We start from the raw sequence: 72,089 nt of genomic DNA, 5'->3' as shown, positions 1-72,089 counted from the left end.
GGCGAGGATCTACGCTTACCCCTTGAAGATCGAGAGGAGAGGTGATCCAAACTTGGAGATTGAGAGAAATTGAGCTCCGTGGGTCTCCAAGCTTCAAAACTTTGATCTTAGCTCAAAAATCTTCAAAACAAAGTAAAAACTCATCAAAACTTAAAGGCATTGAAGGAAAACACAAAATCAACCATGGGAGGGCGAAATCTCACCTATGCCCGAAAATAGAGAGAGAAAACTCGCCCATTTTCGGATAAGGGGCCCTTTATAGGTGGCTGGCCAGACCACCTTCGGGGCCAAAGGTGCTTGCGCAAACCCCCCATGTTCGGCGGCCGAATTTGAGGTTCGGCGGCCGAACCTGTGTTTTTCCCTCCATGGCTTTTTGATGCGGAACCCTATGGCACAAGCCTCAAACCCACACGCATAAGTAGATATGGAATCCAAAGATTTGATAAACCCATCTCCTATGACACCCCACACTTAGAGAAGCTGAAACACCAATTATCGAAGGATTTAGATGAGAATCTGACAAACGCCACAACAAATAGTTGATAAGTAAGCCAAGATTCCTGGTGCAATTGATGAAACCAAATCCTCACTCTCACTCAAAGCAATACACGCCAAAGGCATGAGAAGAATTCTAAAATTTTGATTAAAAGCTGCCTCTTACAATTGTTTCTTATCCTTATATAGTAAGGAGAAAAACAAATAAAACCCTAAGACACTCTTCTTGGACCTGACTTAAACACATAAGGCCCAATCCCAATCACACACTAAAATAACACATAAGTATTAAAACATAAGCCCAAAACATGGCACAACACTCTAAACTTAAAAGATAAAGTATGGCCAGAATACAAGCCCAAACAAAGCTAAAATAAAACAAGTGTTAAATAATAAAAATATAGCAAGCCCATAATAACAAAGCTGAATCTTCACAAAAGCCTTACTTGATCTTCACTTTAGGCTTCCCTTTGTATAGTTTTAGCCCATAGGTTTGATTAGGCTCCCTAAGCCTATGATTGCAAGTGTTGCACCAAATCTGTCCCATATGAGTTGAAGCACGCCCCAAATATATATGGATCATATGAATATGATTTTAAACTCCTTTTAGATCCATTTGAATGACATAAGTTTGCTCCACACCATTGTTAGAAATTTGCCCTATTGGATCCGTATCACTTTTTCTTTCAAAACTCAATTTCTTTCTTCATTAAAACCATAAAAACATATAAAAATATTTTAGGAAACCTTTATTTTACCCTTCTAGAAGGCTCCGACATCCGAGAAATTCCGGATTCCAATGGAGATTCCGCTCGAAGGTATGAATTCCGATGCCGGGGTCTAGCTGGGTATTACATTCTTCCCCCCTGAATGTTCAACAAACAAACACATGCATAGCATAAACATAAACACACATATCAACAAGGAAGCACATAACAACAAAAACACTAACTTTAAAAGAGATAGGGGTATTGCTGGAGCATAGACTCCCGTGTCTCCCAGGTATATTCTTCTATGTTGTGGTGATTCCAAAGGACTTTCACCATCGGGATTTCCTTGCTCCTCAGCTTTCTGATCTGCATGTCTATGATTCGCACTGGCTGCTCAACATAGGTGAGATCTCCTAGGATCTCCACATCAGGCTCATTAAGAACCTTGCCCGGATATGACACGAACCTTCATAACATGGAAACATGGAAAACCGGATGGATTCTCTCCATGGAAGCAGGTAGGTCCAGCTTGTAAGATACATTCCCAATCTTCTGCAAGATTTCAAAGGGTCCGATGTACCGTAGAGCTAGCTTACTGATACGAACCAGCAAACCCAATCACATGAGAATCAAGGAAGCAAGGATCCATTGGTGCTCCCTAGTGGACCAGTGATAAGGAGCAAAGCTGACGCGGAACCCTATGGCACAATCCTCAAACCCACACGCACAAGTAGATACGGAATCCAAAGATTTGATAAACCCACCTCCTATGGCACCCAAACTTAGAGAAGCTCAAACACCAATGATCGAAAGATTTAGATGAGAATCCAACAAACGCCACAACGAATAGTTGATAAGTTAGCCAAGATTCCTGGTGCAATTGATGAAAGCAAATCCTCACTCTCACTCAAAGCAATACACGCCAAAGGCATTAAAGAAATTATGAAAAGTTTGATTAAAAGCTCCCTCTTACAATTGTTTCTTATCCTTATATAGTAAGGAGAAAAACAAATAAAACCCTAAGACACTCTTCTTGGACCTGACTTAAACACATAAGGCCCAAGCCCAATCTGATGCGGAACCCCAGCCTATTAGAGACTGAAACGACACATACCCTAGTAAAAAGAACTTAATTCAGAAAATAATTCCCCAATCTAAAGCACCCTTAATTAACATGCAATTAAGAACACTTATAATGGATTGATTTCAAGAGCAGCAAGAATAAGAAACATACAAGTTAGTATCAAACCTTATTCGTGATGCAATGTCAAGAACCAAGATCTCTCTTAAGCTCTCAAAGAAGAATCGCATAAAGCAATTGTATTGAATAATTGATAATCTGTCTCTACAATAGAAAAATGGATGCTTTATATAGCCTAAATTAAGACCCATGATCTTTGCCACTTCCCACTACTATACATGGACCCATGATCTTTGCCACTACCCACAACTATGCATGGACCCATGATCTATGCCACTATCCACTACTAGGTAACCACCCACTACTGTTTAACTACCCACTACCAAATAACTACCCACTACTGGTTAACTACCAACTACTAAATGACTACCCACTATAAATACAGAATTTGAATTGTCAATAAGGACACATTTGGCCTAATTGACTTGGAATGGCCAGATTGTTCTTCAACTTCAAAATGAACTTGCAAAGCTTCAACATATTCCTTCATGAATCCTTGAAGTGCTTCCTTCAACCTCTTGGATCTCAGCCTTGTAATTGGTCCTTGAGGCAATGCTAGCTCATCATTTTTGGTGTTGTTGGTCGTGCTTACATCATCCCCTCCCTCTTGAAAAGGATTCGTCCTCGAATCTGTACCAAAATCAAAAGGAGACAAATCAGAAACATTAAAGGTAGCACTTACACCAAACTCACCTGGCAGATCAATTATGTATGCATTGTCATTGATCCGTTTCAGCACTTGATATGGTCCATCCCCTCGTGCATCGAGTTTTGATTTCCTTTGAGTTGGAAACCTTTCCTTTCGCATATGGATCCAAACCCAATCACCTGGTTTGAATACAACTTTCTTGCGACCCTTATTGGCCTGTTTCTCATATATGCTGTTACGCTTCTCAATATGCTCACGCGCTTTCACGTGTATTGATTTAACCATTTCAGCCTTCGCTTTTCCATCTAAATTAGACAACTCATTCAAAGGTAAAGGCATTAAATCTAGTACAGTTAATGGATTAAAACCATACACAACCTCAAAAGGTGAATAACCAGTAGAAGAATGGACTGCTCGATTATAAGCAAATTCAACATATGGCAAACATTCTTCCCAAGTTTTCAAGTTCCTACCCACAATAGCACGAAGCATAGTTCCTAAAGTCCTATTAACAACTTCAGTTTGGCCATCTGTTTGTGGATGACAAGTAGTAGAAAATAAAAGTTTAGTACCCAATTTCCCCCACAAAACACGCCAGAAATGACTAAGGAACTTAGAATCTCTATCAGAAACAATAGTCCTAGGTATACCATGCAAACGGACTACTTCCCTGAAAAACAAATCAGCTATGTTCGTTGCATCATCAGTTTTATGACATGGAATAAAATGTGCCATCTTGCTAAAGCGATCTACAACAACAAACACTGAATCTCTACCTCTTTTTGTCCTAGGTAAACCTATCACAAAATCCATAGATATATCAGTCCAAGGTTCAGTAGGTACAGGCAAAGGGGTATACAACCCATATGGCAAGGACTTAGATTTAGCCTGTTTACATGCAAAGCATTGAGCACAAATTTTCTCTACAAATTTTCGCATGTTAGGCCAATAAAAGTGTTCATTCAACATGTCTAAAGTCTTTTGCACACCAAAATGTCCCATTAATCCTCCTGAATGTGATTCTCTAACAAGCAACTCACGCACTGAACAATTAGGTATGCATATTTGTTTCCCCCTAAAAAGGAACCCATCATGCAAATAAAACGTTTTAAATGCCCCATGTTCACATGCCTTAAATACATCAGAAAAATCAGTATCATTCTCATACATATCTTTCAAATGCTCAAATCCTAACAACTTAGAACTAAGCATGGAAGTCAATGCATAACGTCTAGATAATGCATCGGCAATCACATTCTCTTTACCTTGCTTGTATTTAATCACATAAGGAAAGATTTCGAGATATTCAACCCACTTACCATGCCGCTTGTTCAACTTCCCTTGTCCCTTCAAGTGTTTGAGAGACTGATGGTCGGTATGAATCACAAACTCATTAGGCAGCAAGTAGTGTTCCCAAACTTCAAGAGCCCTAATCAGTGCATAGAACTCTTTGTCATAGGTGGAATAGTTCAATTGTGCGCCACCTAAGTTCTCACTAAAATATGCTATGGGTCGGCCTTCCTGCATAAGAACAGCACCAATACCAATCCCAGAAGCATCACATTCAATTTCAAAGGTTTTAGAAAAATCAGGTAACCTTAAAACAGGAGCGGTAGTAAGTTTTTCTTTCAATGTGTTAAATGCAAGTTCCTGTTCTTTACCCCACTTAAACCCAACAGCCTTTTTAATAATCTCATTTAGAGGTGCAGCAATAGTGCTGAAATCTCTAACAAACCTCCTATAGAAGCTTGCCAATCCATGAAAGGATCTCACCTCATTAGCATTCTTAGGTGTAGGCCATTCTTGGATAGCCTTAACCTTTTCAGTATCTACCTCAACTCCACGTGAACTAATAATAAATCCTAGGAATATGACACTATCAGTACAAAATGTGCATTTCTTAAGATTAGCATACAGTTCATGTTCACGCAACTTCTGTAAAACAAGTTCAACATGCCTAATGTGGTCATCCATGTTTCGGCTATAAATCAATATATCATCAAAATACACAACCACAAACTTACCTAGGTAATCACGCAAAACATGGTTCATCAATCTCATAAATGTGCTAGGTGCATTAGTTAAGCCAAAAGGCATGACTAACCATTCATATAAACCATATTTTGTCTTAAAGGCAGTTTTCCACTCATCACCTAACTTCATCCTAATTTGATGATAACCGCTTTTCAAATCAATTTTTGTAAAGAAAACAGCACCACATAATTCTTCAAGCATATCATCTAATCTAGGAATAGGATGGCGATACTTTACAGTGATTTTGTTGATCGCACGACAATCAACACACATGCGCATTGTTCCATCTTTCTTTGGAACCAACAAAACAGGTACTGCGCATGGACTAAGGCTCTCCCTGATATGTCCCTTAGCCAGCAACTCATCAACTTGCTTTTGCAATTCCTTCGTCTAATCAGGATTGCTACGGTAAGCTGGACGGTTTGGAATCTGAGCTCCAGGAACAAAATCGATTTGATGTTCTATTCCCCTAATGGGTGGCAACCCAGATGGCACCTCCTCAGGAAATACATCCGCAAACTCCTACAATAACTTAGAAAAAGAACTAGGCAATTCAACAGTAGGGTTAGTCTCAATCATAAAATTGGAACTAAAACGCAATATAATCAAAGCTCTCTTCCCTAAGTATGCTTTCTTCAGCTCTCTCTCTTTACAATAAAAGGAAGACTTGCTGAATTCTTCACTTTTCTCACTCAGCTCTCCTTTTACCTCCACACTCACTAACGTTTTCTCTCCTGCACATCTCTCATTTTTATCCTTTCCCGTGCAGTCACTCTCCTTTGGGCCATTCGAAACTTTCATTTTACTGCTGGCCTCTTTTCCCTCATTCTTTTTACTTGTCTCACCTCCCTTACCCAATTTAGCAGATTGTTGTAATTTCACTTGATCTGCATATACATCTTTAGGAGATAATGGTACAAGTATATGTTTTACACCGAGGAACGTAAAAGAAAACCTATTACTATACCCATCATGAATGACATGCCTATCAAATTGCCATGGTCTACCTAACAAAATGTGTCCAGCCTGCATGGGTACAATATCACAAGTAACCTCATCTACATATTTGCCAATAGAAAATGACACTTTACATTGCTTGGTTACCTTTGCCTCGCCGCTATCATTCAACCACTGAAGTCTGTAAGGATTAGGGTGTTTAATAGTTTCTAGTCCTAATTTATCAACTAAAATAGTACTAGCACAATTAACTTGACTACCCGAATCTATTATCATGCTACAGACTTTACCACCAACCAAACAACGAGTGTGAAAGATGTTTTCACGCTGTTCAAGCCCCTCTTCTTTAATAGAAACATTTAAAGTACGCAATATCACTAAGGACTCTCCTTGAACAGGATACTCTTCTATCTCTACATCAGAACAATCTTCTAAAGGTGGTACTTCATCAGAATCAGAATCACTTTCGGAGACTATCTCATCTCCCCTCACTACCATAGCACGTTTATTAGCACACTCATTGGCATAATGCCCACGCCCTTTACATTTAAAGCACTGAATATCTCTAGTTCTATTTGATTTAGGGGCTGATTCATTTTTACCATGAGAGTTGGATGTTGCTTTGGAAGGTAACATGCCTTTTTGAGTTGAAGACTTTTCAAACCTTTTAGGATCAGGCTTGGTGTTCCATTTGGAACCCCATTTGCTGTTGGAGTTTTGAGCAGCCCTGTTGCTCCCCCATCTATTTCGGCCTCTTTGTCTTTCCACCTTAATTGCAATGTTCACCAAGTCTTCCAAATCAACATATGGTTGCAAATCAACCACATCAGCAATCTCCTTGTTTAGACCACCAAAGAAACGAGCCATAGTCTGGTCTTCCTCCTCCACTATGTTTGCTTTGATCAGGAGCAACTCCATCTCCTTATGATACTCATCAACAGACTTTGATCCCTGAGTTAATCTTTGCAATTGATGATGGAGATCTCTATGGTAATAAGTAGGCACATATTTCTTCCTCATGATTCGCTTCATCTCATCCCAACTAGCAATGGGTAACTCTCCATTCCTTCTCCTAGATTTCACAAGCTCATCCCACCATATTAGTGCATAATCTGAAAACTCAAGGGCAGCAAGTTTTACCTTTTTATCATCGGAATAGTTTTGACAGTTAAAAACCATCTCCACTTTACGCTCCCACTCTAAATAGGCATCAACATCAGCCTTACCATTGAAGCTTGGAATCTTCATCTTTATGGAGTTCATACTGTTATCTACATATGGTACACGATCATTGAACCTTCTGGCTCGGACAGGGGCTGATTGTGCCTCATTTTCCTCATCATAGGATGGATCGTGTGTATCATCATCCCTCTGAATGGACTTGCCCTTTGAAGATCTAAGGTTGTCCTCAAGGTTATCCATTCTCGAATTTAGCTTCTGAAAGCTATCCATGAAAGCTTTATATATATCTTTAAGATCAAATGTAGGGTCAGAAGTGTCACCAGTATTATGCCCAGACATTATAGAAAAAAAATTCACAATTCTCTCAACTCACGTGTTTAATTTTCAAGCACTCACTTGGTATCTCAAAAGTGCACTTCAGAATAAGGACTCAATAAGCCAAGCTTGTATGATTCAAATAATAAGGAAAGCAAGGAAAGACCTAAGAAGAAAAGATAGGAAACAAAACTAGATGCAAACTGACCAAAATGAACAAATAGATTGATTTAGCACACAAAAGTTAAATTTCGTGTACTAAGTGTAATTAGATGTTCAACAATGTGCAATTTGTCAAACTAAATGTAAGGAACCAACAGACAGGAAGACACCAAATTGACAAACTAAGAATCAAAAATTGACAAGACGGATGTGCTTAACACGAAGTTTTCCCTAAGCATGCAATCCTAGGTTAACTGATATTAATATTGACTCAACAAAATTAATTCAAAGCAAGCAAACAAAAATAGACACTTAAAACAGCAAGTATTAAGTACAACTGTTTTGTGAAAAATACTACCCAAATTTGTCCTAAACCTACCCCAAACATGTATTTTGAATTCCAAGCCCAGAAATATGTTCAAGGTATATGAAATATGATTTCTATCAGTAGATATCAATTAGGATGAAGTTTGAACAAATGAACCAAAGTGGCAGAAATTCTTTTTTTTTTCCCTTTTTTTTTTCTTCTTGTTTTGATTTTTTTTTTTTATGGACAGAAGTAAAACACTGGAAATACTATTCTAAGAGTATTAGAATGACAGCATATGAATTAGGGCAGAAAGCATAAACCAAATTACTAAAGATAGTAATTCAGCCTAAACAAGAATTTAGGGTAAAATTTGATTTGAACAACAACCAAGCAATGTATTCGGCTCTAATAGGTATCCCAAACCAGATTTCCAAAGTGATATATTCAGCCAATAATGGACAAAATTGAATGCAAAGACGCAAAGGATAGTTAAGAAATTATTACTAAGCCTAGCTCTGATACCAATTGATGCGGAACCCCAGCCTTTTAGAGACTGAAACGACACATACCCTAGTAAAAAGAACTTAATTCAGAAAATAATTCCCCAATCTAAAGCACCCTTAATTAACATGCAATTAAGAACACTTATAATGGATTGATTTCAAGAGCAGCAAGAATAAGAAACATACAAGTTAGTATCAAACCTTATTCGTGATGCAATGTCAAGAACCAAGATCTCTCTTAAGCTCTCAAAGAAGAATCGCATAAAGCAATTGTATTGAATAATTGATAATCTGTCTCTACAATAGAAAAATGGATGCTTTATATAGCCTAAATTAAGACCCATGATCTTTGCCACTTCCCACTACTATACATGGACCCATGATCTTTGCCACTACCCACAACTATGCATGGACCCATGATCTATGCCACTATCCACTACTAGGTAACCACCCACTACTGTTTAACTACCCACTACCAAATAACTACCCACTACTGGTTAACTACCAACTACTAAATGACTACCCACTATAAATACAGAATTTGAATTGTCAATAAGGACACATTTGGCCTAATTGACTTGGAATGGCCAGATTGTTCTTCAACTTCAAAACGAACTTGCAAAGCTTCAACATATTCCTTCATGAATCCTTGAAGTGCTTCCTTCAACCTCTTGGATCTCAGCCTTGTAATTGGTCCTTGAGGCAATGCTAGCTCATCATTTTTGGTGTTGTTGGTCGTGCTTACATCACAATCACACACTAAAATAACACATAAGTATTAAAACATAAACCCAATGGTGTGGAGCAAACTTATGTCATTCAAATGGATCTAAAAGGAGTTCAAAATCATATTCATATGATCCATATATATTTGGGGCGTGCTTCAACTCATATGGGACAGATTTGGTGCAACACTTGCAATCATAGGCTTAGGGAGCCTAATCAAATCTATGGGCTAAAACTTCACAAAGGGAAGCCTAAAGTGAAGATCAAGTAAGGCTTTTGTGAATATTAGCTTTGTTGTGATGGGCTTGCTATATTTTTATTATTTAACACTTGTTTTATTTTAGGTTTGTTTGGGCTTGTATTCTGGCCATACTTTATCTTTTAAGTTTTAGAGTGTTGGGCCATGTTTTGGGCTTATGTTTTAATACTTATGTGTTATTTTAGTGTGTGATTGGGCTTGGGCCTTATGTGTTTGAGTCAGGTCCAACAAGAGTGTCTTAGGGTTTTATTTGTTTTTCTCCTTACTATATAAGGATAAGAAACAATTGTAAGAGGTAGCTTTTAATCAAACTTTTCAGAATTTCTTTCATGCCTTTGGCGTGTATTGCTTTGAGTGAGAGTGAGGATTTGCTTTCATCAATTGCACCAGGAATCTTGGCTAACTTATCAACTATTCGTTGTGGCGTTTGTCGGATTCTCATCTAAATCCTTCGATCATTGGTGTTTCAGCTTCTCTAAGTTTGGGGTGCCATAGGAGGTGGGTTTATCAGATCTTTGGATTCCGTTATCTAGTTGTGCGTGTGGGTTTGAGGCTTGTGCCATAGGGTTCCGCGTCACCATATTTTATCTTTTAAGTTTTAGAGTGTTGGGCCATGTTTTGGGCTTATGTTTTAATACTTATGCGTTATTTTTGTGTGTGATTGGGCTTGGGCCTTAAGTGTTTAAGTCAGACCCAAGAAGAGTGTTTAGGGTTTTATTTATTTTTCTCTTTACTATATAGGGATGAGAAACAATTGTAAGAGGAGCTTTTAATCAAATATTTCAGAATTCTTTTCATACCTTTGGCGTGTATTGCTTTGAGTGAGAGTGAGGATTTGGTTTCATCAATTGCACCAATAATCTTGGCTAACTTATCAACTATCCGTTGTGGCGTTTATCGGATTCTCATCTAAATCCTTCAATCATTGGTGTTTCAGCTTCTCTAAGTTTGGGGTGCCATAGGAGGTGAGTTTATCAAATCTTTGGATTCCATATCTACTTGTGCGTGTGGGTTTGAGGATTGTGGCATAGGGTTCCGCGTCAGTTGGTATCAGAGCCAAAGTGAGGTAAATTCTTATTTATCTCAGGATCTAGAGTTTTTTTTATTTTTTATTTTTTTTTCTGAGTTTTTCTTTTCTTCGTTATTGATTTCGGTGAAAGCTTTTGTGTCCTTGGCTGCACCTTCTTGATCACTAATCACCAAAAAAAAAAAAACGAAAAAAAAAATCGCCTTTGCCATGTTTATCTTGATCTGGCCGAAATTGTGATATGCTTCCTTTTTCAACCATATTTCCTTACCTATCTCAATTGATTGCTGTAGTTTATGGAAATCAATTTTGAATTTTGAATTGTGTTGAATCCATATTAGGAGACAAAAGAAATCTGCCTATTTCTTAAGGTGCACATTTAAGGCAACTGCATCTAAATCGATTTGGTATCAAATCCATCTTTTAATGCCCATTTTCGTCCATGATACTGCACTGAGTGAGATTTTTTTTTTTTAGTCTATTTGTGGGGTTTTGATACTTGCCTTTTTTGGTAGATTTAAATAGATTCGTATTTAATTTGCGTTGAAGCGAATTAATTTCAAACTTTTGTCCAGATTCGTTTTTATTTGAATTCAAAGTTTCATTTTTGGTTTAAGCTTGCTTTTACTTCTTTGACATTGCTGGATTATTGTTTGCTTGTGTCTATACTCTAGGTGATATTTTTCAAGTAGTACAAAACCTAGTTTGTGTGTTACTTTCCAAATTGTCAGTGTCTTCTTTCTAGTTTTTGCGCGCTTCCTTCTTTCTTTAGGTTTCTTCTTTAGGTTTCTTCTTTCTTTAGGTTTATTCTTTCTTTAGGTTTTTACTTTCCAAATTGTCAGTGGTTGGTTGGTTGACCTTAGTTTCTGAAGTGCAATTGAAGAATCAGCAAAAGAGTGGTAAGTGTGCAGACACTTGAGTGCTTTCCTTTCTAACACAATATTTGCTAGTTCTCTTTGTTCTTTGTTGATTTAAGGTAGGATGAGTAAAGACAAGAATGTGGTGGATAGCACTGGTGAAAGTGAATCGGACATGGGTAACGATTATGAGATCTTTAAGAAATCAGTCAGTGGTGAGTTACAAAGGCTCAGTAGGGCTCTTGAGAGGATGACCGTAAGTATGGAGAGTTTGAAAGTCTCACAGGGTTCCACTTCTACAAGAATGGCCCATCGAATTCTTAACCCCGATAGACCACAAGTCCGAGAACCTCAAGTTCGAGGCGAAGCTGATGATGCAAAAGATATTGTCGGACAAGGAAAGGGGAGAGGAGAAGTTCATGGAGGTAATAGAACTGGCGTAGGGTGGAATAGAGGTGGAGATGCTAGACTTGGCAGAAATGATGATGACACCGAGACATACCAAACCAACACAATTGATGGTGACTTGAGCTCCATAAAGATGAAAGTGCCTGAATTTAAAGGGAATAACAATGCTGAAGAATACATTGAATGGGAGAGAAAAACTGAGCAAATATTTGAGTGTCATAACTATACCGAGGAGAAGAAGTCTCATATTGCCGCCGTTGAGTTCACGGGTTATGCCTCTTTCTGGTGGGATCAATTGAAATCCACTAGGAGGAATAAGGGCTTAAAGGCAGTTCCACCATGGGACTACTTGAACGAGTTGATGCGCCAAAGATTTATTCCTTCGCACTATTATAGGGATTTGTATAACAGGTTGGCAAGACTGGTGCAAGGAGGAAAGAGTGTGGAAGAATACCACAAGGAGATGGAGATGATGATGGCTAGGGCTCATATTGAGGAGGATGAGCAAAACGAATCACCCCTTTCATAGGAGACACCTTGAGCAACACCATATCTCCCTCCTGAAACTCTACATACTTCTTGCGGACAACTGCATAGCTTTTCTGCCGACTCACAGCAGTTCTGATTCTTTCTCTGATAATGGGCACTACTCTGCAGGTGATCTCGACTAGCTCAGGCCCTGCTAAGGCCCGTTCTCCCACTTCCTTCCGTACAAAGCTTCATATGGAGCCATCCCTATGCTAGCATGATGGCTGTTATTGTGGGCAAACTCCACCAAGGGTAGATGCTGCCTCCAAGAACCGCCAAAATCTAGCTCACACATTCTGAGCATATCTTCAATGGTCTGGATGGTTCTCTCTGACTGTCCGTCCGTCTGTGGATGGAAAGGAGTGCTAAAGTCCAGCCTGGTACCCATAGCATTCTGCAGACTCTGCCAAAACCTAAAGGTGAACTGGGGTCCCCTATCTGACACTATTGAAACGGGAGCCCCATGCAACCTGACAACTTCATCAACATACACCTGCGCCAATTTGTCTACAAAGTAGCAACTCCTGACAAGGATGATATGAGCAGATTTGGTCAGTCTGTCCACAATTACCCATATGGAGTCCAATCTATTGGACGTTGCCGGTAACCCCACCACGAAATCCATAGCTATATTCTCCCATTTCAACTCTGGAATCGGCAGTGGGTTAAGCATTCTAGCCGGCTTCTGATGTTCCAGCTTCACCCTCTTACATACTTCGCAGGCGGACACGAACTGTGCCACTTCTATCTTCATAGCTGGCCACCAATAAACTCTTTTCAGATCCTGGTACATTTTGGTAGCTCCAGGGTGAACGCTGTATCTAGCATTATGAGCTTCTCTCATAATGTCTCCCTTCAGACTCACGCCATCTGGTACACATAACCTGTTCCCATAGCGGAGGATCCCTTTGTTGTCAAATATGTACTCATCATTCTTGTCTGCTTGGACAACTTTGGCTATCTTTACCAACTCTGGGTCCTCATGCTGTTTCTGAGCCACCTGCTCCAGAAACACGGGTGTCACTCTCATCTGGGCTATCAAAGCACCTGTACCAGACAACTCCAACTGCAGCCCTTCATCAATGAGCTTATAGAATTCCCTCACATCCGGTTGATGCGGAACCCTATGGCACAAGCCTCAAACCCACACGCACAAGTTGATATAGAATCCAAAGATTTGATAAACCCACCTCCTATGGCACCCCAAACTTAGAGAAGCTGAAACACCAATGATCGAAGGATTTAGATGAGAATCTGACAAACACCACAACGAATAGTTGATAAGTAAGCCAAGATTCCTGGTGCAATTGATGAAAGCAAATTCTCACTCTCACTTAAAGCAATACACGCCAAAGGCATGAGAAGAATTCTGAAATTTTGACTAAAAGCTGCCTCTTACAATTGTTTCTTATCCTTATATAGTAAAGAGAAAAACAAATAAAACTCTAAGACACTCTTCTTGGACCTGACTTAAACACATAAGCCCAAAACATGGCCCAACACTCTAAAACTTAAAAGATAAAGTATGGCCAGAATACAAGCCCAAACAAAGCTAAAATAAAACAAGTGTTAAATAATAAAAATATAGTAAGCCCATCATAACAAAGCTGAATCTTCACAAAAGCCTTACTTGATCTTCACTTTAGGATTTCCTTTGTGTAGTTTAGCCCATAGGTTTGATTAGGCTCCCTAAGCCTATGATTGCAAGTGTTCAACAAATCTGTCCCATATGAGTTGAAGCACGCCCCAAATATATATGGATCATATGAATATGATTTTGAACTCCTTTTAGATCCATTTGAATGACATAAGTTTGCTTCACACCATTGTTAGAAATTTGCCCTATTGGATCCGTATCATTCTCTCCTTCTTTAGAAAAGATTCATCCTCGAATCTTGCTGATATTTATGTCAAAAAGGGAAGCTTTAGGAACCCATGTATCTTCAAAGACCTCCTTTTGAATAGGTGGAAATAGGATAAAACTTTCGTCATGAATGTTTTCATCAACAACCTGCACATCAAGAACAAATGAACTAGGCATAAAACTATTAGTCATAGAAAGATCTTGTGGATGTGACCCATTCTCCTCTACAACTTCCAAAACAGTCTCATTCACCTCCTCCACCTCATCAATCACGTGCTGCCCATGTCTCTCATCATTCACAACCTCTTCTATAAGTTCACTGATGGAATTCTCAACAACAACTACATTAGATTCATGCATTACAACTTCCTCTTCAATTTCAATCTCTATGGAAGTTGAGATTGGAACTTTAGCCCCTTCTTTCTCCTTTTCTTTCTCCACCTTCCCTCCTTGAACTAGTCTTGATTCTTTCCCAGCCTCTTTACCCTCAAACTCACTCTTTTCTCTCATCTTTTCCACATAATTCAAGCTCTCACTCCCCTTTGTGGCCAAGGCCGAAGCCTCCCTCTCCCTCTCCAGCATCTTTATTTGATCAACATATACCTCTTGAGGTGATAAAGGAGCGAGTATAACCTTCTGTCCTTCATGAGTGAAGGAGTACTTGTTATTAAACCCAACATGTTGCACCTTTCTATCATGTTGCCACGGCCTACCCAACAACATATGGCTTGTCTGCATAGGTACCACATCACACAATATCTCATCCTTGTACCTACCAATAGAAAATGGTATAACCACCTGGCGTGTAACCCTAACCTCACTACAATCATTCAACCATTGCAATTTGTATGGCTCCAGAAACACGGGTGTCACTCTCATCTGGGCTATCAAAGCACCTGTACCAGACAACTTCAACTGCAGCCCTTCATCAATGAGCTTATAGAATTCCCTCACATCCGGTTGATGCGGAACCCTATGGCACAAGCCTCAAACCCACACGCACAAGTAGATATGTAATCCAAAGATTTGATAAATCCACCTCCTATGGCACCCCAAACTTAGAGAAGCTGAAACACCAATGATCGAAGGATTTAGATGAGAATCTGACAAACGCCACAACGAATAGTTGATAAGTTAGCCAAGATTCCTGGTGCAATTGATGAAAGCAAATCCTCACTCTCCCTCAAAGCAATACACACCAAAGGTATGAAAAGAATTCTGAAATTTTGATTAAAAGCTGCCTCTTACAATTGTATCTGATCCTTATATAGTAAGGAGAAAAATAAATAAAACCCTAAGACACTCTTCTTGGACCTGACTTAAACACATACGGCCCAAGCCTAATCACACACTAAAATAACACATAAGTATTAAAACATAAGCCCAAAATATGGCCTAACACTCTAAAACTTAAAAGATAAAATATGGGCAGAATACAAGCCCAAAAGAAGCTAAAATAAAATAAGTGTTTAAATAATAAAACATAGCAAGCCCATTATAACAAAGCTGAATTTTCACAAAAGCCTTTCTTGATCTTCACTTTAGGCTTCTCTTTATGTAGTTTTGGCCCATAGGTTTGATTAGACTCCCTAAGCCTATGATTGCAAGTGTTGCACCAAATCTGCCCCATATCAGTTGAAACACGCCCCAAATGTATATGGATTATATGAATATGATTTTGAACTCCTTTTAGATCCATTTGAATGATATAAGTTTGCTCCACAGTATTGTTAGAAATCTGCATTATTGGATCCGTATCAGTTGTTTGGGCAAACAGTTGGTCAAACAACAAGTCTATACTACTCTTCATCTTTCTCAGTTTATGCTGTAAACTTGGTTTAGGCAATTGTTTGGGCAAATTGATCTTGGCACACCAAACTTGATCTCATGGATTTCTCTTCCATTCTTTTTTGGGCAGCTTCCTTGGGTGTGGTTTGGCCAAACAACATCGTTCAAACCATCTTTTGGATATTTTTAGGCCATTTTTCGCCAAATCACCATTTTATACCATTTTGTGCAAAATAAAATCAAAACCATAAAATTTGATAGAAAATGTATAATTTAACATCAATAATAACATGAAAAATGAGCCTAATTTTAGTTTGATCAATAACTATATTGAAACATTTGATGATACCTCTAATATAAATTATCTAATATAAATTTATATTTTTAAATTATGGATGTATGTACATTAGTTCATATTATGATAATATTTTTATAAATGTTTTTAAAATTATATAGAGTTGTATCGAATGTTGCAGAATATATAATAAATTTAAAATGAATTCAGCGTCGATTTAAATTCTAGCGTCGGTACCAGTTATATTTTCGAGTCGGAGAATTATATTAAATTATCGCAATACATTGATCATATTATCACTTTTTCTTTTAATATTGGAACTAAACAATGAAAATAAATAATTTTTCCTGAAAAATAATTTTTTTAAAAAAATATTCTATACATTCATCTTCTTGCTTTATGCATTCCAATGAAGTAATTAGTTGAAGGATTTGCTGAGTCTATAATTTGAAAATTTGATCTGTATTACTTCCAGTTTTTTTTTTTTTTTTTTTTTTTTTTTTTTTTTTTTTTTTTTTTCATATCACTTCCAGTTCTTAGTAACGAATATAGTTATACTTTGATTTATTGTGTCTAGTTCCTTGGTCTATCAGAACCTCCACATTATTGGCATGTCAATGAACATTAGGCCTCTTCCTCAATTTACACCACAGTCCATTCTTCGTATGAATGGTTGCCCCTGTGACCAATTCCACAGATTCTGGAGAGCCCTTCAGCTCCACATCAAACTTTTGCAATAACACAGCCAGTGCTACAGTTGACTCCATTAGGGCAAATTGGTCCCCGACACATTTCCTCGGTCCACCACCAAATGGTAGGAAGGCGAAATCTGATATAATCTGATGAAAACACAACCATAAACTTTGTATTAAAAAAATTACTATTCAATATCAACTTTGTATTAAAAAAAATTACTATTTAATCTCTATAATATGAAAAATCTCATTAATTAATCACTTAATTTTGAAAAATATATTAAACTGCCTCTAAAATTTTTTAAAAAATTTTAATAATTAATCTCCCTCCGCTAATTTTAATTGTTGAATGATTATTATCTAGTCTCTATAGTATAAAAACTCATTAGTAATTAGCCACCCAATTTTAAAAGATACATTTAAATATCTATGAAATTTTAAGAAAATCGATTAATTATTTCCTCCGTTAATTTTATTCAATAATTTGTTAATTTTATTCAATAATTTTAATCATTGAATAGTGGAGAAAAATATAAAATGTTTTCAATATAATGGGAGTAATATATATATATATATATATAATGGGTTAAGAAAAGGTTGATAAGTGGCATGTTTAACGTTATTTAACGTTATATGCTTACGCCTAGCACGCTTAATATATTTTATTTTTATTTTTAATTATAATTTTATATTTAATAATATTACTAATTAATATGTCCATAATAAATACAATTTATTATTTTTATTATTACAGTTTCTATATGACTTTTTAATTTTCTACCATTACTATTAATACATGACTTTTTAATTTCTTACAACTTTTTTAATATAATATATTAATAAGAATAAAATAAAAAGTTTAACATATACATTTTATTTGTATTTTTAATAATAAATAAATTGCAAAAACAAAAATATAACCAACACTATTAATTAACTATCCATATATATCTCTCTTGTGTGAAAAATAACGAATATTATATCCATAAGTATATATTTATATCAAGCTATACTCTAAAATAAGTTGATGAGATATTGACAAATATCACTATTAAATTTACCTATGAGAGTGATTGGACACACTAAACCCAACATAATTATGCCATGTGGTACAAATTCATAATTTTATTTTTATATAAAATAATAATTAATATATATATTAAATACAATTTAATATTTTTATTATCATTATTAATAATATGACCTTTTAATTTCCTCCTATTACTTTTAATATAATAATATGTAACTTTCTGATTTTCGACTGCTTTTTAATATAATATATTATTAATATTGCAATAAAAGTTTTATTGTATTTTTTTATAAAAAAAAAAATTTATCGTAAAAAAATAATTGAAACATTAAAAATATATTTATAAAAATTAGGTAACCAGCATATAAAAGGATGTTTAGATAATAAAATAAATATATATATAGCAACAATTCGGTCATGTAAAAAGTTTTTATTATCTCATAATAGTATTGTTTTCTGATTAATAGAAAACAACCTTCGTATAATCATATCTAATGTAATCTAATTAATAAATACTATTTTTTTTTTCACTAATGTAAATAATTATATAAAATAAATATATATAATCGATTAAAATTATTATAAAAAATATTAATTATGATAAAATAAAAAATATTTAAAGAATTAATAGAACTAATTGCTTAAAATATTATCAAACTGAAATTTTATTCAATTCAAATAACTAAAAAAATAAATAGGTATAAATAATTAAAGTATAATAAAAAGTAAAATAGTGTTCTAATACTCTATATCAATCATTAGAAAACAACCAAGTTATTATATCTGAATTACTCTAATTTATTAGATTAATAATTGCGATAATTTTAGTCTTAGTCTTTCACTATAACCTTCGTATATCCATTTTATATAAAACCCACTAGCACAATCTCCATTCTATGTACTTCACATAGCTCTCCGTTTCTATTCTCAAATGGCTCGTATTTTAAAACTTTTCTTTATTCTTGTTCTCTTAGTATCTAGTATGAAATGCATAATTGCATAACGCTCGCTAGTCAATTCAACTATCTTGGATAGACTTTGATAGATAGAAATTAGACAGAATCATCCAGATACTGAATTTTTTTTTTTTTAAATTCAAGCATATTCTGGAGAATCTTTTATGTATTTTTTAAAATTGAGGGATATTACTAATGAATTTTTTTTATACCACAGGGACTAAATAATAATTTTTCTTAAAAAAGAGAGCAAAACACAATAATTTATTCTTAAAAAGTTGGAAAGCAAATATGATACCTCATTTGGATATAATGCTCCTGGGCTCCTAGATGGATCAAAACCAGCCCATCCTTCAATTTCTTCATTCTTTCTTTGCACTAAAAACCTTTCTGGTTCAAATTCATTGGGAGAGTGCCAAAAATATGGCGATCTATGAAGATTATATACCTGAATGGACAAGTACTGATAAGAATGTTGTTCATAACAATATACAAGGGAAACAGAAGTTTAACACAACTTACAAGGACAGGTTCCATCTAATGTATTCCCCACACAAGCTATGCAAAAGATTCAAAACTGGAAAGTTATATAAATGGAAGCACTTACAGAAATAAAAATATCAGTCCCACTGGGAACTGCATAACCGTCTTTGTCCCCCCTGTATCCTCCTGTACAATTCAAGTGCTTTGCTTAAAACAGATATTGACAGATAACTCCATATGTTTCACAAGCAAAGAAGACTACAGTTTTAAACATCATTGAAGGCCTTTATAAAGCCAGCACTATTCTGAAGGGTCCATAATAGATATTCTCTGACTTCTCCAACCAAAGGAAGCTTTGTCAGTCCCACATGCAGCAAGTATATGCACTTCTTAACTAAAAGAAATAAATGAATATGTTGAAACTTCTGTTCCAAATCATGTGTTATTTGACATTCCTGGACTATGTTACCAGCTCCATAAATATGTATCAAACGTAATTACCGATCTACAGGTTTCAAGCAAGTTTGCATATAAAATGGTTCCTGACTTGGTGTAAACTGTAAATTCCAATTTGCTAGTTCTTTGCCACCCCACAATCCCACTACCAGGCGTTGTGGTTGCTATCACCATCAACATTACCAAATAATGGAGTTGTGTTTACAAGAAAACATAAAAATAGAATAGCCATTACATTTTATTATATTATATTCTCATTCTATTTGATGGAATATGGCTTGTGAAAACAAGTCCCGCTCAATAGTGTACAAGAAAACCAAATCAAAATGGTATAGGTCCTTTTGGTGATGGAGAACTAACTCAGTTTCAAAACCAGTTCAGCTTATAGCCCTGCCAGTTTGATGATCCACACACTTGGGCCCATGATTCTCTCAGCAAGCCAAACCAGTGAGTTGAGCTATCAAGCCAGACCTAGGTAGTCCATGGGCTGGCTCAACGAGGTAGACCTTAAGAGAAGAAGAATAGGAGCCAGACTCAAGTTAGATGGGCCACTCCATACAATGGGAAGTGATAGCTGGGCCTGTGAGCCCTTGTGAACCTAAGCCTGACTTGCACTTTTGGGGTATTGTTGGAATAAGGATTGTGGGAACAAGCCCCCCAATGACAATGTATAAAAAGGAAAGATATAAAAGGCATATTAAGTATTGGCAAACGAAATAAAAAAAATGGGTTCAGCCATTTTAGTAATGGAGAGCCCACTCCCAAACCCAATTCAGCTGGTACATGGCCCCATGATTTCAATACTATTAAATTCTTGATAACATTATATTCCATTGAATCCTATCAAACATTGGCCAAGTGTTGTGCCTTGGTAAAAAAAACTTAGGGACTAAAAAAGCTTTATTTTGAGAGTTTTTGTAGTTTTCCTAAAATATATCATATTGGTTCTTAAAGATTTTCCTTCACAGCTGATATTTATCTGCAACTGTGTCATAGGTTCAACAGACATCTAGAGAACATCAATAGAACAATTCATTTATACAGAACCAAGTCCATATGCAACCGTACAAATTAAAACCAAGTCTTCAAAGTTAAGCATGCAACCAATAAAACTACAATTCAGATATTGCTATTACCAATATTTTTCAAAGTGGTAGAATGAGAAATACCTGGTAAAACATCTGATTTGAGGGCACGCCTAATTAGCAATGGAGGTTGAGGATACAAACGAAGAGCCTCTACAACGATAAGTCTTATGTACCTGAAAGAATTATGCATAATCATATTTCAGCTATAAATAGCAGTGCAGGCAACTCTAATTTAAACAAATAATTGTGCACTCTGATCCTCCATATGGACATTTATCATGTTATTCAGTTTCAGCCAAGGCATTAAACAAGCTTGGAGAACTGTATCTCTAATTTAGCAAGAATATAGTTACGCATGGCAAGGGATAAAATGGCTTCGCAAGTTATGTCATCCCCAATAATGAAATATAGCACTCTGGTCAAAGAAAATTCAGTCACCCCAGCCGTCTGTTTTTTATTGGTTCTCTCTCCACAATCCACACGTGTAGGTTCATGGCTTCACACGTATGATTATTTATGCTAACATTGAAAAGGAAAATATATCTAGGTATTTTCAGAATCCAGCCAGCAGCAAATAAAGGCAAGACAACAGAAGTAAATGATGGGAAAACGCACTCTAATTTCTTAAGCAAATCAAAAGTTGGCCTCCCCTGACCCAGCACCGTATCAATCTCAGCTTGAGCTTTTTTCATTTTGGACGGATTCTGCAATTTTGAAATTAACATACCACAGATAAATACCAACTCATAGCAAGATGAAATAACTTATTGATTAACATAAATTATTAGATTAACAGAATTCCACATTATTTTTAGGGGTGTAAACGAACCAAACTGTTCGTGAGCTATTCGAGACTTGGCTCGATAAAAGCTCGAGCTCACTTTTTAGGCTCGTTTAATAAACGAGCCGAGTTTGAACTTAGCAGTATTCGGCTCATTTAAGCTCGCGAGCTGACTCGTGAATAGACTCGTGAACAAGCTCGTGAGCAGGCTCGCAAACAAGTTTGTTTGCTAACACTAATCCCACATCGAAAGTTGAAGGGATATGGAGAATTGTGATTTCTCTATAAAAGGACAACCCTTCTACATTCTTTTTCAATAGTTTTGGGTTCGAGAGAGTTCAATTAAATAAAAAAATTTAATTTAGAAGTCTCTTAATAACCTTATAATTTAAATTTGTTTATAATTTAAATAAATTTGAATTATATTGAGCTTATTTATAATATAACCGAGCTCAAATTCGAGCTTTTTAAATGGAGTTTGAGTTGGCTCGTTAATGTGATAAACGAGTTTATTACGAATCGAGCTCGAGTTTAATATTTATTTTATGAATCGAGCTCGAGCTTATAAATGAAGCTCAAGTAGAGCTCAAGCTCGAACTCGAGCTTTTAAATTTATTTTCTAATCGAGCCTGAGTTTATCAAAGTTCGGCTCGGCTCGGTTCGATTACAACCCTAATTATTTTACAATAATATTCACAAGACTCTACTTGATTTGGATACCTGTGCAAGAAGGAAAATAGACCACGTAAGAACAGCAGCTGTTGTTTCATGGCCAGCAATAAGCATTGTCATCAGGTCATCTCTCAGCTGTTAAAAAAAAATGTTAAGGATAAGTAAGTAAGGGAATAAAGGACCATGCTGACCAGTAGTAGTTGGACCAAGGACTGGTCTCTCTGAAATGGAGTACTAGCAGATATTTTACCTGACGGTCATCAACATCAGCTCCTCGCATATCAACAAAAAATCGCAAGAGACTCGCATCCTGCAAGTGGTAAAGTTATAATTACCAGAGTTCAGAAACTTGTAAAGTCTTGAAATTGTAATCATTGTGACAGAGTCAAAGTTGGCCATTATTTAGCCTTACATGAAAGCTTAAGACAGGAGCTCAGATGGCTATTAGAATATTTTGTGCAAAATTGCTATTCAAATTTATGGTTGAATTTGAAGGAAAAAAAAGATGGAAGTTGGATAGCTGCAGGAATTCCAATCTGCCTCCAGTACAAAAGTAGCGAAAAAAAGGGAGATTCTGAGCCTCATTACCTAAGATATCACAATCAAGAGTGGAAGAATTTGCATCATACTGTTACATATAACCAGGTATTCTATAAGGAGAATAAGAGAAATAGGCTCAGGAGCAAGTGAGAAAAGGTGAAAAAGTCAACTAGCCATTTGGAGGGAAAATATGTTAGATGTAGTAATATTAAGTACTCAAGCAGCCAACTGAACTCAGCTTTTGACATGTGCCAAATCAAACATGGGAATTAGAGTTGGCAACAGCACACCTTTTGAATAACTCTCACATGTATCCCTCATGCTTCTTCACCATCTAGTTCTATTAAGTGTATTATTTTCAGAAATATTTAACCCACCTTAAGATTTGAATAGTCCCTTTGCTGCAACTTCTCAACATCTGTTTCCTGTCAAAAAAATTTAACCAAAATCAGATATGGAAAGAGACACAAAGCAACTACATATAGATTGTTTACAGCACCCAGTATTACCACATATAAACCACTTGCATAAATATACCAGTTTGATAAAATTCAACATTTTCTTTTTCTTCACTTGAATTTCCCAATTCTCTACCCTCTTATATTCTGTTCAATTCATTTATTCTTATCCTTCTTTCAAATAAATACAGTTTATTCCAAAGATTTGGAATAACACCAACTAAAAAATATGGCAACGTGATATATTCATATGCTGCTTTATTTTGATGAAATCATAGAGATTATCAATACTTTTTTAGGTTATTGCATTTTATTTTCCCAAAAGTTATTATCTTTTCTTCCAACAGTATATTAATAACAATAGATGTGAAAGTGAATGAAAATGGAGTTATCAAAAAAATAATGTCTAGGTAATTAATATTATAATATCAATTAGTCAATAATCATTAATCTTCACCTCTAATCATGTAGGTGCCGAATATTCACCTGTCTGGTCTCTTTTGCATTTTTTATGAGTACATCGAGACAATCATTGATAATTTTGAGGTCATTTTGAAACTTCCTCTGTCTTGGAACAATCCACCTCGCCAAAGGAATTTTCCAGTAAGGAACATAGAAAGTGGATCTATGCTCAGCTTCAAAAAGGGTACCATATACTGCCTGCAATAAATTTTTAAAAAAGGAACCGTTAAACTTGGGAATTCGATGCAGCCTGCATAAATGCAAAATATGAATCATAATATTGTATTGTGAGGAGAAAATCATGTCAAACTTGAAAGTAGGAAGACAATTTTATTGTCAATGCTAACATAGACATATTTTAAATAAAATTAAAATTTTAGCAGTCTCTGTAATCAGCACAAATGTCAGCCAAACTACTAATGTCGATATGGCACCATTACACATAGAAGTACAGGATATAGACAAGCACCATAAGAAGTTTAGACATTTATTTTTGCAGGCCAGAAATTTGAATTTAGAAAATGAAACTACAACCATATGAGGGGGGAATTCCACGTGTTATGTGCACCAAAACCAAACACTATCAAATTCAAGTAAAATAATTAGATATAGGTGTCCAAGGATCCCAGGAAATTAATGTCCAGAACAATAGAAAGAAAATCAAAATAGTAGTATCAATTACAAGCAAGATAGATGCTAATACTCACATGGTACGTGAAAATTTTAAAAAATTATAACAAATTATATCAAAATGATTGATATTTGTCCATGGAATGGAAACTACACTACTAAGAGTATCAGAACATTATGGATAATGAAATTCTGCTTATTTGCAATCACCATAATAAATAAGTCCATATAATTAAGCACACTAATGATTAAACAGAAACATAATAATCTATACCAACTCAAAATAATTATTAACTTTGGGTCAATATTGAAAACAACAGTGAAGAGTAATTAATATGTAAATACTCTCAAATCTTGAAAGGTTGTGACCTTCATTTTTTCATACAGTTTTCAAATCTATAATTAATATTATGCCAACTCACAGTTTTCATTCAAACTGTCCTTTTACATCCCTTATTATTTTCTAAAATAAATAGCATTTCCCTCTTTATTCTAGAGTTGTTTTCTTGAGAATATATAAAGATACAATTACTCTCACGTTTTACTATGAAATCAATGAGGGAGTAGAAGGAGTAGGAAAACTGCTCAGAATCTTTTACTTTGTAAAGTGGGAAACTGGGTATATATTTCGGAAAATCCTAAAAGGAATATTATACAACCTTTACATGATGGAGATAGTACCAAGAAATACTTGAAGAGTTATAGAGTTATGCAGTAAACCAATTGGCTTTAGTGTAAATGACAGGATTTAAAATAGTGGTACCAGTAACGTTGTCGCAATCATATCAACTAAAGTAGTAAATGATAGGATTTAAAATAGCAGTATCAGTAATAGTGTCGGAATCATACCAAATAAAGTATAAGAGCATCGGCATACACTACTGTAAATTTTGTAAGACATCAGCAAAATGACACAAATCAATATTTATGAAACAATTTAACTAAATAGAGAACTTATAAATACTATTAACAGTTGACAGTAAAAGCATGACACACTTGAAACAGTCAGTTTCATGAGATAATCATGGGCTTCTATCTTATAGAAATACAACATTTTCACAAAATCATTTAGTTTCAGTTGACTCCCTCAGGTTCTAAACAAAATTACCTTTAAGCCATGAGTTTTAACCTTTTCATATATTACCCTTTAATTCAAGCTAAAATATATAGCATATGAAAACTCATGGACAATGTTGTTTCATTAAACTCGAAAATTGCAAGATTATTTCATCTAAAATTCGTGGATTTAAAATATATTATATTTAATCAGAGAATCAAAATGAAACAGATTTAAAAATTAAAGAGCATATAATCACTTTAAATTTTTAAATTGGTGATAGCCAAAGCCTATTTTTTGTCAAATGTTAAGGGATTATATAATTTACCAGTAGAAATTTATAATAGAGTTCCTTGCATTTTAAAAAGTTAAGGAGCATATACTTCACCTTGAGAATGGTGATGACCCAAGTGTATTTTTGGTCAAATTAAGGGGATTATGCAATTTATCAATTGAAATTTATAATAAGGTTCATTTGCACAAACCCATTGAAAAGAAGAAATGCTGTTTTTCCAACAAACAGAGTAGGATAAGAAAGAATATGAGTGCAAAGGAAGGGCAGCAAAATGAAATGCTGAATCAAGGCAGAAAATTTATCAAACCTTAATCACAGGTGATTCTTTTGTAACAGAACTAAAGTCATAGTTGAAAACCCCTAGCCCAATGATATCAAGTGCTAAATTTGAAAACTCTGCTTCAAGATCTAACTCAATCACATTCCTGCCAAGAGAATATTCCCTTTCTAGCAGTTGCTCAAATTTCAATGTCGATCTTTCTGAACAATCAGTAAATATCTTGACCATGGCCTCCAAGTATAAGGAATGAAACCCAGGAGCAATTACTGCATAAAGCAAAAGAAAATCCAATATATAATAGCTCTAATATCTTGTTTATAAAATACAAACGAACTCAACAAATGATCAGTACTGCAGCTATCAATTGGACCAATCATTGGTTTTATCACACCAAGGCAATAGAAATTAGGTCCTCCTCTACTAGCAACAGAAATCATGCACACAAAGAGGACAGGACAAAACGCAAACGTAGGATCAGTGTAATTTAGGTTCAAATGCAAACAAATTTGAGTTAGAAAATGCGTTGTGGGTCTTGCGCACGAGATTTGTAATTTGGGCTTAGTTGAAAGATATCATTTCCTAATTAAATAAGGAAAGGAACACGTTTCCTTTTAACACTATAGCAAGTAATATACTACTACACTTGTGCAGTTTAGGTTTATGGGGTTGAAACTAAAGAGCAGTTGTAAATGGTACTGCTTCAGAGAGAAGTTAAAATTGAAGTTCAATGGACCTAGATTTTAGATATGAAGAATTTTGAGAGTAATTTCTTATTCGATTCCAATTGAATTGATTTTTATAAGGTTTGGCTATTTATATATAAAAAATCAACCTAATTAAGAATATTTACAACATACCTAATTAGAAATATTTACAAGAAAGATAAAAAATAAAATCACTATAATCAAGCATAATTATAGAGATCCTCTACGTTGGTCAACACTCCCCTCAAATTGGTGTATAGATGTCACTCATGCCCGACTTACAAACCAAGGTGTCATGAGTCTTATTGCTGAGCCCGTTGGTAAATACATCAGCTAGATATTTCTCAAAAGTCGCATGATCTAATCTCAAGATACCATTTGTTAGCTTTTCTTTAATAAAGTGTTGATCAATCTCTATGTGTTTCGTTCGATCATGTTGAACCGTATTGTGAGCTATACTGATGACGGTTTTGTTATAATAGCACAAGAGCAGTTTGTCCCTCTCCAACAATTTCAATTCCTCAAATAATCTTTGAAACTATAGGACTTCACAAACATCTTGTGTCATCACTCTATACTCAGCTTCAGCACTTAATCGAGCAATAACACTTTGCTTCTTGATTCTCCAAGTGATAAGTTTTCCTCCCATAAGTGTGCAATAACCAGTAGTCGAGCTCCTATCGTCAAGGGATCCAGCCCAATCAGCATCTATGAATGCGTACATGCGAAGATAACCATATTTAGAGAATAGGAAACATTTTCCAGAAGCAGACTCCAAGTATCATAAAATGTAAAAAATAGCTTGCATTAAGGCTCACGAGGATCATGCATAAACTGATTGACTAAGCTGACTGCATACGATCAGTCTGCCTACCAACCTCTAATATCTGCCAATATCTATTGATTCACCAATTCCTACTTGTAACTTGTGATTGCTCTCAATGGAAATTTCTGTTGGTTTGCAGTCTAATATAATAGTTTTTTTCAAAAAATCCAAAATGTATTTCATCTGAGAAATAAAGATTCCTTTCTTTGATCTGGCAACCTCGATTCCTAGAAAATATTAAAGTTTTCTCAGATCTTTAATTTCAAACTCCTGAGCCAAAAGCTTTTTCAGCCGAATCATCTCTACAATGCCATCCCTTGTCATTAGTATATCATCAATACATCCTATGAGAAGAGTAATTTTACCCTTATGATGTTTGATAAATAGAGCATAGTCAGTATTACTATGTTGATAGCCAAAGAAAATCATAACTCTACTAAATCTATCAAACCAAACTCTCGGTGATTGCTTTAACCCATACAAAGCCTTCTTTAACCAGCACACTTTTTCTTATATTTTTTCATAAACAAATCCATGGAAAAATGCATTTTTCACATCAAATTGCTATAGATTCCAGTCAAAATCGGCAATGCAAGATAACAATACTCTGATTAAGTTCATTTTGGCAATAGGATGCCTCCTGGGAATCCACTCTATATGTTTGAGTATATCTCTTGGCAACTAGTCTAGTCTTGAATATTTCAATTGATCCATCTGTTTTGTGTTTCACAATGAACACTCATTTGCAGCCAACTGGTTTATTTCCAGGTGGAAGAGACACCAACTTTCAAGTCTCATTTTTAACCAAGGCTTTCATTTCTTCAATCATTGCTTCCTGCCATTTAGAATCTTTGAGAGCACCCTTCCAATCTTGTGGGATAAACACAGAGGAAATAGATAAGGCAAAGACTATATAGGATGGAGACAAAAAATCATAAAAGAGAGTTAGAAATAGAGTATTTTATGCAAGACCTAACTTTTTTTCTTTAAGCAATTGATTTATTTAGATCATCAGTGAGCTCAAGGTTTAGGGATGACTCACCAAATAGAGAAGAGGAAGATTCATAATACTAAGTAGCCTGCACAATGGCTTTTTTAGCTTCTATTTTATCTCTTCTTGAATATCTCCGTTGACTTATTTGTTGATTTTAGATGATTCTAGGGATATAATTTGATTTGATTATGATCCTTAATTATCTCTGTAATTATTGTTTGATATTTGCTTCCTGTTTAGATATAACTCTTTGTGTATAAATAGTCATGTAAACCAATTGTAAAGATTAAGAGTGAAATACAAGAATACTCTAAACTTTTCCAAAATTCTTCATGGTATCAGAGCTTTTTCCTGATTTTAGGATTTAAATTCAATTTTTTCCTCTTTAGAGTTTCAAAACCCTATATCTACCTTTTTGGTACTAACCTGTCTAGGAGCCTTTCCAACTCTCACCATCGGCACTAGGGGAATCGCCAGACCATCGCTGGCCCGACCGCCAGCTCTGGCGCCGGAAAAGCCTGCGCGTGAGGCTCATGCGCCTTCCTTTCCCAGTGCGTGATACATCGCCTGATGCTGCTTCGACGCTCCGATCACTCCGGCGACGATTCCGATTGTTTTTCCGGCCTTCCCATGCCGCTACCCAGTCTTTTGGTGATTCAGTTGGACTCTCTTGTGTGTACAACCTTGGGCACCCCCTATTCTTTCACGGATCATTTGTCTTTACCATGGCAGAAGGTAAAATGGTCTCGATGGAAAAAGATAAAAGGGTCTCGATTTCTAACTGGTTTATACACAATTGGTTTATACAATAGTCATGGAAAAAGATAATCCTTGCAAATTAGTCCCATAAAACTTGATGGAACCAATTATCTTGCTTGGTCAAGGTCTTGTTTGTTGTTTATCAAGGCTAGAGGACTGCAGGGCTATATCACTGGTAATAAGAAGCAACCGGATGAGAATGATCTAGATTTTTCTCAATGGGACTTGAATAATTATCTTGTTATGACATGATTACTTAACTCCATGCAACCTCATATCTCTAAGTCCTATTTGTTAATCGATACTGCTGCAAAAATATGGAAGGCCTTATCCTTAACTTATTCCAAGATTGGGAATAATGCCCAAATTTATGATATTCGGAATAAGATCCATGGTACTAAGTAAGGAGAAACGACTATCTCCCAATTTTATCCTGAGTTATGTGACTTATGGCAGGAACTTAATTACTATCAAGACTTTCAGGCAGACTGCACTGGAGATGCAGTCAAATTTCGGAGAATGATTGAAAAGGAGCGGGTCTATGATTTTCTTACAAGGTTGAATAACGAATATGATCTAATTAGGGTCCAAGTGTTGGGAAGTGTTGAGATTATTTCTGTATATTGAGATTATTTCTGTAAATAGCCTAGATTTGTAGTGATAATTAGGGATATGATTGTGTGATATGATTGGGATATGATTAGGCTATAATTAGGGAATTAATTTATTTTCTTACCTAATATGTACTCTTATAAGTAGTATATATACCCCAATTGGCTTGATGGGAATAATCAAACATTTTCTCTCAAATCTTCTACTCTCTTTTTCTTCTTTTCATCAAAGTTTCATGGTATCAGAGCCAAGAAATTTGGTTCACCTTTGAGTGGCAGATCTGCCACCTTACTTTGGTGATTTTCAGGAAATCAGTTAGTCTCACCACCCAGCCCATTCCCCACGCCGGCCTCCGATCTATTTTCCGGCGAAGCACCGCTTCCGGACGCGCCTCCACGCGCCACCCTGCACAGCTTGCTTCCGGCCACGCGCCGGCGCGTGCACCACTTTTCAGCGACCGTTTAACACTGGCAATTCTTCTCCCAGCTTCGCCCGGCTCCGGTGACCATAGCCTAGTAGGTCCGGTCGTCAGATCCGCTCGCCTTCACACATCCATCATCCACGCGCGGACGCGTGCACATCCTCCGGCGATTGTTTCACGCCGGCGACTCTTCCTCCAGCATCGCCCGACGTCGGTAACCCCAGCCCAGTAAGTCCGGTCGTCAGATTTACTGTTCACAGGCGTTCTTTTTGGCAGATTCGGGTCCCTACTTGGTCCCTTGTTGTTTCAGAATCTCTCTCGACATGCCTGAGAAGCAAAACACCCTCAATACAGGTTCTAAGTCTCTTAAACCTGTCTTTTCAATTGCTACGGTTAAGTTGCAAGGGAATAATAATTATGTGTCTTGGGCTGCATCCGTAGAATTATGGTTTGTGGGACAGGGGTATGATGATCATTTAACAAAAAATGCCACTGATATCACTGTCACTGATAGACCCAACTGGGTTAAGATTGATGCTCAACTATGTAGTCTTTTGTGGCATTCGTTAGATCCAAAATTGCTTGCTTTGTTTCAATCTTGCAAAACTTGTTGTAAGGTTTGGACTAAGGCCAAAATTGCTTTCTCTTATAGCACCTCTAAAAGGCTTTAAAGGTAATAGCTTTAAGAGGCATTCTATTAATGAGATAATCTGCAGCTAAGACTGCATCTCTCAGATAGATTTTTGGAAGATTAATAGTGAAAAGAAGAGATCTGACTACTTCCAACAGGTGTCTATTTTTTCTTTCAATACTATCATTTTAGACACTAGTGTAAGAACAACTAGTTTGTTATAGTATTACATTAGACTCCAGATAAGCAGAAAAACGACTATCCATGTACTCTGTGCCATTATCAGTTTTCAAAACTTTTATCTTAGCATCAAATCGAGTACAAGCCATCTTGTGAAAAGATTAAAATAAAACACTTCACTTTTTGTCTTTATCAAATAAACCCAAGTCATGCAAGTGCAGCAATCAATAAAAGTAATAAACCAACGATTACTAGATAGTGAGACAGTCTAAGTAGGTCCCCAAACATTAGAATGGATAGTCACAAAAGGATCGTACTCTTATTGTTACTTGAGAGATAAGAGGTTCTTGTATGATTAGCATACTCGCAAGCATCACAAAATAAATAACCAAACAAAGTCTTGAAAAATAAATCAGAATAAAGTTTTTCTAAAATATAAAAGGATGGATGTTCTACCTGTCTATGCCACTGTATGATTTCCTGGTTAACATATGTACTATCTCTAAAAAATGCCTGAGATGAACTAGAACTCGGGTTCCCTTCCAATATATACAAGCCATCATACAGTATACCATTGTCAATCCTTTTTTCTGATAAGATCTTGAATAACACAATAATCATGAAAACAAAAAAACTTAGTTAAGGGCCTTGGTAAGAGCACTAACTGATAAAAGATTAACAGAAAAATGAAAAACATGGAGAACAAAGGATAGCTTAATATTTAGAGTACAACTAATAGAATCGGTTCTAGAGATAGGAGTAGAAAGCCATAAGCTATTCTAATTAACAATATCCTTATTTAGACATGAAAAGTAATTAAGGAAGCCTTTAGAAGAGCCCATCACGTGTTTATTTGCGCCAAAATCAATAATCCATGGAGTATTACCAAGAGACGAAGCATTATGAGAAGCACTTACATTACTGTCACTAGTCAATTTTATGTCTACTATGCTCAAGCTGGGAAACAAGAATGAAACAAATCTAAACAAAGGAGGAGGCTGCCAAATAAAGCACCTCTAAGACAACCCAATAGAAGTTGCAAATACCAAGAAGACCTAACCCAATCCCAAGACAACCAAGAAGCAGTAGGAAGTGGCCAGAAATAAGCCGAGGAGGACCCGCCGGCATCTGAGCAAGTCAAATCCATTGGGATGGAAGGGGAAGCTGCCAGAATGTGAGGGCCACGCGCTCGGAGGACAGCTGCCAGAATGTGAGGACTGGCCGGCGATGACGCGGCGACACTACTAGTACCGGCAGTGAGAAGAAAGGAGGCCCCTAGGTATAGTAATACCAATTCTAAAGGTTAGGGTTCTTAAAACCCTAAAATTGAAATTCTTCAAATTGAAACCCTAAAATCATGTTTAGGGCTCTGATACCATGAAGAATTTTGGAAGGAATATTCTATATTTATTCCAATTGAATTGATCTTACAAGGCTTGACTATTTATACACAAAGAATCAACCTAATTAGAAATACTTACAACACACCTAATTAGGAATATTTATAATAAAGGTAGAAAATAAAATCTCTATAATCAAGCATAATTACAGGGATCCTCTACATTGATCAACAGAAACGTTATGAGAAGCACTTACATTACTCTCACTAGTCGCTTTCATGTCTGCTATGCTCAGGCTAGAAAAAAGCAATGAACAACATATCTAAGCAAAGGAGGAAGCTGCCCAAAAAACATGTAAAATAATCCAATAGAAGTTGCAAATACCAAGAAGACCTAACCCAACACCAAGATAACGGAAGACCAAGAAGCAGCAGGAAGTGGCCGGAAATAGGTCGCGAAAACATCGACGACGCCTGAGGAGAGAGATTAGGCAGAAACAGAAGCTCACGCGCCACTGTGTCGGCGCGTGAGGCTCACACACTTGGAGATCCGATGCCGAAAGAAGAGGAAAAGTTAGCGACACTCCAGCGACCTTGTTGGTGGTGGTGGTAAGGTAAGAGGAGGCCCCTAGATGTAGTAGTACCGATTCAGGGAGTTAGGGTTCCAAAAACCCTAAAATTGAAATTGACCCATGTTAAATTTGGGTCAGGCCTAATTCACCCCAAAAGCTAGCTCAAGGGGGAGGAATGCCTATGGCCCATATAAGGGGCACATTACCCCTTTCCACAACCGATGTGGGATTCAACACACCCCCTCACGCACAGAATTTTTACTGGTGCGTGGCACATTTATGGGGCGCCCAACATCGGATGGGGAGGCTCTGATACCATATTAAATTTGGGTCAGGCCTAACTCACCCCAAAAGCTAGCTCAAGGAGGAGGAATGCCTATAGCCCATATAAGAGGCACATTACCCCTTTCCACAACCAATGTGGGATTCAACAACCCAAATTGAAATCCTAAAAACAGGTTTAAGGGTCTGATACTATGAAAAATTTTGGGAGGAATTTTTTATTCTATTCCAATTGAATTGATCTTTATAAGGTTTGGCTATTTATACACAGAGAACTAACCCAATTAGAAATATTTACAACACACCTAATTAGGAACACTTACAAGAAAGGTCAAGTATAGGGATCCTCTATGTTGGTCAAGATATCGTGCAAGAGTTTACAGTAATTGTAATGTTATGTTTGAAAGTGGACTGTTCTATAATAGAAAATTTCCTCACCACCTTAAATCTTACATTATTTATTTTGTTTTGCAGATTCTGGGCAACAAAATAATATAACCAACCATGCTTAGGTTTCAAAGGAGATTGAATTCATTCATTCATTCTGCATGTTTCTACCCATATCCTGTAGCTATTTCTTCCTTTTCTAACCAACTCAGAAACTCAAATAATTTGTGCAAAGTATTCTTATTTTTAAATGTTAAAATGAGCAGGAACCTGTTGTACCACTTCTAATTAGCAACCGAACAAAATAAAAGTGAAGTGACGGAGACCTTGTTAACATGAGGGCTGAAGCAACAGTTTAGAATTCCCAATTGATCACAAAATATACTGCAGACCCTGGAACATCTCACTTAAAGATTCTACAAAACATCAGTGCAATGCTCAATTCATAAATTGAGCCTGGAATATTAACATAAGCCATTCAGAGAAGCAAACAAATTGATATACTGAAGACATCAAGAAATAGAGTATAGTAGAAATGATGTAATTGTTGACATAGTTTCAACAGAAAATTGGAAATTGTCAAAGTTTTAAAGTTGATTGCAGTCATACTTGGAGCTAAATATGCCAATAGAGGCTATCAATCTTCAAATAGATTCAGAATCTGAAGAAACGCATTTCAAGTATTCCCTATTGCTCACTCTAACTAGCTAACTGTTAGAGTCATGGTTTTAATTGTACTCGCGGCTGCATTCACAGTTGTGGTCACGATTGCAGATAATGAAAACAGGCCTACAATGGTAATCGCCTAGCACTTACATAGTTTTCTTTTTCTTTTTTTTGAAAAATTTGCAAAGTTCATCAAATGAATAGATGTTGGTAGACATAAGTAAGATTAAGATATACAGCCATATAATAGGCATAAATACATCAAATAAAGGCTATAACTCTATGATTCTTAAACATCATTAACATTACTTAATATGTAGCTAAAATAATTATTTAGTCAACAAGATTTTGAAGAGCCAAATAATTGGTAACAACTGTTATTGTTAAGTAACAGTAGGTAACAGCCATTAACATATTACATAATGGTGTGTAATGACCCATAACGCCCCATTAAATAACGGCCTTTACATTACGTAATGACTGTTATTCGATTCCATGGCCATAATAGGACTGAAAATTGCATGGACTTACTACCGCTGTAAATAGGAGGTTAAATCCCTACAATCAGAGGATTCCTTGACTTGCTTTATTATGTATCATTTCCTAAATAGGTTCATTGAAATTTTTTGTATAATCATAGGCTTGATGGAAAGAATCAAGCTTTTTGTCTTTTTCAAAATTCTTATCTTGATTAACTTTTATATGATATCAGAACCAGGTGTTCTTAAGTCCCTGATCTAATTTCTTCCATGGCTGCTAAGATCTGAAAATTATGACTCTCACCTCCCACCCTAGGACTAACAGTTCATGGCGACCATCCTACTGGAAGCATGCTGTCAGAAGCAGCACATGTGAAGTCCACCCACCATCAAAAACTGCAGTGAATAGGACCTAAATGTCAGTTTTATTTGCACCTGATTTTAACTCTGTTCCCATGCATGACCAGGGTATAGGGATATAATTGGCATAGGACATGAGTCAAAGGACTCATATCAAGTATCAACGCGGCAGCATTTTTTTGTTTTCTTTTTTTTTTTTTTTTGTTGGGGGGTGGGGGGGAGGGTTCAAAAAGTCCTATATTCCAAATTCATTTTGGAGTTTGGACGTCTTATTTTGTCAAAATACAGCTGCAGAATTAGGTATTAGGTTCTTTCAAGTGTTCCTATGCCAAATTTATTTAACCTTTCTATTATAATACGGACTAGTTTTAAAGTTCCCTATTTTAATTATTTTATTTTAGTTTAGATAAAATTCTGCAAGAAATATATTTGTTTCCCTATTAGGTTTAGGATAACTGACAGCAAAGGCAATGGTTCCCATGATGATAGTCAGGAAATTAAAGCCCTTGACTTTAGGGACAGCTAACATATAAGGAGTAATAAATAGATCTTAGGTTCAGGCATATCAAGAGTTATTTTGAAGAAATTGCAGATCATCTTGATTCTTTGGAAATCAACAGAAACAAGGATCAGAGTTCAGACTGAATAGAATGTCAAGACATGGTGCAGCCCATAGTGACCTTGTTTATCGATCAATTCTTGCTTGTGGACAATATGTCTATGATGAAGATTCAAAAGAGGATGACATTTATGACCCCCATGACTATCCTAGATATTAAATACAAGGTGATTATGGGAGAAGAGAGGCGTTCGTGGATATGATGAAAGAGTTCCGATTAAAAGCTGGAAGGGTGAGAAAAGAGGCTAGTTCACAAATAGTATAGGATGAAGTACTTGTTGCAAAAAGGAATTCTTACCACTGGATTATGAACAATTCTCTTTCAAAAGTATCAACGGTGGCAACAAGGAAACCAAATGGATCACGAGGACAACACCGAGTTCATGAGATAAGCCTAGAGAAACAATGTTCATGAATCTAAAGGCAACAGGTGGTGAGGAACTTGCAGTGTTATAATCACATGGCTCCAGATTTATTTTTGCACGTGGTGGCTGTCATAAAGGCCTATGAACTTGCTCTACCAGTCACCACGCCCAATAGGGAATGCAACAAAACAAAGATTCAGCAAAGTTTAATTTGTGTGGGGAGCAGAAATGAAGCAACATAGCTTTCTGGATTTCGTACTTTTTGTACATTGGCTATCATGGAGCATAGATTAATGTGAATAATTGGGTCTTAAACCTCACTTTCTTTAATGGCCACGAGGTGCAGAGGTTTATCTTGAATTTGGATAGCTGTTCAATTTTGGAAGCTTAAGCTTAGGCGGCCTTGGAAACTGAAAGTTGCCTGCGCTGAAGGATGGAAACAGGTGGCTGTTGAATGTGTAATGAAACTGTAATCACTATGATTCAGGATAAATATCAAGTTCCTGTTGCAATCTCTTCTCTTGCGCTGAGTATGTAGAACTTGCTCTCTCTCAATTGAAATTTTCAACTCTCCAGCATCTACAAAGAGGCTTGCCAATAGTGCTCTTTCTTACCCTCTGGGCTATCATCAACTTGAAGTTGTTGAGAATATTAGGGATATATATATATAACAAGGAGAAAGGGAGAGGGAAAGAGAGAGGGAGAATGGAGAAAATATGATTTAATATAAAAAAGAATTATCTCACCTTGGACCATTGAAAACAGTAAGACTAACAACTAGATTGGACAGAGAAACCTCAAATTTTAAAGGAAGCAAAAGTCAAATTTAGCAACTAAATTTTAAAGGAAGCTAGATTTCAAATTTCCAAACTAGAGATTCCAAATCATTATTATTGATAAAATCTAGTACTAACTAATAACTTTCCGTTGAGATACAAGAAACCATACTAGATTGTACAACTTAAGTAAGCATGTCCCAGTACTTGAGAATTACTCAGGCCAATCCATGTTTATTCATTTACTATATGACTTGCATGATACCACCTTTCAATTATAAAATCCCTACCATACATTTTCAATAGAAATGAAAATTAAATGCATAAAAATTTGTTGATGTTTTAATGCCTGTTCCACTATAAGATTTAGGACATATGCCAAAATTTTTACCCCCTCACCTTTCCACTAAATGTCATTTTATCCTTTCAACTTCATCTTTATCTTATTTACCCTTTCAACTTTTAAATTGTAGAATAACTTAATCTCTGCAACTGAAGTGTGATATTAACTCGCTTCCAAATCACAAGGATTAAGTTAAACCACAATTAAAAGTTGAAAGGGTAATGTGAATTTGCACGTTTGAAAGTTTAAATAGGATGAAAATAAAATTGAGGGGGAGACATGATTTTTTGAAAAGATGAGAGGGCAAATTATGCATTCAACAGAAAATTTAAAGAAAATGATCTTTTGTTATGCTTCAAAAATTGAGATCTACATGCGTGAAAGACTGAAAACAAGTAACACCATGCTATAACCATGTGAAAGAGGTCACCCTAAGTGAAGATGATGCACGAAGATATAATCATATGTATACTTATGGTAAAAAAGGAAAAAATAAAATAAAATGTCTCAAAAGTCAAAAACCATATTCTAACCATCCAAAATGGTCCATCAAGCATGAAATGTTAAGTAATAGATCAATTGCAAACATCTGTTTTAAAGGAAGAGTAAGTAAATTTGATAGTACAAGAAAGAGTTGATGAATTTCCCAAAAAAAATTGTGCATTATAATGCTTAAAAACTAATGAAAATAATTTCATAAAATGTCCAAGTGAATGTTTTAAAAAATGGTAATCACACCAGCATGGTAACAGTGACATGGTTTCAGACTATTATCCAACCACAATAAAGAACTCGTTTTAAAAGTAGCAAAGAAACTAAAATGAATAATTGAAGAATAATGCAATTGTTAACATCTAAAAAAACTATTTGTTTAGTGAAGTAGATGACTTTGTTCAAAATTCAAATAGTTATTTGCAAGATATTTTTGAATCTTTGCAGGTGAAGAATTTTTAAGAGGAATTTTTAATTCTATTCCTATTGAATTGATTTTTACAAGGTTTGAGTGCTTATACACAAAGAATCAACCTAATAATAATATTTTTTATTATAATTAATGCTTTTATTTTTATAAATAATATTAAAATATTTTCAAACATTTATAAAAAAAATATTTTAAACTTTAAAACAATAATATTTTAAAAAATAATAATATTTATTTATATCTAATGGAGAAAACGTAAATTAAAAATTTATAATAACAAATGAAAATTTTAAATTTTATTCAATTATATAGTAATGAAAAAAAATTTCACATTATAAATCGAAATATTACTATATTAAATTTTAAAATAAAATAAAGTAAAAAAATTTTAGTTATCTATAAATATTACTATTTTAAAACTATATAAATTAATATAACACAAAATTTACATTTTTTTACTCTATAAGAGATGCTAAAATTTAGGAGACTTCATATTCAACAACTTAAACCTCATTCCCTTAAAATAATATATAATTTCATTTAATTAATAAAATAATTATCAATAATATTAATTATTAAAATTTTAATTTTTATTTATTCATTATAAAACATAATTATAGTACTTAATAGTTAATAATATTAATGTAATTTAAAAAAGTAATATATAATTTTGGATGTGTTAAAGTGAAAATTAATAACGGTGGTTCAGATGGTTAAATGATTTTTTTCCATCCTGAGGTGCCAGGATCAAATCCTGGTACCAACAAATTCAATTTCACTTCTTTAGTGCAGATCGGTTGGACTTCAAAAACTGGAACTGAACTGTGCAGGTTTTCAGTTCGATTAATATCCAGCCGATTCACATCAGTTTATCCTAGTTCTATCAATTAGAGAGTTTTATATGTAAACCGGACTGGATCATGGTCCAGTTTCTGGTTAAACTGGTCCGACCGGCCGGTCTGGCTTTGACAACCATGGAAAAAAGCATAAATCAATTTCACATGATATGAAAATTTTTCTAGCATATACCTAAATTAAACTAGAATCATAAATTAAAGAACTAATTTCTATTTTTTGAAAAGACAGCATGTTTTGTTATAAATGGACTGATAACCTTTTTCTTCAAAAAGGTTGTTCATATGAATTTACAATGTCCAAACAGTCTAAATACTCGTTTGTTAGCCCAAACACAGATTTACAAGAAAGTTTTTAAGTAATTTGAAAAGGTTGTGTTTGTCCAATTACACTATTGCAGCTTACACCACTGTCTATATCCCCTTCTTGTTCTCCATTTGCCTTTGCCATGCCTAGCTCGTCGCCTTTGCCGATGTATGATTCTCCCCCACCGCCACCCATATAGCGATATTTTTCTGTTGGTTGTCACTGCTAGGACCATCCTGCCCACCCTAACTAACCAGTATACACCTTTGCGCATTGGTAAGTCATTGCTGTATTACCCATACCATCTCATTTCAGGTTATACACCCGTGATTCAAAAATTACAGTCCCAAGCTTATGAATCCCATATCATTAGCTCAACCACTTAATTCCAATTGGTACAGGAGACGACGGGCACTCCAAAATCCCTATCCTAATTAACCACTAGGTTTAGTGATTCAAAATCCCAAGCTTATGAATCCCATATCATTAGCTCAACCACTTAATTCCAATTGGTACAGGAGACGATGGGCACTCCAAATTCCCTATCCTAACTCACCATTAGGTTTATGGCCCTATAATCCATCCTAGAACATAAATATCAAGATAACAAATATCAAGAAGGTTTCAAGAAGACATGATTTGTCAATGCTTTTGAGAATATGGTACAGATACCTTGAGTCTCAATCATAAACAAGGTGAAAAGTCCAAGCAAACTTAATTACAGATTTATCACCTCTTCTCCTTTGTTTCCATATGCCTAGATCAGCAGGTATAAGTCCTTTCCCCATTATTGGTTCTAGGATGTCAGCAAGAACTCCCTGCGAAAAAATGACAATCTCAGTAAAAGAGAAAAGGTATGACAATTCCAGTAAAAGAGAGAGACACATAGTAAAGTTCTAAAACATGATCCATGTGAAGTTAGGTAATATTGCAAAATTGTCAACACGCAAGTTTGTGCAATAAAATTTCCTCAAGGTTCCACTGACGCTTTTATCAAATAATTATCCTCTACTAAGACCCCAAAAGACAATAGACCTTTTCTTCTTCTCTTTTTTTTCTTTTTCCTTTTCTTCTTTTGTTTAGACTGAACAGGAAAAAATGGTAAAAAATGGAAGCTTTAGCAGTTAATATAGTATTATTTTCTCCATATTTCTTATCCCACTATTCTTTCCCTTCATTTTTCCTTCACATATAGACTTTGAGTATCATAAGACTTGAGAGGTAGTAGAACGCCTTAAGAATACCCCGTAAACCTCTTTCTCAATCATGCATGAAAGTAGGATATAATCAGATAAAAATTGGTCAGATCAAGCAATTTGCATGCATGAAAACATTGACTACTATCCTCAGTTACAGTATAGAATAAAGATTTTGCACCTTCATAAATAGAATCCCCTCCCTCAAGATTGAAGAAAACCTTACGTTTGTCCAAATACAATGCAGCATTAGTTGCCCCTTAGAGAAAATATTTGAATTCAGCAACTTCACACGCCATATACAAAGAAACTCACCTTCACAAATTGATAATTGGTTCCCTGAACATTTAAGAAAATCAAAGGGCTACTTCGAGTATGATATAACCCACTCCTTGCTTTGGATAATATTTTGCTAATTACACCAAACTATGAGTTAATCACAAAAATGGGCCAGTTATGGGGAAGTTTTTTTCACCCTTCCATGTAGTCTAGAGTTATCTACGCTCATAGAGAGGTCCAGTCTTGCTAATTCCTTCTCTAATACTTCACCGCGAATCAAACAAAATCTACCTTTAATCTTCTTCACTCTCATAACTTGGATAATGTTTGACCTTCTATAACAATGCAATAATATTCATGTTAAACATGCCCAAACTATCTTAATCACCCACTTTTCATCCTATTTCAACAAGTACCAGTTTCAACTTTCTCTTACTTCAAAAATTCAACATTCAGTGCTTTCTTAGTCCCCCTTGGCCATATTAGAATTTAGAATCCTCATCTCTTCAAGCTGAAATATGAGTATGTTGGTTATCTACCGGTCAGCATTCGCCAACTTCTATTGTGTGTGACTGGTTCAATGATGATCTTGTAGAACTTTCACTTCATATAACAGGGAATCTGATTGCATAAGATTTACTATTTATTTCAGACATCCTTGCTTCATGCATAATTGACATCCTCCTTAATCTCACAGTCTCACCATCCTTTGTATAATAGGACCTAAATATTGGAAAACGTGCAAATGTAGAAGATAAGTTGAATTCTTTCATGTAATAATTTGATGGACGTTTGAATGACTTAACTCAGCAGATTTCTGAATTAGTTCGAACCTTCAATAGGAGGTTGAACCAAAATCAAGGTAGATAGAGCTGCAACCAATCAAATGAGAAGATAGAGGTACCTATGGTGCCCCGAAATGACAAACTCGACTTTTCATCATGTGATGGCACAAATGGTACATTATCATCCTACATTTCAAGATCTACAAGAGTACGGATAGTAGATCATGTTTCAAAAGAACTTTATTTAGATTCAAGTGAAATTGCCTTTGATCCAGACACCCAGATTTGAAAAGTATTAGTTAGTTGGTAATGTTGTCTTGAATCTAAAACTACAGGGGAGTCTATCAGTTATTTTCATGCTGCATATCTTATCTTTGAGCTTGAGGACAAGCTCTTTTTCCAAGAGGAGAGTGATGTTATGGATAATGGATAAATCAAATCCATAATAAATAGATTTTACTTATCTAGTTGTTTCTTTTCAGATTTATCATCATCTTATCTTATCTTATCTTATCTTATCATATTTTCTATTATCTTATCCTGGATCTAATGATTACTTGTATTAGACTTCTACTTTGATTAGGAGCATTAAGACCATCACTATAAAAGGGATTTATTTTATTTAATAAAACAAGCATATTTGTTCTAAGAATTGTGAGATTGAGACTCTCTCCTTTTTTAGTCTTAAGGTGTTAAGAGCTCCCTCTAATGAGCTCCTTTCCTAGCAATCATCCCATGACGCAATCTGCAACTTGGGACCATAACACCAGCATACAAATCCTTTATTCCTAGAGTTTTGCCTATACCTCTTGACTCTTATTTCTCCTTTCCCTCAAGTGCGTCCATCTCTCACTTATATGCCCCTCTTCAAGTCTACACATGTCGGCCTCACCCATCCGATAACAATGACATTTCTCTCCCTGATGCAAGTACTTCTAATGACTCACCTCCCATTCCATCATCACCTACTTCGGTCATGCCTTCAGCAGCAACAGCTACTCCTCCTCTTGCTCTTCGAAAAGGTATTCACTCTTCTTAAAATTCTCATCCCATTTATAATTTTGTGAGTTACCATCGTTTGTTTCCTTCCTATTATACTTTTATTTATATTGTGTTTGTTGCCTCTGTTGAGATTCTTTCTGTAAATAGTAGTGATAATTAGGGATATGATTATGTGATATGATTGGGATATGATTAGGCTATAATTAGAGAAATTAATTTATTTTTTTATGTAAGTAGTATATATACCCCAATTGACTTGAGGGAAATAATCAAGTATTTTCTCTCAAAGCTTCTGCTTTCTTCTTTCTTTTCATCATCGATTTCAAGGTATCAGAGCCAAGAAACTTGGTTCACCTATGAGTGGCAGATCTGCCACCTTGCTCCAATGGAGACTTTCTGGAAATCAGTTGGTCTCACCACCTAGCCCATCCTCCTCGCTGGCTTCCGATCGGCCGCCCGATGAAGCACTGCCGCCGGAACTGGTCCCACGCACTGCTCGAAGCAATCTGCCTCCAGTATACGCGCTGGCGCGTGAACCGTCCTCCGGCGACCGTTTCACGCCGGCAACTCTTCCTCCAACATCGCTCCGCACCGGCGACTCTAGCCCTGTGGGTCCGGTCACCTGCCTAGTCCGTCTTCACATGCCCCTTGTGAACAGTAACATCAAATTTACTATTCACTACCTTCGGGACTATTGGTCACGTTCTGAAGCAGGTTCCTTTCTTCAAACTCTCTCTCTCAACATGTCTAAGAAGCAGATATTTTGGTAACTCTTTTGCTTATCTAACCAAGTCTTTACCCATTGGTTCATGGATCCTCGACTCTGATGCTTCTGGTCATATTTCTGGTAATTCCAATCTTTTCTCTACTCTTGTTTCACCTTCCACACCATCTAAAGTCACATTAGCTAATGGTGCACAAACTCAAGTTAAAGGGATAGGTAACTTATATCTCCTTCCTTCTATCCCCTTGACTAATATTTTATTCACCCCTGAATGTCCATACAACTTAATCTCTGTTAGCAAATTGACTAAAGATCTTCACTGTTCAGTCATCGTTACTACTGAATCTGTGGTTGTGCAGGACCAAAGTACTGGAAAGATGATCAGAGCAGGATATGAGTCACATGGATTATACTATTTTTCCACATCTAACCCTCCAAGTGCTTTTGTGTCTACCACCTCCGCTGAACTCATTCATAGTCGTTGGGAACATCCAAGTCTGAACAAGTTACAAAAACTGATTACTAGTCTTTCTTCCTTGCCTTCTTTAAAATGTGAGTTTTGTCAACTTGGAAAGCAAACTTGAGCTTCTTTCCCCAAGTGGGTCAATAATAGAGTCACTTCTATGTTTGACATTGTTCATTCAGATATTTGGGATCCAAGTCAGGTTAGTACAACTATGGGATTTCAATATTTTGTTACCTTTATTGATGACTATTCTCGTTGCACTTGGCTTTTTCTAATGAAGAATCGTTCTGAGTTCTCTATTTTTCAAAAATTTTATGCTGAAATCCATAATCAATTTGGTGTTTACATTAAGGTATTGCAAAGTGACAATGCAAAAGAATATTTCTCTTCCTCACTCATTTCTTATTTACTCAGGGTATTATTCACCAAACTTCTTGTTCTCGTACCCCACAACAAAATGGGATTGCCGAACGAAAAAATTGGCATTTGATTGAAACAGCCCGCACCTTACTCCTACATCACAATGTTCCGTTGCGTTTTTGGGAGAAGCTGTCCTTACTGCCTGTTACTTGATTAACAGAATGCCTTCCTCTGTTTTGCAGCATTAAAGTCTTCATTTTGTTCTATTTCCTAACCAGAATTTCACCCAGTTGTCTATACGTGTTTTCGGATGTATATGCTTTGTTCATAATCATACTCCTGGCAAAGACAAACTCCAGTCTAAATTCATTAAATGTGTCTTTCTCGGCCATTCACGGCTTCAAAAAGGTTGCAAATGCTATGACCCTACTACTAACAGATATTTTGTGTCTGTAGATTTCACTTTTTTTGAAACCTTTCCTTATTTTTCTTTGAGTCCAGCACAAAACCTTTATTCTTAGAGCTTTGCCTATACCTCCGACTCTTATCTCTCTTTTGCCTCAAGTGCGTCCATCTCCCCCCTTTATGCCACCTCTTCAGGTCTACACATGTCGGCCTCACCCATCTGCTAATAACAATGACATTTCTCTCCCTAATGCAGGTACTTCTAATGACTCGCCTCCCGTTCCATCATCACCTACTTCGGTCATGCCTTCAGCAGAACAGCTACTCCTCTTGCTCTTCGAAAAGGTATTCGCTCTTCTCGAAATCCTCATCCCATTTATAATTTTGTAAGTTACCAACTTTTGTCTCCTTCCTATTATACTTTTATTTCTGTTGGTTCCGCTGTCTCTATACCCAAGACAGTTAGAGAAGTATTGGATCATCCTGGTTAGTGTAATGCTATGGTTGAGAAAATGACTGCTCTTCATAACAATCGAACTTAGGAACTGGTATCCTTACTGCCGGGCAAATCTACTATTGGTTGTTGATGGGTTTACACAGTTAAGTTTGAACCTGATGGCAAGATTGATCGCCTTAAAGCTCGCCTTGTAGCTAAAGGTTACACACAGATCTTTGGACTTGATTACAGTGATACTTTCTCTCCAGTAACCAACATAGCTTCTGTTCGCCTCCTTATCTCATTGGCTGCAATTAATCACTAGACCCTTCATCAACTGGATATTAAAAATGCCTTTCTTCATGAAGAGCTCACCGAAGAAGTTTACATGGACCAACCTCCAGAGTTTGTTGCTCAGGGGGAGTCAGGCTTAGTATGTCGTCTTCAGCGCTCTTTGTATGGACTAAAACAGTCTCCAAGAGCATGGTTTGAATGATTCAGCATTGTAGCTCAACAGTTTGGAATGTCTCGAAGTAATTTTGATCATTCCGTATTTTTTCATCATAATGGTGATAGATGCATCTATTTAGTGGTCTATATTTATAATATTGTCATTATAGGAAATGATCATGATAGAATCTCTCAGCTTAAGAAACATTTATTCAGTCATTTCCAAACAAAAGACCTAGGGAAATTGAAGTATTTCTTGGTGATTGAAGTGGCACAGTCTAAAACAGGTATTGCGATTTCTCAACGGAAATATGCTTTGGATATATTGGAAGAAACAGACATGTTAGACTGTAGACATGTGGATACTCCCATGGATCCAAATGTCAAACGGGTTCCTGAACAGGGGGAACCACTTAAAGATCCTGCTAGATACAGAAGATTAGTCGACAAGCTCAATTATCTCACTATCACTCGACCAAATGTCTCCTTTGCTGTAAGTGTGGTTAGTCAATTTCTTCAAACCCCATACAGTAGTCACTGAGATTTAGTCATTCGCATTCTTAGATATATCAAAGGAGTTCCAGGACAAGGACTACTCTATGAGGACAAGGGTCACTCACAAATTGTTGGCTATTCTGATGCACATTGGACAGGTTCCCCTAAAGATAGACGATCTACTTCAGGATATTATATTATGATTGGAGGGAATCTTATATCCTGGAAAAGTAAAAAACAGGGTGTGGTTGCAAGATCAAGTGCAGAAGCAGAATATTGAGCTATGGCTTTAGCAACATGCGAATTCATTTGGTTGAAGCAACTCCTTCAAGAATTAAAATATAGGGATACTGGCCAAATGAAACTAATATGTGATAATCAAGCTACCCTCCATATTGCATCAAATCCAGTTTTTCATGAGAAGACGAAGCATATAGAGATGGATTGTCATTTTATTAGGCAAAAGATTGAGTCGGGATGCATTTCTACTAGCTTTATCAACTCCTATGATCAACTAGCTGATGTTTTCACAAAATCTCTTCGAGGTTCAAGAAACAAGTATATTTATAACAAGTTTGGAGCATATGACATGTATGCACTAGCTTGAAGGGAAGTGTTGAGATTCTTTCTGTAAATAGCCTAGATTTGTAGTGATAATTAGGGATATGATTATGTGATATAATTGGGATATAATTAGGCTATAATTAGGGAATTAATTTATTTTCTTACCTAGTATGTACTCTTGTAAGTAGTATATATACCCCAATTGACTTGAGGGGAATAATCAAGTATTTTCTCTCAAAGCATCTGCTTTCTTCTTCTTTCTTTTCATCATCGGTTTCAGTCTCTATATCCAAGACAGTTAGAGAAGCATTGAATCATCCTGGTTGGTGTAATGACATGATTGAGGAAATGACTGTTCTTCATAACAATGGAACTTGAGAACCGGTATCCTTACCACCTGACAAGTCTATTGTTGGTTGTTGATGGGTTTACACAGTTAAGGTGGGATCTGATGGCAAAACTAATCGCCTTAAAGCTCGCCTTGTTGTTAAAAGTTACACACAAATTTTTGGACTTGATTATAATGATACTCTCTCTATTACCCAAAATAGCTTCTGTTCGCCTCCTTATTTCATTGGCTGCAATTAATCACTGGACCCTTTATCAACTGGACATTAAAAATGTATTTCTTCATGGAGAGCTCACCAAAAAAGTTTACACAGAGAGCAACCTTCAAGATTTGTTGCTCGGGAGGAGTCAGGCTTAGTATGTCGTCTTCGGCGCTTTTTATATGGACTAAAACAGTTTCCTCGCATGGTTTGGACGATTCAGCACTGTATTTCAACAGTTTGGGATGTCTCCAAGTAATCCTGATCATTCCATATTTTTTAATCATAATAGTGATAGATGCATCTACTTGGTGGTCTATGTTGATGATATTGTCATCACAGGAAATGATCATGATGGGATCTTTCAGCTTAAGCAACATTTGTTCAGTCATTTTCAAACTAAAGACCTATCAAATTGAAGTATTTCTTGGAGATTGAAGTGGCACAATCTAAAATAGGTATTGCAATTTCTCAACGGAAATATGCTTTGCATATTGTTATAGGTTATAGAAAGTAAATATGTTAATATAGGAAGTAAATATTGATAGATGGGTTAGTTACTTAATATTAGAGATTGTATAATCATAGGCTTGATTTTCCTTCCTGTTTAGATACCGTCTCTCATGTATAAATAGGTTGTAATCTCTATTGTGATATACAACAATAAATATTATTCTTCTACATGGTATCAGAGCCATTCTCGTAGAGATTTTTTTTTCTCTCTCATCAAGTTTAAAATTTTTTTTTTGGAAACTTAGATCTCTGTTCATTTGGGTTACCCATAAAGGGTAACATTTGGATCTCACCGTCGTTAGAGTCGCCACACTGTCCCCTTGTCAAATCTGAGATTTGTTTGCCGTTCGGGTGTTGGGTGGAGGTGTTTTTTTGGTATTGTTCATATTCGGGTACTGTTTATCGGCACTGTTCACGGATACTGTTCACGGGCACCGTTCATTGATACTGTTCACAGCACTGTTCATCGGTACTGTTCTACAGAATAAGAATCAGTGCACACAAATGGCGCATATGGCAGTTGAGGCCCCTTCAGATCAGGGGATTTTGATATCTGCAGATGAGTATGCACAATTCACTCAATACCAAGCATCTCTGAAATCCTCTAATTCCTCCTCTATCACTGCAATTGCCGAGTCAAGTAACTCTACTGCATGTCTTGTGTCTTCATCCTCCAAATGGGTTATTGATTCTGGTGCTACCGATCATATGTCAGGCAATTCTACCCTTTTGTCCAATCTTGAGTCTCATGCATCGCCTTCTTATGTTACTCTTGTTGATGGTACTAAATCTTTTGTCATGGGTTCTGGTCATGTCAACTTAACCCTTTCTCTTTCCGTATCCTTTGTTTTATGTCTCCCTAAGTTCGCATTTAATTTGCTTTCTGTTAATAAACTCACTCGTGCATTGAATTGTTGTGTCTCATTCTTTCCTGATCACTGTATTTTTCAGGATCTTTCGACGAAACAGATTATTGGTAGAGGGCGTGAGTCAGAGGGTCTCTACGTCTTGGATCAACAACTACCTAGATCTCTTGCATGTTCCACGCGTTTAACATCTTTTGATGTTCATTGTCGTTTGGGGCATCCTTCTCTCTCGGCTTTGAAGAAGTTATATCCACAGTTTCATTCTTTGTCTGTTTTAGATTGTGAGTCTTGTCAATTTGCCAAACATCATCGTTTACCTTTAGTGTCTCGAGTCAATAAACGGGCTCCGTCCCCCCTTTGAGTTAGTACATTCAGATGTTTGGGGTCCTTGTCCTACTGTGTCTAAGTCTGGCTTTAAGTATTTTGTTACTTTTATTGATGACTTCTCTCGTACTACTTGGTTATTTTTAATGAAGAGTCGTTCAGAATTATTTTCTATCTTTTGTGCGTTTTATGCTGAAATCCAAATCCAATTCAATATTCTCATTCGTATATTGCAAAGTGATAATGCTAAAGAGTATCTCTCCGGGGAATTTCAATCTTATTTGTTACAAAAATGGATTCTTCATCAGTCCTCTTATGTTGACACTCCTTCACAAAATAGAGTTGCCGAAAGAAAAAATCGACATCTTCTTGAAGTAGCCAGAGCCCTCTTATTCCAAATGAAAATACCTAAATGTTTTTGGGCTGATGCTGTATCCACGGCTTGTTTTTTGATCAAGCGCATGCCTTCCTCCATCCTTCATGGTGATATCCCTTATAATATTTTGGTTCCCACTAAATCTTTGTTTTCTATTGAGCCACGTATCTTTGGGTGTACTTGTTTTGTTCGTGATGTTCGTCCACAGGTTACTAAATTGGATCCCAAATCAATCAAATGTGTCTTCCTTGGCTACTCTCGACGTCAGAAAGGGTATCGTTGTTTTTCTCCTGATTTGAATCGATATCTTGTGTCTGCGAATGTAACATTCTTTGAGTCCACTCCGTTTTTTCCGCCATCATCTATTTATAACACCCAAGAGGAGGAAGATGACCTCTTGTTATACATTGTTCGCTCTCTGTCTCCTCAGACTACTCCTACACCTTTCACTCATGTGCCAGGTCGCCCTCCCATCTTTCATGTGTATTCCAGACGCTTAGAGGACTCTGACTCTACTCCACTACCCGCTTCTTCGTTGACAGATCCTACTCCCACTGATCCTTCACTGTCTGATTTGGATTTGCCCATTGCTCTTCGCAAAGGTAAACGTACTTGCACTTATCCTATTTCAGCTTGTCTCTTATGATCAATTATCCTCTTCTTCTCGTTGTTTTGCCACTGCTTTAGATTCTATTTCAGTTCCCAAAACTGTTATTGAGGCTTTGTCCCATCTTGGTTGGCATGCTGCAATGGAAGAGGAAATGATGGCCCTTGACACTAATGGTACTTGGGAATTGATGTCCTTGCCCCCAGGAAAGCGGGCTATTGGGTGCAAATAGGTATTTGCAGTGAATGTAAATCCTGATGGATCTGTTGCTCGCCTCAAGGCCCGTTTAGTGGCCAAAGGTTATGCACAAACTTATGAAGTTGACTATTCTGATACATTTTCCCCAGTTGCTAAGCTCGCATCTGTTCGATTGTTTATTTCCTTGGCAGCTACACATGATTGGCCTTTGCATCAATTGGATATTAAAAATACTTTTCTTCATGGTGATCTTCAGGAGGAGGTTTATATTGAGCAACCACATGGTTTTGTTGCTCAGAGGGAGTCAGGCAAGGTTTGTAGACTTCGAAAATCCCTTTATGGCTTGAAACAGTGTCCTCGAGCATGGTTTGGCAAGTTTAGTGAGGTGGTCCAACAATTTGGAATGAAAATGAGTAAGTGTGATCACTCAGTGTTTTATAGAAATTCTGATAGTGGAGTAATTCTGCTTGTAGTATATATGGATGATATCGTTATCACAGGAAGTGACATTGCTGGCATCACATCCCTAAAAGAATTTCTTAAAACACAGTTTCATACAAAGGATTTGGGTTCACTGAAATATTTCTTGGGAATCGAAGTTATGCGGTGTAAGAAAGGCATCTTCTTGTCTTAAAGAAAATATGTTCTTGATTTGTTAGCAGAAACAGGAAAATTGGGTGCGAAGCCTTGTAGTGCCCCAACGACCCCTAACCTTCAACTTACCACAGAAGACAGTGAGCCATTTGCAGATCCTGAAAGGTATAGAAGATTAGTTGGAAAGCTGAATTATTTGACCGTGACTCGTCCTGATATTGCATATTCAGTGAGTGTGGTAAGTCAGTTTGTGTCCTCTCCTACTGTTGCCCAATGGGATGCTTTGGGACAGATTCTTTGTTACCTTAAAAAGGCCCCAGGGCAAAGCCTATTCTATGGTAACCATGGGCACTCAAATATTGAATGTTTTTCTGATGCTGATTGGGCAAGCTCAAAGGTTGATAGGAGGTCAACTACTGGGTATTGTGTTTTTGTGGAAGGTAACTTGGTCTCATGGAAAAGTAAGAAGCAAAATGTGATCTCCCGTTCTAGTGCTGAATCTGAATATCGAGCCATGGCACAAGCCGTTTGTGAAGTCTTGTGGGTACGTCAACTATTAGAAGAAGTTGGGTTCACAGGTTCGGTGCCTGCTAAGTTGTGGTGTGATAATCAAGCAGCTATCCACATTGCCTCCAATCCAGTATGTCACGAGAGAGATGACTAAACATATCGAGATTGATTGTCATTTTGTTCGTGAAAAGGTCCAACAAAAGATAATATCAACAGGACATATCCGAACTGGAGAACAATTAGGAGATATCTTCACTAAAGCTCTAAATGGAACTCGAGTTGATTATATATGTAACAAGTTGGGCATGATTAACATTTATGCTCCAACTTGAGGGGGAGTGTTATAGGTTATAGGAGGTAAATATGTTAATATAGGAAGTAAATATTGATAGATGAGTTAGTTACTTAATCTTAGAGATGTATAATCATAGGCTTGATTTTCCTTCCTGTTTAGATATCGTCTCTCACGTATAAATAGGTTGTAATCTCTATTGTGATATACAACAACAAATATTATTCTTCTATACATATATTGGAAGAAACAAGCATGTTAGACTATAGACACATGGATACTCCTATAGATCCAAATGTCAAACTTGTTCCTAAACAGGAGGAGCCACTTAAAGATCCTGCTAGATACAGAAGATTAGTTGGCAAGCTCAATTATCTCACTATCACACGACCATTTATTTTCTTTGCTGCAAGTGTAGTTAGTCAATTTCTTCAAACCCCCTACAGTAGTCATTGAGATGCAGTCATTCGCATTCTTAAATATATCAAATGAGCTCCAAGACAGGATCTACTCTATGAGGACAAGAGTCACTCACAAATTGTTGGCTATTCTGATGCAGATTGAACATATTCTCCTTCAGATGGACGATCTACTTCAGGATATTATATTATGATTGGAGGGAATTTTATATCCTGGAAAAGTAAAAAATAGGGTGTGGTTGCAAGATCAAGTACAGAAGCAAAATATCGAGCTATGATTCTGACAGCATGCGAACTCATTTGGTTGAAGCAACTCCTTCAGGAATTGAAATATGGCGATACTGGCCAAATAAAACTGATATGTGATAATCAAGCTGCTCTCCATATTACATCAAATCCAGTTTTTTATGAGGACAAAGCATATAGAGGTGGATTGTCATTTTATTAGGCAAAAGATTGAGTCAGAATGCATTTATACTAGTTTTGTCAACTCAAGTGATCAACTAGTTGATATTTTCACAAAATCTCTTTAGAGTTCACAAATTGAATATATTTGTAACAAGCTTGGAGCATATGACATGTACGCTCCAACTTGAGGAGGAGCGTTGAGATACTTTCTGTAAATAGCCTAGATTTGTAGTGATTGTGTGCATAATTAGGGATATGATTGTGTGATGTGATTGGGATATGATTAGGCTATAATTAGGGAATTAATTTATTCTTGTAAGTAGTATATATACTCTAATTGGCTTGAGTGGAATAATCAAGCATTTTTCTCTCAAAGTTTATGCTTCCCACTTCTTTTCATCACCGTTTTCACCATGATTGAAAAACCATTAACCACTAAACAAAACTTTTTTCATGAGATATTGGTTACAGATAGGCAAAGTTATTTGCTTTAGTTTTTGAAGCTTCAAACTAGCTTATTATGCACCAAATGCAATAGCACAAAGAAAAAGTTTGCAAGTACTTTCATGTTGACTTTGTGGCTCATATTTGTTAAAGAAAAAGAAAACTATTGTTTGGGGGTTATTTTGTATATTATATATTTCCTTTCCTACTTGCATAAGGACAAGTAATCTCTATACAGATAGGGTTGTATTATTCTCCTCTCAACAGTAGTTAGTAAACAAGCAAGCAACCATCCTTAGACATAGGAACACTAGCCAAACCACATAAAACTTTGTCTTTCCAATTTTTTTTCTCATTTCTAATCTCTCTCTCTCTCTCTCTCTACTAACAATGCGACCTTGAAGGAAAAGTTGCAGCCAAAAGTGGCATACAATGATGCAATTCTAAAAATTAAAAATTTCAAAAATGAAGTGTTGTTGATCCATTCTAGATGCATACCTTAGAAGTTAGAAGCAATAAACATCTTCTATAATTTATTTGCAATAATAGCAAGCCCATTCAAAATAAATAATTAAGTTAAAAATTGAAATTCAGAAAAAAAATAAAAATAAAAATAAAAGATATTCAGTGAGTTGGATAAACAGAAATTCTAAAACAAACTGATCATCAAATCTTCCTCTCTTTCCAAATCTCCCATCCCCAGCAAAAAGTTCATTAAAAGCATTGTTGTGGCTCAAAAAGGAAAGCAACTTCACATCCTCATTCTCCTCCATATTCTTGTGCCAAAATATATCATAATCTGGTATTTTAAAACACCAATCTTCTAACATGCTAGCATTTTGATCTCATAGTTACCCTAGCTTCTTCCAATCGAAGGTCACATGAATTCACATGCATGTCATTAAATAAACTTTACAACACAACATTGGCACTGTAAATGCAACGAGAAGCAACAAAGTACAGGGAGCTGGTTATTAAGTGAAAAAAGTACAAGACAGTACCTTATCATAAGAAAATGCATTTTCTCGAAGAATATGTCGTGCAACAACAGGGTCAGATACAACAACAAAAGCTTTTGGACCAAAAGCAAGTTTATAGACAGATCCATGCTGCCACATTAAAAAGAATGATAAGTCAAACTTGAGTCATTCACAACTATCAACAAAGACACATATTAAGAGGTCATAAGAGTGAGAAAAAAAAAAGTGATATGAGAAATGAAGCAAGAACAATATGATCTGAGATCATCACCAGCATACAAATATCAACCAATGCAAGTAAGAGATTTATCAAGTCCCCTATCAACCCACAAAGTTCTTATGGGGCTACATGCATTGCCAGGCTATGGAGGTTTCCAAGTGAAGCGTCATCCATAGAATTATTTGTGACAACACAGTTGTCAAACACCACGTGCTACTGAGTGAAAAGAGGATACAGAAGCATCATTAATCGAATGGAAAGGGAAAATAACAAAGTACCTCCAAGAACCAATCATACAGTGAGAAGAAGAGTGGACGACCAAACAGATCAGATACTGCGCCTTCTGCTATAGGCATGGAACCAAGTCGTCCACCACTTAACAAATTGGTAAGCAGGTTGCTTGCATTGTCCAGAAGGTTCCTTGTTTTTGGCTCATCAGTATTTGTGGACTGGCATCTACATTATAATTTCACATTAATTCTTCATTAACATCATTGAATTCTGATCCAATAAACAAATTTAGGTTGAAATATCTTTCTAAGTGCCAAACATTATTGAACAACCATGTTGTGAAGATTATATTTTACAATTGAAAAAAGTGTTCTTTGTATTATGAGCAAGGAGTACCTAAACTTATACTTATAATCAGTGTTTGAAACAGTAAATTTTGGAGAGAGCAATGACAGTATTGGGTTTATAGGAGTTTAAATTTGTATTTTAGGTTCAAACCCCAGCCTAGTTTAATCTGCAAAAGTTTCTCAATAAGCAAAATCAGGCATAAGTGACAGCCACAAAAGAAACTGAGAATAGAAACATGCTAAGCTTCAAGAGAGTAGACTACCATAAACACAAATGAGAGATTAAAAGTAAAAACACAGAACTTCTATCTTTCGCCAACAAAAGAAAGTCCAAGATGAGCATCTCGTCATTCTATTTCAGAATTACAACACCCAGTAGTGATAAAATTCTAAACCGAGTTACGAACGCATATATTTCCATAGAACATAAACTTTTCTTTCACATTTTCCATTAACTTCTCAATAACCAACCAGCCTCCTAGAAAAACTGAGAAGGGGAGAGAGATAGAGATTGGAATTCGGATAGTACCTAATAACAGGAGACCCCTTTGCCTTAGAATTGGGGAAATGACAAGGAGATGAGAATTTTGAGATACCCAGAAGCCCAGAATCATTTCTATGATGACAAGTGCCATTACCGGCAACTGAGCAGAGCTGCAGGAGGGAAGTGACGGTTGTTGTTGAGGATATCAGCATTTGCTTTTGTTTGTTTTTTTTTTTTTCTCTGGAACTTTTGGTTTCGAGTCCGTAGGGACCTCTGTTAATTAATATTTATAGGAAGACGGCATGTGCATGCGACTTCATTGTGGCCTCTTGTCAATTCTACTAGTGAGTTGTCCCCTTCTCCACTTTGTGGAGATCCCATTTTACTTCAGGATAATACAAGCATGATTTCCTCCGTCTTGCTACCGATTGGTAAAATATTTATATGGAAACATTATTATTTAATTTGAATATTATAGAAAAATTTATTAGTTTTTTTTTTATTTTTAAAAAATATATTAAAATATTAATAACATTTAAAATTTTTACTAATATATTTCTTTATTTTAATTATTAAATATTTTATTATTTAAATTTTATAATTTAAAAATCTATTAATTAGTCTATTAAATTTATAAAAAAATATATTAATTACACTTTTCATATTGAAGATGTTTAATATAATTTTATAAAAATTAAATAATAATTTTCACTATTTCTAAATAATCCATGTCAAATCTCTTGATTTTTAAAAAATTAATTATTTTATCTTATTTAAAACACTTCATCAAAATATTTATATATTTTATAATATTAAACTTATTAAATGCAACAATAACATAATTTTTTATTTAAAACATTTTCTCATTTAATATTATAAAAATATTGTTCTACAACGTAAAATTCATTTTATCATAAAACAAAGACATTTTAAAATCGGTATAAGAAAGACAATAATAACTAATGTAATAGATAAACAAGCAGTATTAAGTTACATAAGATTCATTAAAATTATAATAAAAAATTAATTTATCATACATTATATTTAAAATATTAAATTACCTACTTCTACTTTTAAATAATAAAAACACTATAAATTCCAACACTTTTAAATTTTACAAATATAACTGTAAATATAATTCTAGAAACTCCGAAAAAAATAATAAAATAAATATTTTTAAATGAAATAAAGATTTTAATTATTGTTGAATCTATCAGTTCCATTATCTAACTAAATAAAAAATACAAGAAAACATGAAAAATTAAAAAAAAAATCATATTGGTCAACTTTTAAATTTTTAGTTACTTATTTGTAAATAGCAACGAATAATTTATAAACTTATAGGAAAATAATATCTCTTTTGTGCCCTTATCTGCTAATAAGCAAAATAGTCCTTATTTTAGTTTGCATAGTATTACAGCATTAGAATAAATATATGTTTTATAATTACCTAATACATCATAATATATGTTAAGTATTGTACGCCCAACACCACACTAAAAACTTAACAAATTTTAAATCCTTTGAGTGTTAAGGAATACAAAATTAAAATATAAAAAGTACCCACTAATCTAGCAACTTTCTCCTCAAAAGCCTACAAACCTTTTTAAGAGGCTCCATCAACAATTATACTATTAATAAAAATTTTAAATCTTTTTAAACATAGCACACGAAATATCTTTTCATAAAACAGTATGGGGCTGCTTAAGTACTTAGAAATTAGTTGAGTCTATAATAGACTTAATGATCAATTTAGCTAATGTCTAGAAGTAATTGGCGTTGTACATATTTATTTTTTTGTAGTTGTAATAGTCTAATTCAAACCATAAACAACTTTTCAATAGTCAATAACCATATTATCAAAACTTATCATGCGCACCAAATCCAATTCGTTCAGAAATAAACATGCTTTCATCGTTTATAATATGTGGGAAAACAATCTTCATATTAAAAATGTCATATTGAGAAGGTTGGGCATGGTAGTAAGGCTATGGCAATTCAAAGTGTTCATGTATTTAGGAAAGCATACTTTTGAGTGAAATTCTGATATGCATTCTCTTACAAAACATGTAATCGTACAAATGATAAGTATAACTAGAATTAAGCATAAAGAAGTGACGCGGAAGCCTATGGCACAAGCCTCAAACCCACACGCACAAGTAGATATGGAATCCAAAGATTTGATAAACTCACCTCCTATAGCACCCCAAACTTAGAGAAGCTGAAACACCAATGATTGAAGGATTTAGATGAGAATCTGACAAACGCCACAACGAATAGTTGATAAGTTAGCCAAGATTCCTGGTGCAATTGATGAAAGCAAATACTCACTCTCACTCAAAGCAATACACGCCAAAGGCATGAAAAGAATTCTGAAATATTTGATTAAAAGCTGCCTCTTACAATTGTTTCTTATCCTTATATAGTAAGGAGAAAAACAAATAAAGCCCTAAGACACTCTTCTTGGGCCTGACTTAAACACATAAGGCCCAAGCCCAATCACACACTAAAATAACACATAAGTATTAAAACATAAGCCCAAAACATGGCCCAACACTCTAAAACTTAAAAGATAAAATATGGCCAGAATACAAGCCCAAACAAAGCTAAAATAAAATAAGTGTTCAAATAATAAAACATAGCAAGCCCATCATAACAAAGCTGAATCTTCACAAAAACCTTACTTGATCTTCACTTTAGGCTTCCCTTTGTGTGGTTTTAGCCCATAGGTTTGATTAGGCTCTCTAAGCCTATGATTGCAAGTATTGCACCAAATCTGTCCCATATGAGTTGAAGCACGCCCTAAATATATATGGATCATATGAATATGATTTTGAACTCCTTTTAGATCCATTTGAATGACATAAGTTTGCTCCACACCATTGTTAGAAATTTGCTCTATTGGATTCGTATCATTCTCTCCTTCTTTAGAAAAGATTCGTCCTCGAATCTTGCTGATATTTATATCAAAAAGGGAAGCTTTAGGAACCCATGTATCTTCAAAGACCTCCTTTTGAATAGGTGGAAATAGTATAAAACTTTCGTCATGAATGTTTTCGTCATGAATGTTTTCATCAACAACCTGCACATCAAGAACAAATGAACTAGGCATAAAAATATTAGTCATAGAAAGATCTTAGGGATATGACCCATTCTCCTCTACAACTTCCAAAACAGTCTCATTCACCTCCTCCACCTCATCATTTACAACCTCTTCTATAAGTTCATTGATGGAATTCTCAGCAACAACTACATTAGATTCATGCATTACAACTTCCTCTTCAATTTCAATCTCTATGGAAGTTGAGATTGAAACTTTAGCCTCTTCTTTCTTCTTTTCTTTCTCCACCTTCCCTCCATGAACTAGTGTTGATTATTTTCCAGCCTCTTTACCCTCAGACTCACACTTTTCTCTCATTTTTACCGCAGAACTCAAGCTCTCACTCTCCTTTGTAGCCAAGGCCGAAGCCTCCCTCTCCCTCTCCAGCATCTTTATTTGATCAGCATATACCTCTTGAGGTGATAAAGGAGCGAGTATAACCTTCTGTCCTTCATAAATAAAGGAATACTTGTTATCGAACCCATCATGTTGCACCTTTCTATCATGTTGCCACGACCTACCCAACAACATATGGTTTGCCTGCATAGGTACCACATCACACAATATCTCATCCTTGTACCTACCAATAGAAAATGGTATAACCACCTGGCATGTAACCCTAACCTCACCACAATCATTCAACCATTGCAACCTGTATGGCTTAGGGTGTTCAATAGAAGCCAAGCCCAATTTCTCCACCATATACACACTTGCCACATTTGTGCAACTACCTCCATCAATAATGAGAGTACACACTTTACCATTAACCAAACACCTATTGTGAAATATGTTTTCCCGTTGTTCTAGGCTTTCTTTCTTAACCTGCATATTCAGAGCACGCCTAGCAACAAGCATCTCATAATGTGCAGCAAGCAACACATTATTAACCAACACATCCGAATCATCACAGTCATTATTGCAATTAAGAGTTCTTTGAGATATTCTTGTAGAAGTGGAAGCTTGTGAGACATTCAAACTCTCCATAGTTTCAGTTAACCTCTTAAGAGTCTTATTGAGCCTTTGTAACTCACTACTGACTGACTTCTTAAAGATCTTATAATCGTTACCCATATTCGATTCACTTCCATCAGTACGATCCACCACATTCTTGTCTTTACTCATCCTACCTTAAATCAATAAATAACAAAAAGAACTAGCAAATATTGTGTTAAAAAAAAGAAAGTACTCAAGTGTTTGCACTCTTACCATTCTTTTGCTGATTCTTCAATTGCACTTCAGAAACTAAGGTCAACCAACTAACCACAAGGTGCGTTTAATGAAACAAAAAAGAAAACCTAAAGAAAGAAGGAAGCGCGCAAAAACTAGAAAGAAGACACTGACAATTTGGAAAGTAACACATGAACTTGGTTTTGTGCTACTTGAAAAATATCACCTAGAGTATAGATACAAGCAAACAATACTCCAGCAATGTAAAGCAAGCAAAAGCAAGCTTAAACCAAAAAAGAAACTTAGAAATCAAATAAAAACGAACCTGGACAAAAAATATTGCATTTAATTCACTTCAACGCAAATTAAATATGGATCTACTTAAATCTACCCAAAAAGGAAAGTATCAAAACCCCACAAATAGAATCAGAAAAGAAAAATGTAAATTTCTCTCAGATCAGAAACATGGACGAAAATTCTGGTGTTAAAAGAAGGATTTGACATCAAATCAATTTAGATGCAATTGCCCTAAATGTGCACTTTAGGAAATAGGAAGAATTTCTTTTATCTCCTAATCTGGATTCGACCAAATTCAAAATTCAAAATTCAAAATTCAAAGTAATTCCCATAAATTACTGCAATTAATTGAGATAGGTAAGGCAATATAGATGAAAAAGGAAGCATATCACAATTTCGGCCAGATCAAGTTAAATAAGGAAAAGGCGATTTTTTTTTTTTGGATTTCGAATTTTTTTTTTATGATTAATAATCAAGAAGGTGCAGCCATGGACACTAAAGCTTTCACAGAAATCAATAACGAAGAGAAGGAAAACTCAGAAAAAAAAACTCTAGATCCTGAGATAAATAAGAATTTACCTCACTTTGGCTTTGATACCAACTGACGCGGAACCCTATGGCACAAGCCTCAAACCCACACGCACAAGTAGATATGGAATCCAAAGATTTGATAAACTCACCTCCTATGGCACCCCAAACTTAGAGAAGCTGAAACACCAATGATCGAAGGATTTAGATGAGAATCTGACAAATGCCACAACGAATAGTTGATAAGTTAGCCAAGATTCCTGGTGCAATTGATGAAAGCAAATCCTCACTCTCACTCAAAGCAATACACGCCAAATGCATGAAAAGAATTCTGAAATATTTGATTAAAAGCTGCCTCTTACAATTGTTTCTTATCCTTATATAGTAAGGAGAAAAACAAATAAAACCCCAAGACACTCTTCTTGGGCCTGACTTAAACACATAAGGCCCAAGCCCAATCACACACTAAAATAACACATAAGTATTAAAACATAAGCCCAAAACATGGCCCAACACTCTAAAACTTAAAAGATAAAATATGGCCAGAATACAAGCCCAAACAAAGCTAAAATAAAATAAGTGTTCAAATAATAAAACATAGCAAGCCCATCATAACAAAGCTGAATCTTCACAAAAACCTTACTTGATCTTCACTTTAGGCTTCCCTTTGTGTGGTTTTAGCCCATAGGTTTGATTAGGCTCTCTAAGCCTATGATTGCAAGTGTTGCACCAAATCTGTCCCATATGAGTTGAAGCACGCCCTAAATATATATGGATCATATGAATATGATTTTGAACTCCTTTTAGATCCATTTGAATGACATAAGTTTGCTCCACACCATTGTTAGAAATTTGCCCTATTGGATCCGTATCAAGAAGACATTGTTTATAATAATAAATTGAAAATTACAAAAAAAAAAAAAAAAGAAATGACTTGCTGCTATAAATGATGTTGAAATGAGCAAACAAATGGTTGGAATTATTATATTAGAAAAAATTGCATTGTAGGAATTGAGATCAATTTAGAACTAAGTAGGTAAGGCTAAAAGTTACTTCAAGTGAGTTAATGATCTTGAAACTTGCATCAGCATACGTGATAGAAAGAAATTGCCCTAAATTTTCACATTGAAGAGGATATTTGATATTTATTGAAGGCACAACATTACTTGAGGGAGAATAATAATTAATTCTATTAAATAGTAAGTTAAGTAATGTTTAATGGAAAAATCAAGAATTCTGAAATAAATGGTTCTCATAGTGATAAACACAAAACATTAATAAGCCTGTACATAAATATTATTTTGAAAAATTAACTATTTAGTTTCTATGATATGACAAAACTCACTAGTTGGTCTCTTTATTTTGAAAAATATATTAAAACATTCTTAACAGTTTTCAATATTAAGTTATAAATTATTCATTTCCTATTTCTTGGCAAATTTACTCCCTTTTCTTTATTAGCTTTTTAAATATATATTGTAAGTTAAGAGTTACTTCTATATTAAATCAAAATCTTTTCTAAAGGAATTATAAATATTATCATACAACTTAGTAAAGTTTAACTATTGTGTTTGATTACAAGCATCAGGGTAAAGTTTATGAACATAATTTAACTCGAATCTTGTCCTTAAAAAAAATCAAGTAGTGAAGAGAAAAGCTCAATTAAAGGATCTTCGAGGAGTGCATATAAGTATTGGAGGTTGAACTATTATAAGTCCTCATATTCAATCTTCTTTACCTTACTCCTTTAAATTTAAACATTTTAATTCAAGTTTATTGATATATTCTATTGTCCCTAATCAGCTAAGTATTAATGTGAATATCTAGAAGGGTTAAAAATATGAAAGACTACTGAAATTGTGTCGCATTATTGGCATATTTGTTGATTTAAAAGTTATTTTTCTCGTTATTATTTTGGAATACTAAAATAGAGTATCTTTCTCACTCAAATTATTATTTTCTTTTCAAATTCTTACTTAATTGCTTTATACATTCATAAGCATATCGCAACACCTCCCCTTAATCTAATTTTTGGAATGAGTTTAGATCTTACCCAAATTTAACGCAAACTCTTCTATTTAAGATTTAAACAACTTAGAGGTACCCACTATAGCTAGCACTTTCAACTCCACACGAATTTCTGTATTTGTAACTGAAGGACACTCAACCATATGACATTGTTGTTTATGCGAAATTCTATAATACAAACGTTGTATGTACAACAATTGTATTATAATCACTAATTATAGTTAGAATCATATGGATCCCGCTACAATTAATAGTTAGCATGTAATTATTGTACATATAACCATTGTATGGAATAATTTTTCATTATAATTACTATTTCTAAAAAATTAAGATGAGAAACTTCATAACAATTTATTAATACTAATGCATGGGTGAATTATCTAATGACTTGAAATTCCTATAAAAAATTTTGATTCTAATTTGGTTATTGAAATTTAAGATGAATTTACCGATAATCATTAGAAAAAGATTCAATGTAATGTTAACGTTGTAAATGTTCTTGATTGTAGGCTTGATGCAGTTGAATATAGTCGTATTTTAAGTTGCAAATTAGTTAGAAAAGTATGGGAAAAGCTAAAAGTTACATACGAATGAACAAACCAATTGATCAAGTCAAATGCAAATGTACTATTACATGAAATTTGAGCTTTATGAGATTTTTTTCTCAAAAACAATTTATAAAAAAACCTCTAAATGATGAAGAAAATGTTCTTGAAATGAGCACTCACTTCAAACACTTGATCAAACTCTTAAAACTCTTAGAAAAAGAATTTACTAAAGAGGATCTAACCAAGAAAATCTTGAGATCTTTGCTAAAAGTATGGCAAATTAAGGAATTATGCTTCTTTATACAAGGGACTTCACCACCTTAACATACAATAAGCTTATTGGTTCTTTTGATAGCTTATCAAATGATGTTCAACAAGAAGGGCAAACATGAAGAGGACAAATAATAAAAAACATTGCCCTACAATCTAATAAAATAAAAGAATTCAATGGTTCATTCTTATCATGTTTAAAAAATTATTAAACTTTATCCATTAATGGATTGACTCAATACGAATAAGATTTAGTTTTAGTATAGTGGATTGGGATATTAGTGGTTATATAAAAAAAATAGTTACATTATTGATATGAAAGTTCAATCCCATTTTCTTATATGGTACCATTATTCTCATTTCATTACTCTTTTAACTCCATTTCTAAATAATGCCTGGGATGGTTATTGGGCGAGTTTTCACGATACTCAATCGACGTAAAATTTAAGAGGACAAGTTTAAATAATTTTTAAATAGATTTGAACAGGTTCAAATTTAATTTTTTATATCTATCACCGGTTTGGATTTAGTATTCACTCATCTAATCAAGTAATAAATAAGAGTATCTATTATCCAAAATCCATTGTATAAGTAAATTATACAATGTATTTAATGGAATTTGAATCTTAGACCTCCAAAAAATTAATAAGTAAACCAAATATTATTTACTATTATTACACAATTATTATATATACCACTTTGTATTCATTATCAATCAATTATACTTTTTTATAATTTAAATTTTATATTGCCAATATTAAACATAGTAGTAAAGTATTTTTACGTATATTTTCTATTTTTTATTGTATGAACTTTAATAAATTAAAATTAATAAATAAACTTGTAAAAATTTTAAATGTATTGTTGATCTCCATCTCTTTTAATTTTTTCCATCATTGCATCATTATTATTTTATATCATCTTTATGTATCTCTCACCTTCATTTTAACTTTCACATGTGTTATTATAATATTTATATTTAAGGATAAATATATATAAAAAAAAACAGCTCTTTAATTCCGCACCTTTTTAAAATAGACTTTCCGTTCCAACATTATTAATAAATGTTGCTGTGATATTTAAAAATTAATTAAAAATAATGTTTAATTAAAATAAATTATATTTTAATTTTTAAATTTTAGTAAAATATATAATTTAATTTTTATATTTTTAAATTTAATTGTATAGTTTTATTAATAAAATAGTCACTTTAATTATAATTCATTCATATACTTTTATAAATTGGTTCTCAAATATTATAATTATTTATAAATAAATATTTATATTTTTATAAACTAGTCTCTCATATTAATTAAATTTTAAAATCTTATGTTTGGTAATAAAATAATAAAATTAATTTAAACCAAATATCATGGTGCAATTTATGCATTCTAATTCAACTGGATAAGAATTAAATTAAATATCTTCTCTGTATATCTCATTCTCTCCTCTTATTTCATGCATTGCCATTATAATTTAACACTTTGTTTGAAATAAGATAAAACAAAATAAAATTTTTTTCTAAAACTCAATTTTATAAAATAAGAATTTTCGTTGTTTTTAAATTTTAATAATTTTTTATTATTTGAAAGGAAAAAAATTTTCTTAAAATATTAATTTTTTTTTTTAAAAAATAACCTTCTCAACATACCAAGTTGATAGATTGAAATAGTAAGTTGAAATTAGAGATTTTTAGAGATTATAAAAATATTAAAAAATCTTACCTAAAAAAACCACGCTTTTTCTAAATACAAATACTCAGATTTTTAAATCTTGAAAACTTTTCCTTTAATTTAAAAAATCACCCCTTAAAATAAAGGGTTATATTATTATTATAATGCCAATGTCTATTGAATAAAAAAATTCAAATATTTTTTACTTTTTACATTTATATCTTTAACTTTAAAATTTTGAATAATTAAGGTTGTCCTTTCACATTTCTCTCAATTTTAACTATTTTCCTTAATCAATTTTGATAAAAAAAATTAGTCTTCGTGTTATACCATATAGAATTATTTTTCAAAAAATTTATTAAATAAAAAAAATCATATCTCCGCCTTAATTCATATTTATATTTAAAATTTTAAATTTTATATAATAAAACTAACACTTTTTTAATTTATTATAATTATAACTAAGAAAACTAAATTGAATTTGAAAAAGTTAATAACAAATTATAATATAATCTCTAAAGTTTTATATTAATAAATATATAGTCTTTTAATTTTACTTTTAAAAAAAATAGTCTTTTAATTGAGATTTTATATTAAAAATATATTTATTTTATATTTATCATATTTAATATTAAATAAATATTTATTATAAATAATTTTTTTCTATATAAAATATCACATATAAATATAATATATTAAAATATTTCATTAAAAATTTATACTCACCGTTATAAGTTATGTACATATTTTTAACATAAAAAAAATTATATTTTGTATTAATAATATTAAATAAAATGAAATATTACTTATTTCTTTATAATTTTTATAAAAATTTAGATATGTTAATCACGTTTCTTGAGATATTTAATATTTTTATTTTATTCACTTATATAACAAGTAAACTTGTTATGCATATTAATTTATTGACTGATCCAATAAAAAATTATATTTCATATCAATAATATTAAATAAAATAAAATATTATACATTTTATACTATAAATTTTTTATATTTTAAATTTTTATTAAACTACAATATGTGTATAAAAATGAAAATAAAAAATAAATAATGGGATTAATAAAAAAGAACATTGTTAAAATAAAAATATATATTTTAAGGACTATTTTATTAGTTAAATAAAATTTTAGGGACTATATTATAATTTTTTGATAACTTTTCATATTCAATTTAGTTCTTTTAGTTATAATTGAGACAAAATGAAAAAAAATAGTTTTATTATCTAAAATTTAAAGTTTTAGATATAAATATAGATTAACATAAATGTTTTAATTTTTTTTAATGAAAAAATAGTTTTAGTTGCCTTAGGAGAGAGAAAAAAATTTAAATCTTAAAAGGGTTGACAGAGAGTCATGCTCATGCTCATCACCCACTATATGCAATTCAGTCATGCAATTGCAATATTAATTTAAAAAATAATTTAATTTTTAATTTATTTTAATATCTTAAAAAAAAATTAAAAACTAGACTATCATAAATAAGATACTAGACTTTATTATGAGTTTTTTTTAAATTTTTTTCGGGCTCTATATTTAGTGTATTAATTTTTTTTTCTCTTCTGCTCATACATGATAGAATATAATAATATGTACCCTGCAATATTTATATTTAACAAATAGATTTTGTGACCATAGTAGATTTCGAGAGCTCAAATATTATATATTTATTAAAGCAATATAACCGCTTGAAGTGTTGAATTTCTTGAGTAGATATAGTTTATAATACTCTAAATCATTTATCACATTGAATTTTTCAAAAGATTGTCCTATCTATAGATAAGCATAATTGATCAATCAATGAATACAAACTAATGTGATTTTTTCATATGATTTTTCCCTTAATTAGTGCCCTTAACCACAATTCAATTTACTTTTCTAGGAATATCTCTTTAAATTGTATAATGCATGATCATATGACAACATTCTAAGGTAGTAAACATTAAATTATATCTCAAGTAATTGATTTGAATCCTATGGGTATTAATATTATGGTTACTTATAACCATTAGAATCTCATACTTCTTACAAGCAGAGATCATCACTTGTATTCCTACATAGATCACAAGAACATGTAGTATGAATCGCATGCTACGATATTTTATCCATGCTTAATGGAGTGTATGTATTTACTAAAAAATATCGTACAAATGAGGATTTTAATTTACTTCTCAAATTTTGATTTCTCTTTTGTACTCATTATTATTTTTTATTTTATAATCAAAACTCCATTTGACTTATAAGACAGATAATGTGACTTGTTCAGATAAGATTAACAATAACCTATATATTCTCAATACTTTTTGAGATGATACTTTATTTTATAAGTTTTTTAGCTCTCAAAATTTTTATCTATAGATAAAAAAAATAAAAAACTTATAATTAAATGATGTTTTATCATTCTGTATGATAACAAAATAGTATCGTATGAAAAAGTATTTTTTTGTGTGTCCGACATACTTATTTAAAATAAAATCCTCTATAAATGGCATTAATATGTATGAATTGTACCATTGTAATAAAAAATTAAAAATATTATAACTTTAATATAAAAAATAAAAATTAACTACTATATAAGCCCAATGACTTTACATATCTATAAAAAACATCTTTCGTTATAGATTTCATTAGAGGATCAACAGTAATTTTGTATGTAGAAATATATTTTATGTTTACTTCTTTACGTGCAACCATATTCTTTGCAAAATTATACTTTTGTTTACTATTGCTTGACTATTACAATAGATTGTCACTGGCTGTATAATATCTTCTAAAACTCCCAAGTGATTTAGAAATTGTACAAAAGCTAAAAATGCTACAAATTTGGCTTTCATCATTGACAGCGTTATACGAGATTGTTTCTTAGTACTCCATAATATTGCACCATTGTTAAGTAAGAAAGTATAGTAGAGGTAGATTTACATTCATCTAAATCTCCTTCCCAATTTGCATCTATATAATCTTTCAACAGCAGGCAATCTCTTTAATAAGATAAAAAGAAGCCTGATGTGCCTTTAAGATACTTTTACTACTTTCCAATGTGTTAGTCTTGGGTCAGATTGATATCTACTCAGCATGCTTACTGCATAATAAATTTCAGGTCTAGTACATATCATACTATATATTAGACTTCTAACTGCAGGGGAATATTGAATATTTTTCATTTGACCTCTCTTTTGGAGTCTTAGGACATAACCTTTGGCTTAAGGCTTCACCTTTGGCAATAGGAATATATATGGGTTTACAGTCTTGCATGTTAAATTGCTCTAAAGTTTTAATTATATATTGATTTTGTGAAAGAGACAATAATATTTTTTAGCGATTCCCCTATGTCTTTCATTTCAAATTAAATGACAACCATTTATTGACGATTTTAATATACTCAATATCATTACCAGCTAATAGCATGTCATCTACATATAAGATTACAAATTTATCCTCAGATCTTTTAATATAAACACAATGATCCTCATTAATCATGGTGAGATCATAAGTCATTTTTGCATTATAAAATCTAATATACAACTGTCTCGAAAACTGTTTGAGGCCATAGATTAATTTTAAGAGTCTACACATTTTGTGTTCTTGCCTTTTACAATGAAATCTACTGGTTGTTCTATATAATTTTTCGCTTCTAATTCTTCATTGAGAAAAGCAATTTTCACATCCATTTAATGTAATTCAAGATCTAAGTTAGCAACCAAAGCTAAAATTAATCTTATAGAATAGAATTTTACAACAAGCAAAAAAGTTTCCCCATAACCAATTTCTTTCTGTTGTTTATATCTCTTAGCTACCAAATGAGCTTTATATCTTTCGATACTACCATCAGCCTTACATTTAATTTTGAAAATCCACTTATTCTTAATAGCTTTACATCCTTGTGGTAACTGTAACGACCCGAAAATCGGACCGCTACCGGCGCTAGGATCCGGGTCGACTTAAGGCCGCCGGGACCCGTAGCAAGCCTGACATGTAACCTGTAAACCTGTTTAATCCCATACATGATCAACAATCATACATAAAAATTTTAAAACTTTCCTTTCATTCATCCAACTCAACCTGAACATACATTACATAACCATAAACGTAATCATGATCCCTCTGTGGGATCTCATCAATGCCCCAACGGGCGATACATCATAAGATGAGTTGGCTTTCATGAACATCATAAAACATTTCTATAGATCATGCATCAACAAGGGATTGCAATACTCATAGGGTCAAGCACATCTATAGCCTCAATATATCTCATTACATTACATCATAATACAATTGTCATGTCCACAATCTAACTATTACATAGACATACTTCAAAACTCTGGCTAACCTCCTGGTCTACCCTGTACCTGCACATCTGGGGTTAGGGGAGAGGGGTGAGCTACAAAGCCCAGTGAGCAGAATAATAGAAAATAATATATTAAAATTTCATGCTTTCATGAAATGCAACACATCACAACAAGTCACATCTCGGATGGCATTGTCACCAATAGTCCTCTACATAGTCCAACTGTGCCGGGACGTAGAATGGGTACAACCGGTCTTTCTCTTAACATATCATAACATATCATACAGTCCAACTGTGCCAGGGACGTAGAATGGGTACAACCTGGACTTCCTCTTACATCGTGCCAGGGACGTAGAATGGGTACAACCTGGACTTCCATACCATAACATGCCATAACATCATCATATCATATGAGGACTAAAGGATCATCCAATGACCAATCCACATCAACATCATAAATGCAATGCAACATATTCGTGAATACTAATGCAATAACCTACTATATCTCATGGCATTCGTGATGCATGGATCATGCTAAAAATTCATATTTCATTTAAAACTTAAGGTTTATTCCACTCACCTCTGGCTAGCTCTGACAAACTCTGTAGCAGCTGGCTCACTGCTGGGGTCCTCGGTTCCTCGGGTTCGAACCTACACAGGTGGACTCCAATGAGGGACCAAACATACATAAACATAACTCTAATATACTCCCCAAAAACCCCCTAAAACATCATGAAACAACTACATAAAAACATGCAAGAAATGGCTGGACAGGGCACTTTCGGCGGCAGGTTCGGCGGCCGAAAGTCCCTCCAGAGCCGAAAGTCAGGCAGGTTCGGCGGCACCTTCGGCGGCCGAAACTCCCAGACAGAGACGAAAGTCTCCTTTCGGGGGCAACTTCGGCAGCCGAAAGGCCTGCCTCCCCAGCCATGTTCGGCGGCCGAAAGTGCCTTCGGCTGCCGAACCTGGTTTCTGCCAAAGGGCAGAAACTTGGCTCCTTTATGCATTTTTGCCTCCAAACTCACCAATCAAGCATAAACTTGTTCTAAAACATGCATACATATCATACATTACACCTAGGGGTCTCAAACTAGCATATACCCCAACTACAACACTTCAAACACACAAAAATCAACATACATTGTTCATCAAAACATCAAAACCCATAAACTCATCAACAAGCCTAAACATGCATCTCTACCCATACAACAACTTAAAACTTACTTAAAACATATAATGAGCTTAAGATCGGCTCTTACCTCTTGAAGATCGAGAGAGGCGACCTAAACTCGGAGATCCAAGCAAATGAGCTCCTGAGTTCCCAAAGCTCCAAAACTTGTCTTAAATGCTCAAAACTTGCAATGTGAGGTGAAAACTCAAGAAAAATGGAGGAGATTTGGAGAAAGAACACAAGATCTGGGGAGAGGGAGGTCGGAAGCTAGCTATGGCCGAAAATGGGAGAAAGCTCGCCCATTTCGGCTAAGTGACCCTTTTATAGGTGGCTGGCCAGGCCATGTTCGGGGGCCGAAAGTGCCTCCGCATGCATGCCATGTTCGGCGGCCGAACCTGACTTTCGGCGGCCGAACCTGAACTTCCCTCCCTCATGCTTTCGGGGGCCTAACGTGCCTCCAAAACGCATGCATGTTCGGCGGCCGAACTTGACTTTCGGCGGCCGAACCTGGGTTTTCCTCCAAAGACTTTTCATGCAAAAACTCATTAAATTTTCATACTTAAAACCATGAAATACCTTAAAATATTTTATGAAAACATGTTTCTACCCTACTAGAGGCTTCCGACATCCGAGATTCCACCGGACGGTAGGAATTCCGATACCGGAGTCTAGCCGGGTATTACATTCTCCCCCCCTTAAGAACATTCGTCCCCGAATGTTCCTCAACTAGCACATGTATAGCAAACCACATAACATACACATATAAACACAAAGAGATCTAACCTTAAAAGAGATGAGGATACTGCTGGAGCATAGACTCCCGTGTCTCCCAAGTACATTCCTCCAAATTGTGGTGGTTCCACAGGACTTTCACCATCGGGATTTCCTTGTTTCTTAACTTTCTGATCTGGGTGTCGATGATCCGTACTGGCTGTTCCACATAGGTGAGATCCTCTTGGACCTCCACATCAGGCTCACTAAGAACCTTGCTCGGATCTGACACAAACTTCCTCAACATTGAAACATGGAAAACCGGATGGATTCTTTCCATTGAAGCAGGTAAATCCAGCTTGTACGACACATTCCCAATCTTTTGCAAGATTTCAAAGGGTCCGATGTATCGTGGGGCTAGTTTACCTTTCTTCCCGAAGCGAACTACTCCCTTCATTGGAGACACCTTGAGCAATACCAGATCCCCCTCCTGAAACTCTAACTGTCTCCTGCGGACGTCTGCATAGCTCTTCTGTTTGCTGGCAGCAGTCTTGATTCTTTCTCTGATTATGGGTACTACCCTGCTGGTGATCTCTACTAGCTCAGGCCCTGCCAAGGCCTTTTCTCCAACTTCCTCCCAGCAAACAGGTGATCTGCACTTCCTTCCGTACAAAGCTTCATATGGAGCCATCCCGATGCTAGCATGATGGCTGTTGTTGTAGGCAAACTCCACCAAAGGTAGATGCTGCCTCCAAGAACCGCCAAAGTCCAGCACACACATTCTGAGCATATCCTCGATAGTCTGGATGGTCCTTTCTGACTGTCCATCAGTCTGGGGGTGGAAGGCAGTACTGAAATCCAACCTAGTACCCATGGCATTCTGCAGACTCCGCCAAAACCTGGAGGTGAACTGGGGCCCTCTATCTGACACTATCGAAACAGGAACCCCATGCAGCCTGACGATCTCGTCCACATATACCTGCGCCAACTTGTCCACAGAGTAGCCACTCCTGACAGGAATGAAGTGAGCAGATTTGGTGAGTCTGTCCACAATCACCCATATGGAGTCCACTCTGTTGGACGCTGCAGGTAACCCCACTACGAAGTCCATAGCTATATTTTCCCATTTCCATTTTGGAATAGGTAGCGGGTTAAGCATTCCAGCCGGCTTCTGATGTTCCAGCTTCACCCTCTGACACACTTCGCAGGCTGACACGAAC

The 72,089-nt window shown here is 34.8% G+C and overlaps 1 protein-coding gene across 1 annotated transcript; it reads right to left on the bottom strand.

Moving 5' to 3' along the window:
- Positions 1-16,611: 16,611 nt before the first annotated feature.
- Positions 16,612-55,417, bottom strand: LOC110623228 (cytochrome P450 97B2, chloroplastic). The gene is made up of 14 exons (XM_021768155.2): positions 55,120-55,417; positions 54,291-54,468; positions 53,814-53,921; positions 40,285-40,369; positions 26,181-26,419; positions 23,916-24,089; positions 23,349-23,396; positions 22,682-22,741; positions 22,480-22,566; positions 21,594-21,682; positions 21,060-21,151; positions 19,559-19,620; positions 19,250-19,399; positions 16,612-17,109 (listed from the first exon to the last, which is right to left on the bottom strand). The coding sequence occupies exons 1-14, from the start codon at positions 55,284-55,286 to the stop codon at positions 16,885-16,887; spliced, it is 1,764 nt and encodes a 587-aa protein (XP_021623847.2). The 5' UTR covers positions 55,287-55,417; the 3' UTR covers positions 16,612-16,884.
- Positions 55,418-72,089: the final 16,672 nt, after the last annotated feature.

Source organism: Manihot esculenta, chromosome 9 (assembly GCF_001659605.2).
Source record: "Manihot esculenta cultivar AM560-2 chromosome 9, M.esculenta_v8, whole genome shotgun sequence".
NCBI lineage: Eukaryota > Viridiplantae > Streptophyta > Magnoliopsida > Malpighiales > Euphorbiaceae > Manihot > Manihot esculenta.
Note: the sequence above shows the minus strand (reverse complement) of the source record. Positions and strands in the feature narration are given on the sequence as shown.

What these genes read in the sequence shown, in the direction of transcription:
- LOC110623228 (XM_021768155.2), bottom strand. Translation starts at nt 55,286, where the DNA reads ATGCTGATATCCTCAACAACAACCGTCACTTCCCTCCTGCAGCTCTGC. An exon ending in GATTTGCTTAAGAAATTAGA is followed by an intron (nt 21,152 to 21,593) that starts GTGCGTTTTCCC and finishes TAATTCTTTCAG; the next exon opens with GTACATAAGACTTATCGTTG. An exon ending in GGACTGATATTTTTATTTCT is followed by an intron (nt 19,400 to 19,558) that starts GTAAGTGCTTCC and finishes TTGTCCATTCAG; the next exon opens with GTATATAATCTTCATAGATC.